This window comes from Euphorbia lathyris, chromosome 5 (assembly GCF_963576675.1).
Source record: "Euphorbia lathyris chromosome 5, ddEupLath1.1, whole genome shotgun sequence".
Taxonomy (NCBI): domain Eukaryota; kingdom Viridiplantae; phylum Streptophyta; class Magnoliopsida; order Malpighiales; family Euphorbiaceae; genus Euphorbia; species Euphorbia lathyris.
In genome coordinates this window covers 71093958-71166046 of record NC_088914.1, presented here as the reverse complement: position 1 = coordinate 71166046, position 72089 = coordinate 71093958, and the positions used below count along the sequence as shown (strand labels likewise).

Genomic DNA, 72089 nt, shown 5'->3' with positions numbered 1-72089 from the left:
CAAAAGCTCTAGATCCCACCAAGCGATAAGTTCCTAAAGGTATCACCTCCAATTTTGGAAAGATGACTGCTCAAGTCGATATGTTTCAAAAGGCGATCTTTACCCTTTAATTCTTGTCAATTAGTGAGATATCTCTATGAATTTCAAATTAGTTGTAAGATTATGACATTTTCTATCATCTTTAGTATAAGTTTCAATTCGGTTTCATTTCTCTATTTATGATTTTTTAATTATTGTGTTTGCGTATTTTGATTAAATGATTCATAAGTCCGAATATAGTCTGCCGGTTCATATTGTGAGTCTAATCTGGTCATCTATACCAAAGATTGTAGGTATTGACAACACCACAGTAATGGACCCAAGTTTCTGAACCCTTAAAGTTAGTTGCGACCTGACCAAATAATCACGTCTAGTCACTATCATAGGATAAGTCAATTCAATCATTTTATGTTTATGCAATATTAATTCGATCCATAATTATACTTGACTATTGTTTGGACACTTATTTTATCATATCATAACTATTTCATTCTTATGAATTTATAAGTGCTCTAGATCAAATTAAGAGTAGATTAGTATAAACACAACTCAAATCAACTTATCACCGTTTAAATAACGATCGAGAATTGAGTAGTCTTGTACTTGCGATATAAATCCTGTGGATTCCATACATGGACTTCTATAGATTTATTACTTGATAATGGCAGGGTATAATGGGGAAAAGCCCGAGCTAGCGGTCTTTCTCTCACAACTAAGGGATAAGTGTACCCCGTCGTATCAAGTAATAAATCTGGTTAAGTCCAGGTATCGAATCCACATGATTTATACCTACAAGTATTAAACTACTCGATTCTATTCGTTACCTAAGCGGTGAATGCTTTAGGCTTGAGTTTGGGTGACAACTATAACTACTCCTAAACTATGAGTGAAATAGATTTGTATAGTTCAAACTCTAATGAAGTGATGTGGGTAATGATAAGTCACAATACACGATAAACAATATTTCAGAATATATACTAGTAACAATTTACTCTTGCAAAGATGATTATATATAAACCGAACAACTCCGTGAGGTTCTTAGATCGTGATTCCCTCTTAAGACGACTCTAATTCTTAGGTTCAGAAAATAGGGCCCATAAGTTCCATGGCTTATCAATTCCTACAGTTTTCGGATTGTCAACTCCGATAAGGCAACACCTATGTGAATCCTAATGGATTTCGGAGTTCGTAAGCGACCTACATAATAATCAATTATAAGTATCAAAGCAAGTAATAAATATCAACACGTATAATGAAACTAAAATTGTAAATCATTATAACTGAGGAACACATAAATACGGAATACAACCAAGCCTAATACATAGGAAGAGTGCAAACTAATTAATAAGTAGGAAGGGAAGAAGAATCAGCCCTTAGAACTAGCTAACCGGACTCAAAGCCGTCTCTTAGGACTTGGAGGTGGAACTCTTGAGATTGGGGAATGTGGATAGAATGGAACTTCGACGGAGTAACAGGAGGATTATACAAGCTCTCAAGGTGATAGAGTTTTATTACACAAAATCTGGATATCTAAATGAGTGTTAAGCACTCCTATGTATACACAAATCAAGCTCGGGGGCATAATCGTAATTATAAAGATCTTTGGGATGTTCACATTTTCTGTTGATTTTACAGCCACGCTCTGCGTGGGGGTGAGCACTATCCGCGTTAAACATATTTTCTTCATTCGTTGCAGAGTTCATTCACTTGAAGACTGAATCCCCAAACATTGACCCAATCCACGCTCCACGTGGAGCTGGCCAAGCTCCGCGTGGACGAGCTCCTGAAGTTTATCAATAGCTTCTCAATGATCCAAGCTCCGCGTGGTGAATGTTACACTCCGTGTGGACTGAAGTTGACTTGGGGCGAGGATAAGGTTAATTCTCGTAATTCAGTGGGCATCGCGTGAAGACTTGCCAAGCTCCATGTAGTGCATGGCACGCTCCGCGTGGAAGTTAGAATTTCGGCCATTTTTCCATCGTCCTTTGCGTCTCATGTGTTTATCCCGGACCTACAAAGCACAACTACGAACACCGAGATTACTTGATTCTTTATTTCTCTAAAATATTATTATAGGGAATGAAAAATTATCAAAAATTCGTATTTTATTATTGTTTTATTATTTAATCAAAACACACTTATAACTTCCTTTTTGGGAGTGCTGAGAGGTATAAAGTTCCATTCAGGTTTCTCCTTCTACCTATAGTGCTCCCTGTCTTCATTTCATCTCAAGTGTTATTTACAGTTATGCTCAAGGGTTATATGGTCTTCGACACTAGAGCTTTTGAATAGGGGGATTGAGCCTATGACTATCCCACTAAGCGAAGTCTCTAGTTTGTTGCATTAGGTTCATGCATGTTTTGGGATGTCATATGGTCAATTCTTAGGATAAGCCCTCGCTTCGGGAGTTTACTGTCATGGCATATACTGCAGCATCAACACCGAGGTTGCGAATTTGAATGTCCACTTTGTGAAACCTTTCCATGCAATCCTACAGGGATTCTCCCGATTATTGGACTAGATAGTTGAGATCTTTAATTGTTTTGCTTTTAGGAATGAAAGTGATGAAGTGGTGGGCGAATTCATTGGCCATTTGGTTGAAGGATTTAGTGGATATATGGAGCAGATACTCATACCATGACATCATTAATGGCAGTTGTAGTTCCTATCTCTCTTCAGAAGTTCTTAACATGAGTCATGGGGTCATTGAGCTCGTCGTACTTCTCCAAGGAGCGGTACTTTGAGTCAATATCTCATTTTGAAGGCACAAGCAGAGAGGAGAGGTTGTATTTATCACTAATATTAATAATACATTTTTATATGTTTAAAATATCAAATAATAATAACAAGAACAATAGTTTATTTATTTATTTGATAAAAATAAAAATAATTTATTATTCCTTTGCTTTTTACCTATTAGCGAGTATTTATATTAACAAATATTATATTATAAAGTCCTTAAATTGTGTTATTTTGTAATTTTTCCATCCACTTATACTAATTTGCCATTACTTATAAAGAGAAAATTACGTATATAATATATTAATGTTAGTGTGTCTTACATTTTAGTAATGTATATTTGAGTAAATTACTTTCACGATGAATAGAAGTGAATATTTTGGATTCGAAATAAAAAATGAAGTGAAATATTTGGGAAGTCAAGGGAAGTTGAAGAGTTCCATGCATGTGAGATGTTCCACTTTTGTAGGCAAGTTCCCTTATAAATTTAGCTATAAATTCGATACTTAGAGCAAGGCGATAGATGCTCTAAGATGAAGGGTGGAGTTGCTTAAGACCTTAGCCTTGGAGATCGGTATATCCAAACATCTAAAATATGATTACCATGGAGATCTAAAATTTGGAAGCATTTAAGAAAAGTGTTAGGCTAATGGTTATGAGGGAGATTTTTATCTGATGGATTGGTATTTAACGAAGGGGAATCAAATTTGCTTACCGAGTACTAATATCCAGGAGAATGTGATCTAGAATCTGCATATCGGAAGCTTATCTAGACATTTTGGTTGAAATAAGACATTCAAGGCAGTGAGTTAACAATATTTTTGTCCTAGGATGAGGAAATACATATTATAGTTGGTAGAAAGATCTTATATCTGCGAAACTATGAAGAGTCATGCTTAAAACACGATATTACACATACTCTTGCCCATTATAGAATGCATCTGGGAGGACTTTTCCATGGATTTTGTCATGGACCTTCCAAGAACTCAACTAGGAATTGATTCAATCTTTATAGTTGTGGATCGATTTTCGAAGATGGCACATTTTCGTCCTTGTAGGAAACAAATGATTATTCCAGTATTGCCACACTATTATTCTAAGAGATTATGAGACTGCATAGGGTTCCTAAAAGCATTATTTCAGAAAGGGATACCAAGTTCCTTAGTCATTTAGGGAAATACATTCAGGTATTAGACGATCAATTTTTAATATTGTCTACCCTAAGGTGCCGAACTAAACCATAGATCTTGCAAGAACTCCTTTAGGGGTAAAGCCGAATGTCCTAGCTAAAAGGTTGGCTCAGGAGATTTATCAAATGCATGAGGTGGTAGGGGTAAACTGAAAAAAGAATAATTCCAAGGTAATAGAGAAGATTGATAAGCACCGAAGAGATATAAATTTTGAAGTTGGAGATGAAGTGATGTTCTATTTGAGTAAGGAAATATTAGCTAATGTTGAAAGAAGTAAGCTCAAACCTCGAAAGTATAGACCGTGAAATTTTTTAAAGAGGCCAGGAATGAATTCTTATGTTGTGGAACCTTAGGACTAAATTCCTACATTGTGGAACTTCCAAATTGGTATTAAGGAACACGTCACAATCCTTCAATGTGAAAAATCTCAACCCCTACAGAGCCGACGAACCTCTTAACTGCCCACCGAACAATTTGGTGTCCTACTCTTTTCAAGAAGGGGTGAATTCCTGTAATTAATTTCGGTCCAACGAAGGAGAACGGAATGAGAGTTGGATAAGACAAAATTGTATGATCAACCAACAAGGATTGTAGGTTTGATGTGAACCTATAAGGGATGAGGATTTCATTAATCACATAAGAGTTGAATATCTTGTCCAAGGAGAGAAGCTGGAAGCTATTAGGATATTTTGGTTGTTTTACTGTTTAATTCACAATGAAGTCTTCATGTTAAATACTTTTGCTCTTGTTAGGTTCTTTTGGCCCTTTCATATTTTATTGCCTATGATTTTGGACCAACACTATAAGGACATCATTTTATAGTATGTTTAGGACCAACACTATTTTATAGTATGTAAGTTTGAGGCTTGTAAGGACATCATTTAAAGATTCAACATTTGTTTGAAAAATTTCTATTCTTTTGTATCTTTGGGGTTTCCATCGATTTCTTCAAGTTTAACTTGAGATTTTTTGTTTGTTTCAAGTTAAACCTCTCTCTTTAGTGGCGGAGCCGGGAATCTATACCCGTGGGGGCTAATTTTAGCTTTGTCGTTGGGAGTAATTTTTCGAAGTCTAGTCCGTTAGGGCTGGACAAATTTTTTTTAGCCTCCAGCACGCTAAAACTTTGTGGTTTTGATATGTTGGCTAAAAAATTATAACATTTTTACACTTTTTTTTTTATTATTTTTAGCTACAAATTATTTGTAATTTTTACAAAATTTAATTCAGAAATTAAGTTATTTGAGTCTCAAAAGTAATAATTTGATTTTTTTTTATGAAAGAGAGATAATAGTAAAAAAAAAATATAGCCTCGAGCATGCTAAAATTTTCTGATTTTGGTATGTTAGCTAATATTTTTACATTTTTTTAGCTATAAATTATTTATAATTTTTATAAAATTTAATTCAGAAATTAAGTTATTTGAGTATCAAAAGTAAGAATTTGATTTTTTTTTTTATGAAAAAGAGATATAATAAATTCTAAAAAAAAGAGATATAATAAAAATAAGTTTAAAATAATGCTCCTTAACCCACTAAGCTACTTTCAACACTAATGATACTCAAGGACGGAGCCAGTGGCCGCCCTCCCCCCCAACCCCGGGCTGGCTCCGCCCCTGTCTCTTTTTGTTAGGGTTTGATTAAAACCTCCAAATCTCTTTCTCTTGACTCCTCTCAATCCTTATCAATGTTGGGATTTTAACAATATCTTTAAGGATTATATAAAACCAAATACAAGTTATTGTTCCAATAATGGAACAAAAACTTCTCAAATAGAGAGTGAAAGATAGTAAGAAAAAGACTAAGAGCATTAGGTCATTTTGAATGGTTGCATTTTAAAGCAAAATGACATGTTATATTTAAAAATCATGTTTCAATTGACCCAACACCGACCCTAATTTTTTATAGCACAAAATTCATTTTATATTCACACCTTTTATTATCACACTCAGGCTCTGCACCTTTTTTTTTTACTGAAATTTAGTAAATTAAACTGAACTAAATGCTATTGAAGTGAAGTGAACCAAAATAATAATATAATCCTTTAAAAATATCAATAATTAATAGTGAATCCATATTAAAGGATTATATTATTATTTTTAAAGTATTAAATTCGGTTTTAGTAATTTTTTAGTAATTATTGATATCAAAAATTCGTGTTAAATTTTGTGTCCCTAAAAGGTGTTAAAGTAATTTTTTGAATTTGAACTCACTTTTTAGTTTTATCCCTATATTAAAAATTCAATTACGTTTATTCTAATTGTGTCGTGTTTTATAATCACCTGATAACACTTTGAAAACATTTAAATTTTTTACTTCAGATTAAAAAAAAAAAAAGCATGGGCAATTTTTTAAAGATAAACTAGATTTTACATCGATAAAAAGTGTTATAATATTTTAGAAGTTGAAGATACTTTTTTTCCTATAATTAAAAATTAGGAAAAGTACAAAAATAAACTTTGTGGTTTACGTCATTTTCAAACATAGACTATGTGGTTTAAAAATTTACAAATTAGTATCTTGAGGTTCAAACCGTTAGCAAACATGGACAAAAATACTAACACCATTAGAAAAGTGATGATTAATCAATTTTGATCAAAATGTCAAAAGGTAATTTTATCTTTTCATTTCTAATTTCATTTCTTTCTCTTCTGCCCCCATTCTCCAAACCCCGATTGCAAATATAATAAGATATATGATTATCTAAAATTCTCAATTTTCATAAAAAAGGACCATCGCCATCTTCAAATCATCAAAAGCCTTTTGTTTTGACAAGCTTCAGACTAGTTTTAACCCATCTCTCCTTTTGGGTTTTGGTATGAGCATAATTTGAAGAACCGAGTTCTGCTATTTCCAATCATTTAATCCCGATTCATACCTAAATATTCTTCATCTGCAATTTTAGATCGTTTAATCCCAATTCTTTCCTCCCCCGCTGAAAACAACATTGTTTTTTTTTTATTTTCAGGATATTCTTCAACATCTGATCTGGAAAAAAGAAAAACTATCTGTTATGAATCGTTATCCAACCCAGGAAAAAATGAAGTAGGAATCAGGCAACTGTAGACATGGAGCTTTTGTTCAGACATGGAGTTTTTTTATTATTCCGGCAACAGAAACTATAGCAGTAGACACGTTAGCATGCGTAGGCGGTTTCGTTCCGGTAAAAGTAGTAATTATCTATTCCTCCACAATTTCCTACTTAAGATTCAGATGCCTATTTTGCTGCTGATGAACGAATATATAAAACATAGAGAAACGTAGAGAGATGGAGTAAAAGGTGAAGTGTAAGAGTGAGTTTGGATAAAAAAAATCTTAAAAAAAAATAAATAAAATGACAAAAAAGCGTCTCCTGACCATTTGACTAAAACTTGCCATGTCACCATTTTCTAACGGTGTTAGTATTTTTGTCCATGTTTGCTAACGGTTTGAATCTCAAGATACTAATTTGTAAATTTTTAAACCACATAATCTATGTTTGAAAATGACGTAAACCACAAGGTTTATACTTTCCTTTAAAAACTATAGCAGAAGCTTTTCATTTATTTATGTGGTTTTCTTTTGGGTGTTGTTAAACCTAGCCCCAATTTCCCACCCCTAGCCCCATGAAAGGACGAAATTACCCTTTCATGGGTTTTGGGGTGGAAAAAGCTAATTTTTTTTGCTCTCTCGATACACGGGCGTATGGACATCACGCCTCACCTCATGGTAGGGCGTGTGAACATCACGCCTAACCGTGTGGTCGGGCGTGATAGCCCCACGCCACACCGTGTGGTCGGACGTGGGACTATCACGTCCGACCACATGGTGAGGCGTGGGGCTATCACGCCCGACCACACGGTTAGGCGTGATGTTCACACGCCCGTGTATCGAGATAGCAAAAAAAAAAATAGCTTATGAATCCCGTAAATAGGCCGTTAAGCCCGTAAATAGTCCGTTAAGTCCGTAAATACATAAATGTACTTAACAAAAAAAATTTAAAAACATAAAAATTAAAATAAACATTAATAAACATAAACATAAACATTTATAAACGTAATAGAGTAAATTTAATATCTACAACAAAAAGTGTTTAAATGTATGAATGTCTACAACAAAAAAATCAGCTCGCTCGACGCCACGCATCCATAAACTCATCCATCTCCCTCTTAATGCGTGGAACATCCTCGTCAGATCGGTGGGTAGCCGATAGTTGGGTGACACGCCACAACCAGCTAACCCACTGCAAAAAAAAAAAGTAATAAATAAATATTAAAAATTAAACACATATAAACTAATACTAAACAATAATATTAAATAATAATAAACTTACAAATTCGCTGTTGGCGCGAGCATGCTGTACCGGTCCAGCCTGTGGTGCATGAAGGAGATGGGGATGTGAATATCGCCTATACCAATCCATATAAGCAGGATCACAGGCAGTGGGATCGTATCCAACTGGTCGACATCTCCTCCGATCAATGCCCCGAGCCGATGGAAATCTCCGCCAGGTGTCCTCAACTGTGAGTAAGGAATGCGTGAGCCTGTACGATAACGACTTCCATGGTCGCACTGCTTAATCAGGTCTAATACGCTCAGCTGGGATAGGCTGAGTATATCCGACCTGTCGCAGCGCTCGATCGGGCATATACGGCTCGACGATGTCTCTACACCGTATCCAACCGGCGTAGGACACTCGAAGCCGATCATCATCGGCGACAGGACCATAAGGCAACCACGTCACCTGGAAAAAAGTAATTCTCAATAAAAAAATAATAATATACTATAAATAATAATTAAATAAATTCTAAAATTTTATAAAATACCTCTGCCGCCGTCATACGATCCAGCTGCCCGCGAAAGGTATCTAGTCGGACGGTCGTCTTGCCTGGTACCCCGACCTCCCATCTAAGTGCACGGACATGGTCAACTGGGATCAAGTGAGCTCCTCTATGCGGCCGGAAAATAGGAAAATACTCATATATCCATGCCTGCAGTAGGGTCAAACATCCGCATATACCTGAACAGTCTCCTCTGCTCGCTATCCCCAGCTGCCGGTACAACATGGCTAGTGTGGCAGACCCCCATGATAGTCCAGCTGCCCCGCTGACACCGCTGTAAACCTCATGAAGATGGGCCGGCCTAATCCTATCTCCACTATTGTCAACAAACAGAGTGGATCCAAGCATAAGCCACATCCACGCTGTGGCCCGAGTAGCGTCATCCCTACCCTCAGCAAGAAGCCCCTGTACAGCCCAACAAATACACCTCCACCTGCCCATAAATGACTAGTTGGCAACAGAAGCTCAGCCTGACTCACCCCAAACATCATCATGCACTTGGCATGAAGCGAGTCAGTAGGGGGGACTCGGACACCATCGGACCGTCGATCGGGATCCGAAGAATCTGCCACACATCATGCAGCTGGATAGTCATCTCCCCGAACGGCATGTGGAAGGAGTTCGTATCAGGCTGCCACCGCTCCACGAACGCAGTCAACAGCGGAGTGTCGAGGTTCCTGAACATGGCATGTGGAAGGTGAGACAAACCAGTCCTCTCGATCATCTCCCTCAGTTGTAAAATGACACATATACAATTTATACAATTACTGAATGTTTTTTATGTTTATAGTTAAAAATACAATTTACAATAAATGTTGACACACTATATTATTCTTACCTCGGCTGACGCACCAGAAAACCACTGACACAAATCTCGACATGTTGTCGATCTGTTGTAGCATGTCAAAAACGACCGAATCTCTCCTCCCAACATCCGTGAGGCAACATGTCCTAGAAAACTAGGAATCACGGAACCATCAACGGGACCACCATCAACCGGTGCAGTAACTACCCAGCTCTCGTCCTCACTACCTTTGGGACGTTTGCTTGTTCCTGATAATTATAAAATTATACTAAATAATACTAAAAAATACTAAAAAATTATACTAAATTATACTAAAATTATACTAAAAAATAATAAATTATACTACATTATACTAAAATTATACTAAATTATACTAAAAAATACTAAATTATACTAAAATTATACTAGATTATACTAAATTATACTAAAGTATACTAAAAAATACTAAAAAACTATACTAAAAAAATACTAAATTATACTAAAAGTATACTAAAAAATACTAAATTATACTAAATTATACTAAAAGTATACTAAAAAATACTAAAATTATACTAAAATAATAATATTAAAAAATACTAAAATACCTGTACTCGCAAAACGACCTCCTACGCGCTGGGTCGGCTGCTCATCGCTCTCCTCAACCTCGCGATCATGTGCAACAGCGGACTGTCGCACTGCCCGGGCTGCCACATCCAGGTAGTCCTCAAAAGAATCGATATCGGGCTCTCTGTCATCAATATCGGGCTGCTGCACAATGGATCCCCTCCTCAACTGGTCAGTCGCAACCGCTCTCAGCCTACGACTAGATACATCTACACCACACAATCTCGTTTGGCGTGGTGTATCATCCTCGTCGTCCATATCTAGACGACGAGCAGATGACGGGATGGATTTTTCACCCCTAGTAGGCCGCTCCGTCTACATAAAAAAATTACACTAAATTAAGAAAATTTTGCTAAAATACTACTAAATTAATAAAATTGTAAATATACTATAATTATAAAATTATAATAAATTATACTAAAGTTTTAATCAATTTATACTAAATTTATAAAATTACCCTAAATTAATAAAATTGTAAAAATCATGCTAATACTATACTAAAATTAAACTAAAATTACTAAAATTTTAAATAATATAAATTTTTATTAAAAATCCACGTGGGCGTAAGGGAATCACGCCCTAATCACTGGTAGGGCGTATGAGTATCACGCCCTACCAATGGTTCGGGCGTGATAGCACCACGCCCTCCCAGCGGTTCGGGCGTATGAGTATCACGCCCTACCGTTGGTGAGGGCATATGGCTATCACGCCCTCACCATTGTGAGGGCGTGATGCTCCTACGCCCGAACCGTAGGTTGGGCGTGATACTCATACGCCCGACCTGCGATTCCGGCGAATTTGACGAAACACCCACAGATTCATTACGAGCTCAAAATCAACGAAATAAAGCGGTGAATCTTACCACTTTATCTTTTCCTTTACGTCTTCTGTCGCCATCCATGATTCGGCTCAATGTGTTGTCCGGATTTGAGCAAAAAACGTTTAGGGTTCTTGAGAGGTTTTGGATTTTTTGAAATTTAGTGCAAAGGGTAGTTCGGTCAATTCTAGGGGCTAGAGGTGGGAATTAGTGGCTAGGTTTAGTAACCCACTTTTTTTTTTTTTATCATTGATGTTTTTAATTTATTGTGGCATTTCTAAAAATTTAATTACATATTTAAAAGATACCAATTTTTTTTGTTAATGTTAAAAAATGTTTAAATATTGCATTGTTAAAAAAATATCCTAGTATTTTTTTAATTTAATAACACTTTTTTATTTTGTCTCATCTTAAAATTCAACATCATTTTACTTATTTATATTTATATGTCTTTTATAACCTAGTAATAAATAAGTTGTATTTTTTTACTATTCACTCAAAATTATTTTTTAAAATTATTTAATAATGTTGGCTTAATTAAATAACAAGCAAAAAGAAGAAACTAATATAAAATTTGAATTAAAAAAACATAAAATTGGAAACTTTATTGTAAAATTAGTCTTCCTGATCTTTTAAGGATCAACATAAAATAACTTAATACATCATTTGGCCCTGAACTTGTATAAAAAGTTTGATTAGCTCTCTGAACTTTTAAAGTGTCCAGATAATCTCTTAATTTGTATAAAATGTTCAGTTAGCTCTATGAACTTGCGTAAAATGGAATCAATTAACCAATCGGTTGAAAAAAAAATAAGTTAAATGCGGAAAATGTATTGCACGCGTCTTAAATGTTATTACACAATACATAATATATCAAAAAAGAAATTCTTACTTATTTAACTATAAAATTTATCTTCTTTAATACGCGTGCAATACATGTTTCACATTTTAATTTGGTTGTTTTACTTTTTTTAAGCCGTGTGCAATACATTTTTCGTATTTTTTTTTGCAATCGAGTTATTAATTGATTCTATTTTACGTAAGTTTAGGAGGTTAATTGAAATTTTTTATGCAAATTGAAAGAGCTATCAGGACATTTTAAAAGTTACGAAGACCAATTAAACTTTCTACTAGACAAGTTCAGCAATATAGCCTAGAATTTAGGATCAACATATATAACTACAAAATAGCAAGCATTAATAGAATTTTTTTAGAAAACGTTAGATAATTTTAATAAAGATAATTAAATACCATTCTCCTTATTATTAATTGGAAATAAAATCCTACCAAAAAAAAAAATTGGAAACAAAAAAACAAAAATACATCTCCCTAGATAATTTCATTTTAGAGCTCTAATTTGTTGTTTTGGCTCTCCTTTGTACCCACTTTCACCTCTAACTTTCCATCTCTACGTACGATAACGATCCATCCAAATGTTCCAAACTAATGTGAAAAGGTGGAGCTACTCGGATTGGGAAGAGGGGTGAAATGTAATCTAAGGAAAAGAATGAGCATTCATACCCCTATGTGTTTGGATATGTTTAGGAAATGGAATGCAATTCCACCCTATTCCCTTTGTGGATGTTTGGTTCAAATAGTGAATCAAAACTATCTTTTTTTAATTTCATATATAATAAAAAAAAATTCAACTCTTTTACTATAGTTTCCATAAAACGTGAAATAACTTCATATATAATCCCAAACAATCCAAAACGTCACTCACTTGCTACCCTTATTGATAATAATATAAAGTTCATAAAAGTTAAAATTAATCAAAGAAAATGCATAAATATTATATTTAAAAAGAAAATAATTATTTTAAAATAATTAAAAATAAATATTAAAACTGAATAATATGATAAAAGAAAAAAATTTGGTCAAAATTATTTTTCAGGGTAAAAAGATAAAAATAAATAATTATAAGGATCAAAAGTGAAATTAATCTAGTGATAAAAAATATAAATAAAAAAATATAAGGATTAAACAAAAATAAAAAAGTAAAATTTAGTCAAAAAATATTTTTTGAGTAAAAAAATTAAAAATATATAACAAAAATAAATTAATCCAAAGATAAAGAAATGTAAAAATAAAAAAATATAGAGACCAAAATAAAAATAAAAAATAAAATAGGGAGTAAAGTAGAATTTTATAAGAAGTGTAGGTTAGAAAAAGAGGGGAAAGGGAATAAAAAACCTTAGGGGAAAGTGGGGAATGGGTTAGAGGAGTTAGGGGTAAACCCAAAACTAAAAAAGGGCAAAGGGAATCATTTAATTAGCAAAACAAACACCAACAATCCAATTTCCCTTACCCTTTCCTGAAACCCCCAAACCAAACGCCCCCTAATGGAGAACGCATTTTGAAGAAATTGAAGAGCAGAAGCGAATCGTCTCCATTTTGAAGGTATTTTATTTACAATCATCTTTCAATTGTATTGTTGAAGCTATTTGAACTATGGCTCTTAATCTTACATCTCAATTTTCTGATATTAGTTTATGGATTAATTTGGCTTTGGGTCGGCTGCTGATATGGGTGGTGCCATAGTCTTTGCCACGAATTCGTGTGTTGCCCCAATGTTGTGTTTGCTGATTTACATAACTATATGGTTGGGTTCGATGATCCTAAAGTCGTTCAGAAGGAAGATATTGAACATATTGCCTAAAGGTTTGTGGTCTAATCCTTGTGCAATTTAATTCATGTAAATAGGATGTAACTGTATATTTCAGTTTCTAAGTTGTTCAATCTGATGTGCTTGTTTTTATGTTTATGTTCTCAACTTATCTATAGCACTGTCACTTATAATAGGAATTCCATTCTTATTAATGGCCAAAGAAGAATCATTTTCTCTAGTTCCATTCATTATCCTAGAAGCGCTCTTGATGTGAGCTGAGCTATACTTCCCCTTACACAATTTTTTTTTTATTGTTTAGGGGTTTGTTCAGAATATGGTAGTAGATAGGCAGAGTGGATGGAGAGAATCTGTGTAGCTGACACGACTTGATTGCACGGTTTCATATGATGGTTCATGTTAGCCGATCCTGAATCATTTCGGAACTAAGGCTTTGTTGTTGTTGTTTAGGGGTTTGTTTCTAATTTTTCTTGAATAAAATGTCCAATATTTGTAGACGTGGGAAAGATCATAAGGCCAAAAATGAGAGAATAGATGTGATTGAGACCTATATACTCTGGCATATACATGAGCCTTCTCATGAGAATGTAATTCCATTTCTCATTACATGTTTTTCATCTTTTTACACTTGCATCTGAATTTTTCTTATAAAAAATTATACTGTATAGCATGTTGCTTTATGGGTAAAAATACAATTTTAAAGGGAGATATGATTTGGTGAGATTACTAAAGTTATAAAGTTAGAACAGAAAGCAGGCATTTATGATCATATTCGAATCAGACCTTGTGTTTGTGCAGAATAGAATTTTGGGTACTAACAATTTCCTCTTTCTCTAGATGTAAAATAGGTCAGTTTTCCCTCTTTGAAATTTGGTTAATCTTATGGATGCTAAATTTATTCTTATTTGCAGAGGATTTCCAGTTTGGTTAAAATATGTCACATGCATCAGCTTTAGAACACACAAGGAGCCTTTTCAAGGTTTTGTTTTTCATACCCAAATCTTCTTCATCTGCAATTTTCGATTGTTTAATCCCAATTCTTTCCTCCCCCGTTGAAAACGGCATTGTTTTTTATTTTCAGGATATTCTTCAACATCTGATCTGGAAAAAAGAAAAACTATCTGTTATGAATCGTTATCCAACCCAGAATCAGGCAACTGTGGACATGGAGTTTTTGCTAACGGTTTGAACCTTAATGTACTAATTTATAAATTTTTAAACCACAGACCTCGATGAGAGTTTACGGTGGAATTTACAGATCACCTACCAATGAGGGCTAAATTTTGACGGAGTAGGGAATCGAACCTCAAACCTGTGAAGCAGAGATTCAGCACCTTACCACTCAGACCAACTCTCATTGGCTGTTGGCTTAATTAAATAACAAGCAAAAAGAAGAAACTAATATAAAATTTGAATTAAAAAAACATAAAATTGGAAAATTTATTGTGAAATTAGTCCTCCTAATTTTTTAAGGATCAACATAAACTAACTTAATATGTCATTTGGTTCTGAACTTGTACAAAAAGTTTAATTAGCCGTCTAAACTTTTAAAGTGTCTAGATAATCTCTCAATTTGCATAAAATATTCAGTTAGCCCCATGGACTTGAGTAAAATTGAATCAGTTAACCACTCAGTTGAAAAAAAGTAAGGCTCTGTTCTTTATCGCTGAAAAAAACTGAACTGAATTGAATTGAACTGGACTGAATTGAATTGAACTGAACTGAACTGAATTGAATTGAATTGAACTGAACTGAACTGAACTGAATACTGCTGAATACTGAACTGAATTTAACTGAATACTACTGAATACTGAACTTAACTGAATGCTACTGAACTTAACTGAATGCTACCGAACTTAACTGAATGCTACCGAACTTAACCGAACTTAACAATAATGATGATATTAGACTTTAAAATAATTTTCATGATAATATTGGACAAATGAACTTATAATAATAATAATGGTTCTAATAAATTTAATAATATCAATAATAAATAAATATATTATTAAAGATAAAACTAAATTGAATATCAAATAAAAGCCCGGGATGATAAAATCTTGGCTCGATAAGCGCCTATGAAATTAAATAAAAATAAGTCTAATTTAAATTAAAAAATACAAATTACATACAAACACAAATTTATATATAATTTAAAGCCTATGAAATTAAATACAAATCTTCATATGAATACAAACTCTTAACTTCTTATTTTAATTAAGGGTTAAAGTGCAAAAATAACGTTTTGGGTCAGAAGTAATTTTACCTCTAATGTCTAAAATGGTGGAATTTTATCCCTAACATTGATAAATTGGATAAATTTGAGAAATAATTCATAATATGGATGCAATTCCTAATTTTTAAATATGGATGCATACTTTAGTTTTATTTTTTTTTTATTAAACCATATATACTTTAATAAACTATCATTTCTTGACTTTTATCTAATTTATAAATAATGATAAACTATAAATAATAATAATAATAAATAATGATAAATTATAGATAAATAATAATAATAATAATAATAATAATAATAATAATAAATTATATATAAATAATTATAATATAATAAATAATGATAAATTACTGAATACTGAAACTGAATGCTGAAACTTGATGCTGAAACTGAATGCTGAACTGAACTGAACTGAATTGAACTGAACTGAACTGAACTGATTGTTACTGAAATTAAGTGATAAAGAACATGGCCTAAGTTAAATCCGGAAAATGTATTGCACGCGCCTTAAATGTTATTACATAATTCACATAATATATTAAAAAAGAAATTCTTACTTGCTCAACTATAAAACTTATCTTCTTTAATATGCGTGCAATACATGTTCCGTATTTTAATTTGACCGTTTTACTTTTTTTTAAGACGTGTGCAATACATTTTTCGCATTTAACTTTTTTTTTTTTTTGCAATCGAGTTATTAATTGATTCTATTTTACGCAAGTTTAGGAGGTTAATTGAACATTTTATGCAAATTGAGGAGGCTATCAGGACACTTTAAAAATTCAAAAGACCAATCAAACTTTTTGGACGAGTTCAGTAATGTAGCCTAAAATTTAGGATCAACATATATAACTACGAAATAACAAGCATTAATAGAATTTTTATAGAAAATTTTAATAAAGATAATTAAATACCATTCTCCTTATTATTAAGGGTAAATTAAAAAAACACTCATGTGGTTTCACTTTTTTATAGAAAAAGGACTGTAGTTTTTTTCTTTTCAAATACAGGGATGTGGTTTATTCCGTTACACTATTTATGGATTTGGTGAAGATGTCGTTTATTTGATGACGTGGCTGAAGGGTAAATATGGGTTTTTAAAAAATTGGGGTAAATAAAAAAAAAAAAAACTCTGTGGTTTCACTTTTTTTTTTTTTTTACAGAAAAGGATTGTGGTTTTTTTTCTTTTCAAATACAGGACTGTAGTTGTCCCTGCTTCTTTTCACACATGCGATTCGTTTCCCCGCTTGCCTATGATGCGGCAATAGTTGTCCACCCCTATCACAGGTGTGACTGTTCATACTATCAATTCTTCGTAGCATGAACATATCCGAACCTAGTATGACTCCACCTCTAGCCCACCACTTGCATGTGTCAAAATGTTTGCATCGAACCTCAAACAAAGACTTAGTTGATCTGTGCACCTTCCATTCGAACATATTATCAATTGCATATCTCCCAAGTACATCTTGCAGTTCTCGTTTGCTTTTGAACATATCGTGCGCCTTCAAACCACCATCCCTGAAGATTCTGTAATTTTCATCGGAATGGCAGGTTCCTCTGGTACCCGTGGAACATACCGAAATGGATCCGTTCTCCTTCTTATTCTGTCTTCATCATCAATCTCATTCAAACTTGGTTGAACATTATCAATCGATGGTTCTGAAACAGATCTTTGGCGATCATCGTTATCATATACGTGATCATCATTGTCATATCCATTGTAATCGTTATCATATCCATGATCATCGTTATCACAGCCATTATCATATCCTTGATCATCCCCGTTCACTACATTCTCATACCCAAACATTTGATCCAATGTAATATCATCTAGCCCAAGAGGAGATTGGGTATATGGATTCATGACATGTTTTGTCGGAGCACGAGTCTCAATTGCTATGTTGGGAACACAAGAACTTATTCTGGTTGTCGGCACTTCAGCAACAATTGATCGCCGTACTTCAGCAACATTTTGTGGTCGTACTTCAGCAACACTTGGTCGCCGTACGTCCGCAACAATTGGTCGCCTTACTTCCGCAATATTTGGTCGTCGTACTTCCGCAACACTTGTTCGCGGTGTCATAGAAACATATAATGGCATCACATCGGGTTTATTCCATCGACGAAACTCAACGAATCCAGCAATATCACTGTCCTCCACTATGTCTGCTAATCTTTCAAAAAGTTTATTTGGACCATATGTTGTGTGCATTGCCATTTGTATGTCAAAACAGGTTGCATCAACATTCAACGAAGCGTGAATTCTATCTCTCAAAGTTTGATAATCAGTTGGCGTTGAAAAATGGAGCACCTTCGATTGACCACCAACGTATATCATTGTGTCCATGAGCCCCTCTTTTTTCCATTCTCCATCCCACGAAAGCATACACAGATAAGTATTCGGGGGTGGACATATTTATGCATTATCATAAAAAAAAGAAGTAATTATATATTATTTGTAAATTAAAGAAGAAAGCTATCGAAACATATCATGATATACACATTTGAAACTATAAGATCCGTCGATATTTATCGATATAACATAGATATCGACACCTATCAGCACATATCGAACATAAGACTAAATCCTCTCTCGATACTATATAGATATCGACAACGATGGTCATATATCGACCAATATCTCTACGATGCACTCTCGTGATATCTGTCGATATTGATCATATATCGACAGATATCGACGGAAGATCAAGAGACGTTTTTCTCGAATGATCTGTTAATGAGCATTAAATGCAGTTAATGATCACTTTGACTGACACTCTTTTTCGAATATCACTCTATCAATTAAAGATGAGTCTTGTCTGTTGAGATTCCACATGAACATTACGGTGCTTTCTCCTATAAATATACGATTTGTCTGTTCATAGTTATTCATTTTAGTAAACTTAAACACTCTAGAGCCAAAAATGGAAGCGCTACCTCCACCACCTCCTCTGCCTGAATTCGAAGCACTTATATCTTCATTCAACAGTTCGTTCCGTGATGAGGACATAGACGAAATAATCCGCTTTATGAGGGGCATGGCGAACACCATGTCTTTTGCTGCAGAAGCCTTGACTGGCCATCTGGAGTCAGTTGAGGAAGAAAGCAAGAGGCTGAAGATGATGATTAGGCGCCTCAAAAGGCAATTGGAGAAGTCCAAGAGGGACTACGCTGATGCCCTTTTGGGTCCTGAGTATCTCAATGTTTAGTTTATGTATTTTTTGTTTTTAATGTTTATGTACTTTTGTTCGTATGTGTTTTGTGTTTGTGTCTCTTATATTGATGTGTTTTGTGTTTGTGTCTCTTATGTTTTATGCACTTTTTTTATTGTGTTTTTGTTCGTTTTTTTAATGTTTTATGTACTTTTCTTTATTATAATATAAAAAATATTGTTCTTATCTATGTTTTATGTGTTTTGTGTTTGAATCTTATGATTTAGAATAGAAAATAACATTTAACTGAGGTCGATATATGTCGATATCAAATTCAATTTCGACAAATATCGACGCAGATATGTCTGTCGATATTCATACGATATCGATAGATATCGACACTGTCGGGAAAAAATCGCAGAGTGATGTCCCAAACCAAAATGCATCTTCCTACAACAATGTCACTGTTTTTAGGGATTCGCACGACCATGAATAACATGAAAAAGCAACAGAAACAATATACATTGGGTTTTAGAGAAACAAAAATGCTACATCTTATCCATGAATGGACGAAGCTTTAAATATTTTAAATGGAACTAAAAACAAATGAAAAACTTACATGATTGTATAAAATCTTGAAGCACAAACTGTGGGTTGGATTGATTGTTGTTCGTAGTCGTTCTGTAAATTGATTTGTTCTTTAGAGAGAGAGAGAGAAAGAGAAAGAAGGGGGGAAAGACAACGTTATAATAAGGTTAGTGACAAGGGCAAGGTTGGAATTTAGTTAATGAAATGTGTTAGTTTTGGTGAGTTTTTTAAAAGGAGTTAGAAAAGAAAAGGGAAAAGTATAAATAAAATGTCTGTGGTTTGCACAATTTGTAAATAAAGGCATGTGGTTTAAAAGTTTGCAAATAGAGGTATGTTGTATGTTTTATTTACAAAATAAAATATTACAATTTCACAATTAAGTTCTAATTACAACTGAAGATATTTTTATCTTAAAAAAAATCATTCTTACATATCAACAAAATATAACTCCCCAACAAATAACTCTCTAAATCAAAACAATAAATCATATGGTAGACATTTTACGTTTTTTACTAATTTGATAGTTTATGAAGTAAATTGATATTTAAGTTAATTTTAAACAGTTGCAATTTGATTTTCGGATCTGTATTTTGTTAATATATAAATGTAATTTATTTATTTTTTTAAATACTCTCAGAACTTAAGAATGTAATTTCAAATACTTTGTTTTGTAAAAAAAAAGCATATTACGTATCTTTATTTGTGAACTTTTAAACCACATGCCTCTATTTACAAATAGGGCAAACCACAAGCATTTTATTTGTACTTTGCCCAAAAGAAAACTAACACCTTTTAGTGCTAGTTTTGTAATTGTCCCATTTTTAATTTGCAATTTTTTCTACATGCATTTTAATCTAAATGTTAAATTAAATGATAATTTATGATAAAATACCGCACATCGCGGGTCTGCATCTAGTGATTGTCAATACTTTGTATTATTAATATTAGCTATTGTTTCTTAAATGTTTTTAGTATTTACTTATTTTTTTTAATATAAACGGTGATTTCCCACAACGAGAATACGGATAAGATTTTTGAAACATTTGTAAACGAAGAATAAAGATTCCTATTGAGTTGAGAATTCTCTGTGGAACGAGAATGACGATAAATTTGTCCTCGTTTAATTCGTGGGATGAGGACAGAGAACTAGGATGTTTCCCGCCTCCACTTACATCCGTAAAAGCAAATGAATTGACAATATTATATTTTATTTTAATTATATCATAGGTCAACATTACTTTATCTTATGTCATAAATAAAATTGGAAGTTAACTTTAATTAATTAAAGATCCAAATTGAACTTTCATGTTCCCATTACATAATCTTCTTACTCAAACAGTAGAAAAGACCAACACATGCATTGTGACATTATAATTTATATAATTCATACTTAACAATCTAATCAACCACTTCCCCTTTACGGAATTAATAACCCAATATACACAAAAATAAAACCACACACATTCACTGCATAGAATTCTATTAGAAGTATCGAGAGCGATCTTATGAAGATCAGGGATGCTTGCAATAATTTCTTGTATGATTAAACAACAATATCATGACGAATGTGTCTAAGAAGAACCGGAATCCAAATATCGGGATGAGTCAATTGAGGCAAGTGGCCATCTGTTGACACGACTTCCACAATAGACTTGCAAGTAAGGTGGTTGTGCAAATATTCAGACACGACCACTGGTACTGCGAAATCCTTACTGCTCTGCAAAATGTGACAAGGCACTGTAACCGAATGCAAAATAGGTCTCATGTCACTTTGAAATATGGTTCGTGCGACATAAAGAGCTATGTCTGGTCTCATATTGAAGAGCGTGCGACTGAATTCTTGAACTGTGACGGGATCCATGTCTCCTCCGATGGCTAGAGGCGCAAACCCTGAACACCATGCCTTATAATTCGATTGCATTGCTTCGAATATTTGGTTTAAATCTTCTCTCTCAAATCCTCCGTAGTAATCCACATCATTCAAGTATCTTGCAACACATAAAATCATTAACCATTATAAATGCTAGCAAAATTTAGTTCAATTTTTTAATTGAATAAAGACTTAATACATTATGTTGGTCTCCTAAACTTATAAAATATCTCGATAGCTTTTTAAAATGATCTATTTACCATTTAAATTTGTTTAAAATAAAAATATTGGGTCTATAAACTTATTTATAGTGATATATTGATTCTTAGAATATACATTTCAATTTCAATTTGATTTGATGTTCTTTATTTGTGGGTTAATCACACTTTAAACAAATTTTAGATAAAACAAAAAAGACCTTTTCTTCTCTCAAAGCCAATAATGGTATTACTATTGAGTGAAAGATGCCTTTAATGGCTCAACTGCCTATTAAATGACCCACTAGTTACAAACATCCAAATCTATTTATTATTATATATTTATTTTATCATATAATTAGAAATAAATTGAAATATTGTAATTAAAAAATCAAAATAAAGAAAGCTCCTACAATGACAGGATTTATAACTCATTAAAACACAAAAGGTTCCACATTATATCAAATTAAATAAGTTGGCAAGTTAGGTAGGTCCATTAATTTAAATGTGATGACATTGACATCTATCTTAGCAAATCTGAAACCAAGAAATTTTATTTTGGCTTAATACATTATTTGCCCTCAACTTGTTCAAAAAGATTGATTGTCCTCTGAACTTTCAAAGTATTCCGATAATCCTCTGAACTTGCATAAAATATTCAGTTAACCCCCTGAACTTGCATAAAATGTAATCAATTGATCACTCGGTCGTAAAAAAGTAAATTAAATGCGGAAGATGTATTCCACGCATCTTAGAATGTTATTACATAATTAAAAAATAGATTAAAAAAGAAGTTATTGCTTGCTGAATTATACAATTTGTCTTCTCTAATATTAGAACCGTATACTCCGATTTTGGTCATTTTACTTTTTTTTAAGACTCTAGGAATACATCTTCCGCATTTAACTTACTTTTTTTTCCGACCGAGTGATCAATTGATTACATTTTACACAAGTTCAATGGGTTAACTGAACATTTTATGCAAGTTCAGAGGAATATCGGAACACTTTGAAAGTTCAAAGACCAATCAACCTTTTTGGACAAGTCGAGGAACAAATGATGCAATAAGCTTTTTATTTTTCATACCATGGCTAGAACTTTGCAGAACTGACACGTTAGTATTTAACGAATCTCGAACGAAGTAATTAAATAAACTACACTAAGAAGAAGATTATACCTTGGAGAAGCAGCGAGCAAGATGATTTTCGAGAAAAGATCCGGGCGAGAAATAGAAGCAATAGCAGCAACCATGCCGGAAAGAGAATGACCAACCAAAACACAAGATTGAACTTGTAGTTCCTCTAAAATAGCAAGTAAATCAAAAGCAAAACCTTCGAGAGTTGAGTATCTATGGAAGTCGAAGTGATCCGGATTAGTTGTACCAGCACCCATATTATCATACAAAATGACCTTAAAATCATCGAGAAGATGAGGAACAAGGTGTTTCCAAACAGATTGGTCTGTCCCAAATCCATGAGCCAACACTAAAACTTGTGTTCCTGTTCCTACAACCTTAATGTTATGAGCTTCTTCCAGTACACCCATTGAATTGAATTGTGGAGCTAGCTAGAGATTGAAAGAGGAGAAAGAAAGGGTCAAATGGTTTTTCTATATTGGCTGCTAATGTTGTTGTGAAATAATGATATAAAGGGTGCTGAAGAAACATAATATAGACCACATGTTGTTGATTTTTTTTTTTTTTTTTGTGATAAAATTATGGGTAAATTACATAAACTGCCATATACTTTACTCTTATTAATATTAGGAAAAATTAGAATTTTTTTTTATGATATGAATCTTTTGAATCCGGTACCAACGGGTATCATACCGCCTAGAACAACGTTTTCTTTTAGGCCTTTCAACCAATCGATACGATCGCAGAGAGCAGCTTTTGCTAAAACGCGAGCAGTTTCTTGAAAACTGGCCTCAGATATGAATTTAACCAATTTACAAAAGGGGTTTAAAAGTTTACAAGTAAAAAATACGTGCTTTTACAAACTCATTCATTCTATAAAAAATATTATCGTCACTATTTACTTTAAAAAGCAGCGATTTGGAGTAATTAAAAAGACAGACTTTGTAAATAAATCAAATATAAGGTCTGACTTTGCAAATTGACTCACATATTTTTTCAACTATAAATTTTACAAATACTGTTTTTGCAAATTGGTCAAATCACAAAGTTTATTTTTATAAATTTTTTCTAAAACAAAAAGTGTTAATATAAAGCTCACGCAGTTTTATATTTACTAATATTATAATATCTTATAAAAGTAAACAACTTTAAAATGAATGTTATCGACTTAAAAGTATAAAATTCTAAATATTCGTTTATAACTACATTTACCATCGAGGACAGATTCAGATGGAGATAAAGGGGTTTGAGCACCCACTAGTCGTCGAAAAACGCTGAAATTTTTATGAAAACTATGTACAAGTTTTTAATATTTTTATATAAAGACACCTAAAAAATATCAATTTAGCATCCATAAATCACGAGAGACCACCACAAGCACTCCTATCAAAGAATCCTGGTTGGAATCACAATTTTCAGAGATTTGTCTCACTAAACATTTACTTTCTCGCCCCTAACTAAACAACACATAAATAATTTCAAAACCAAAAAATTGAGGAATTCAAATTCCTTAGAATATTATTTCCATTAACTTTACAATAGAGAGTTGCTTGTTAATAGAGTGGCCAAATTAAATGATTTTTATATTAAAACGTGTAAAATTGAATAATTTTATATTACGTTTTAAAGTTTAGTAAACTGTTTTATACCCTTATACATAGGTGTATGAATTAGGTCGCTTGTTTATCAATTAATTTATTTCGGCTATCGTCACACCTCTTAAAAGTAAAATATTTGCTTAGAATATTATTTCCATTAACTTTACAATAGAGAGTTGCCTATTAATAGAGTAGCCAAATTAAATGATTTTTATATTAAAACATGTAAAATTGAATAATTTTATATTACGTTTTAAAGTTTAGTAAACCGTTTTATACCCCTATAATATAGGTGTATGAATTAGGTCGCTTGTTTATCAACTGATATTATGTTGTATAAATGAACAAAGAGCAGGATGAGTAAAAAGCCTTAATGCTCAAATAATAGGAAAATTACACAGAAATTCATTATGTATTTGACCCCAAATAATATTACATTTTCATTATGTCTCCAAAATCATTATCTAGAAACACCTAGTATTCCACCTAACACAAACCCTTAAATCACATTAATGCAATCTGTGGATTCTTAAAAAAATTATAACTCAAATAAATTGATGGATAAAAGGTAAAAATACATGTAACATTTAAAATGGTAAAATTTTACTTTTAAGATCTAAAATAATGCAATTTTATTTGTATCAACTATTTTAATTAGAGTTATATTCTCATTTTCAGAATTTGATCCCTGATTGTTTTTGAAATAATGCGAGAATTAACAAATAAAATGATAATGTCAGTTTGAGCTTAAGAAAATAATAAAAGAAAAATGGAAATAGTAGGAGAATCTCACAATATCATGATTTTACAGTAGAAAACAAGTGATAGTACTATCACATGGCTTTGGTACCAATCAATCTATATAGAAATCCGTGTTCCATATTTATTTGAAAATTACAGAGTTGTTTTGTATAATAATATGGACACTGGTACTACTAATTTAGAATATTATGATTTTGAAAGATATTCAAGTATGGAAGGTTTTGTTTATGATTTCCTTGGTATCTTAGAAGTATTAAAAATGAAGTCTTATATTTTTGTTGGTCACTCAATCAAAAGCATGGTTGGTGTTCTTGCTTCTATTTATCTCGATCTTATTTCTAAACTAGTCACTCATTGTGCTACCCTAGGTAGGTAAGATTTATCTAAACTTTTAGTTCTTTTATATTTATGTTTGTATTTATCTATCCTATGAACAAGTATAAATTGTTGGGCATATGGATCGTCTTGGAAAGAATCTAGAGTTTGCATTAGGCTATGAGATAGTTTGCATATGGGCGTATGACTCATACTACATATATGAGCGCACGTGGGAGCATAAGTTCAGTGTTCGCTGCTTTGTGTTACGAGTGCACGTGAGAGCATAAGTCCAATGTTCGTTGCTTTGTGTTACGAGTGCACGTCAGAGCATAAGTCCATCTCCAATCATAGCAAGCAACATTGAGATACCTAATAAATCAAAACATTAATGTAAAAATATAGGATGGCTTGTGTAGGAGTTGTAATGAAGCGTATATCAAAGTCTAAATGGTTTTCAAAATGAAACTAATCCATTATCTATGTGACTAAAGGTTTGACAAGGTTCATTAAAGGGAGAGGAATGAAAGGGAAGGGAGGGGAGGGGAGGGGAGATTATTTATAGAACCTCCGGATCCCACTAATTTGATGGGACTAAAATTGAGGTTATTTTAAGGTTTTTGAACCTCCATTTAACCCACATTTAACCTTCATTTAAATTTAAACTCCTAGCCAAGCAAGGTTAGAAAAATAACCTCCATTTAAACTCATTCCCAAGCAAGGTTAGGAAAATAACATCCCTTTAATGAACCTACTCTAACCCCCATCCAAGCAGACCCTAATAGGAGTTTGCCAAAGTCTAAATGGGTTTTAGAGAATTATGAAAAACAATTATCAAAGTTAAGTATTATATATCAGTGTACATGTGTATTAGTGGTGTCTGTACTTAAGATGTCAAATACATAAATAAGATGAATCATTTCAGTCAAACTAGATGACAAACAACATACTATCATTCAAAAAAGCAATAGACTGCCATTCAATTTCAATATTTATGAAACTCCCTGTTCCTAAAACATTAACAGAAACGGAAATTTTATTGTTACTATGAACTTAGATTTTCTTTTATCAAATACATTTTTCTCCTCTATTATTATTTTATCTACCAATGCAACTACTTATTGCTTCATCTTTATCCATGCATCTCATAGCCATAAAAGAAAAATGGGAATAGTAGGAGAAGCTCACGGTGTTAGGATTTTATGATCAAAAGAACAAGTGATAGTACTATCTCATGACTTTGGTACCGATCAATATATATGAAAATATGTTGCATAATATGAGTGCTAGTTCAACTAATCTAGAATATTATGATTTTGCACAATACACCAATATGGAAGGTTTTATGTATGATTAGCTTGCTATCTTAGAAGAATTAGAAGTGAAGTTTTGTATTTTTAGTGGTCACTCTATCAAAAGCACGGTTTACGCTCTTGCTTCTATTTTCTCGTCTGGATCTCATCGCTAAACTTGTCGCTCTTTGTTTAATAAGAAAAATCTCAACACAATTATAAAGAGTAGAGTTTTTGCATTAGTCACTTTGCAATAAATTAATAAGAGAACTGAGAGAGATTAAAGATCTGCACTTTCTGGTCTTACACTTTTTGTATTAATAAAAGGCGGCCTGGTACACTACGCGTCCCCGCTAAGCGAGGGTCCGGGGAGGGTCCCACCACAAAGGTGTACTGGGGACATTGTTTGACTGTTGGTTCTTTGTTGCAACTTGAAACATCTCTTCTTGGAAGCTAACGTTGCAATACCTCATGTCTTTGGGTCTTTGCCAGCAACTTATATCATTTTTCTCCCCTTCTGTCCCATTACCAGGACTTCCAACCTTCAAATTCAGACACAGAATGAATGAGGTTTAATATATAATTGCACAGATAAACTTGTCGTGTTTTGTCGTTTGGCATCCTCAACTTATAGTTGGACCCATCAGACACTTAAAATTGTCAAATTTGAACTTCGACACCCTTACAATTATGTATTAAACCAAATGAATGAAATATGCATTGATTAAGGATAAAGATGTCCATTTGGTCCTTCAATTCGGCTTGCATGATCAATTTATTCCACAATTTGGCATTTGATTCAAATAGTTTATAAGTGAAACTGTCAATAGGGACATGTTATTTTGAACTAATTCAACGGAAAATGTACCAAGTTTGAGGACTAAACTGAAAGCTGGAGTCATGGTTCCATTCATATCTAAAAGTTGTCATGCATCACTAAACAACAATAGGCAAAAATATGCAGCAAAAACTGTTGTATGATCCATAATAGCAAAAGAATTTGGTGATTAATTTATGTTACAAAACAATGGTATAATGTATCATATGCCCTTATTGTTTCGTAAGTGATTGTGCTCGTCGACATTTATACCTATGAATGAGTAATTTTGTACCTGCATCATTCCAGCGTTACAAAATTGTGTTAGACTTCATTTTATTCCGTTGACCTCTTACTCATGGTTTTTCTCTTACTTTTTTTTAACTCAATAGCCTTGGGAGTCACCTGAGTACAGGGCCGATCCTGAGATTATAGAGGCCTATGAACGAACTATCAAATGATGACCCTAATAAATAAGTACAAATAAAAAATAATAAAATTCGGATTGGAGGATTTGCTTAGTCTAGAGATGATGGGTACACTTTCCTCCAGTCGTGCACCCAACTTTTAGTCATAAAAAAGAATAAGAAAATCAATTATGAAAAAAAAATACTTTAAAATGACACATTTTTATTACACTTACGAAGATATATAATATAATGAAAACATCAAATTTCAAATAACAAAATATTTTTATTTCGCATGAAATACCTAGTTGCTTATACAAAATTATCTCACCAAAAATTGTATCTACATCAATATTCTCTAATATATTTATCTCATTACATAAAATTGCTAAAAATTAATCTTTCTTGAGACGTTGATGATCTCAAATGGTTTTTCAATAATTTTAACATTAAGACAATTCTTTCAGCAGATACAGACATAGTTAAAAGGATTCGAAAAGCAATTGAAATATTTGAATAGAAATCTGCTGCTTTGACAAACTCAAGAATTTCAAATGTCAAAATCAGTCATTTTCGCCAAAGCATTTGCAACACTTTCATTTTTGAAAAAACATCATCTTCATCAAGATACGAAAACTTATTATAAGAAAATGTAGTCATATGTTTGTGTATTGTGATTGTTTAAGCTTATGAATTATATTTATTGTCTTTGCATCTTTTGAGATTCTAATTTTTATATTTTAAAAAAATATATATTATTTTTGGGCCCCTCCCTCATGCCTAAATGTGTGTTTCGAATTGTTTAGGTCTAAAATATTTAAATTTTTATTATTTTTCAAAAAAATATTATTTATGGGCCCCTCCATCCTTTGGGCCCTGGGCAAATGCCCCTCTTGCCCGTGCCTAGGGACGGGCCTGCCTGAGCAGGTAAAACACAATATCAGGCATGCTGGAATGGAATGCATTGTATTTTTGGTTTATAGGAGAGGCCGGCGATAGAATGTGATAAAGGGCAGCCCGGTGCATTACGCGTCCCCGCTTAAGCGAGGGTCCGGGGAGGAGTCCCACCACAAGGATGTACTGGGGGCAGCCTTCCCTTACCAGTTTTTTGGCAAGAGGCCGCTCCTAAGACTCGAACTCGTGACCTCTCAGTCACACGACAACAACGTTTACCGTTGCGCCAAGGCTCGCCCTCTTTACGAGTCCCCGCTAAGCGAGGGTCCAGGGAGGGGTCCCACCACAAGGATGTACTGGGGCAAGCCTTCCACTGTCAATATTTTAGCAAGAGACCGCTTCTAAAACTCGAACCCGTGACCTCTCGGTCACACGACAACAACGTTTACCAAGAATTAAGATCTATGCGAAAATGAAAGGTTCCGTACAAAGACTGGAAGATAAGTATCAGGGAAATGTTCCATAATTCAGACCCAGGCCTACCCAACAATGGAACCTGTGACTGACTAATTGGAAGGGGTTCTCCATTTGCAACACGGGTTTTTCATTCTACAAGATCTTGACTAACAATCATCTATGTCACATGAAGCTCAACGGGAAAAAAAAAATTACTCCCCATTAGGATATTGTTAAAATTTCAGATTACAGAACAAGAGCATAGACAGCACATGGAGGCGTGTATTCATCTCCATAGAATAAAATTGGCCTCAGACTGTCAAATGCTTAAATTATCAAATGGAGTAGAATATGGTAAACACTGTTCTAATGGATAAGGTATATTCAGTAGAAAATGTTCCCCATTTCTTGGGCACCTTGCAGAAACATGAATATAGTACAATTGGAATATCAATAAATCATTGGCACCAAACAATCAGAAATCATCGCTATTGTGATCAATTTATAATTTCAGACTAACCCCTAGATGAACAGTTGGCTCTATGCGTCCTCCCTAAGCGAGGGTCCGGGGAGGGATCCCACCACAAAGGTTATTCGCTCCTAAGACTCGAACTCGTGACCTCTTGGTCACACGACAACAACGTTTACCTTTGCACCAAGGCTTGCTCTCAACAGTTGGCTCTTAATCATTGTAAAATGCACAACCTTGAGTCTATTTGGTATACTTCAACTTCCATACTTACTGGCATGTTGACATTCAGTTAATTATAAAAATATCAGCTGATCTATTCCCTTTATACCTTCTATTCCCTTTATACCTAATCTCTCACAGATGCTTAATCTTGTCTTGCCAGAGGGAAGTATAACAACAGATTCTGTAGCTCTATGCAAAAGTAGCCCCAAATGTGAATAGTAGAAGATGACAGTACCATTTTTTAGATAAAATTCTAACCGATTTGTTAAATTTTTTGCCAATAATTTTTTTTTCTATATAGACGGATAAATAAACACGTGCAAATACCATTATTGTTTTGTTGCTACTACAAAACATCCATCAAGCCTTATATTACCATGGTACAATCTGAAAGAATCCAGTGAAAAATAGATTAAATTTTCATCACTTGCACATCTAAGTTTGGATGGTCCTATATCAAGACTCAAGACAAATAGATACTGTAGGAAGATATGTACATTATCATTCTTTATCTACCAAGGTTCCACACTACGCCCTTCCTCCTCGTTAATACCAGCAAAGGAAGCATCTGCAGTCCAAAATTCTGCTAAAGCCCGGGGAACTGCTTCCTCATTGCTCGCATTTAAATCATAATCACAACCCAAATCTTCAAACTCAAACAGATTCTCAAAACCATCATCATAATCATCATCATCATTATCATCATCATCATCATTATCATCATCATCATCACTTCCTGCATCACAATCTCTCACATTTCCGTCAATTGATGCTTCACGACTTCTTCTCTCTTTTCTGATTCTCTTCGACTCCCAAACCAGCTCTATCAACTGATCCTTTATGACTGAAGTTTCATCTTTCTGCAAAAGCTTACCCGTGTCATCAAAGCATTCAGTCAAGAAGATAGAATCTCTGAGTCCCTTTACGCTAAGGTAGAATAACTCAGGGTGTCTTATTATCATTCCCCTCAACTGGTTGGAAAATCCAAAGTCTTTCCTGAAATGTGTCAAATGGTCTAACAAAGTTCTCTTTTCAACTGTCATTCCCAACACCTCTCTTACAACACCGCATGCTCTCTTCTCTGCCTCAATGGAATTTTTTACAAAATTTTCAGAACAAGTGTTATATGGACACACATCTGGCAATTCTGCAAACTTGATCAGAAAATCCTGGTGAGGTCTCTTCAAATTAAGCCCCCTTCGGAGTCTCAAATGCTTAAATTTCAAAGGTCTATCTACAATCAAATTATGCGAAACATCAGGAGGAGGAGGTAAGGGAATAGCAAGTTCTTTATTCCATGACACTAGCTCAAGAGCACGCCCATAGGAGGTATCAACAGTCTTAAATCTTTCAGGATGGTCATTGCAGAGGCGAGAGCGGAAGTTAGGGGGCAGACCAAGATCTGGAGCAAGGTGAACGAGCTTTGATAAGAGAATTCGGTGATGGGAAGACATCATGAGAAGTTTCTCAAGTTTGGTAGCCAAATTGTTGGAAATGGCTGTTTGAATTTGAAGCTCTTGGGCAGCAAGTTTTGCTGCAGTTGGCGTTAGACGAACACAGAGCTGAGAGTATGGCTTTGTGGCATTCATAGGTAAGTGTGGTGTTGGGATTGAGAAGAGTTGAAAGATGGAAGGGTATCGATGGATCATAGAAGTGATAGAACGACGATCGGGAAGGGCAAGGTAGGATCGACATTTAGAAAGGATATGCAGTGGAATGTAGTGTTTGGGCTTGGAAAGGAGTAAAGTTTTGAGCTTTTGTACAAAGCGAATCCTGTTATTCCTCTTAACATGTCTATCAAGGAAAGAATCAGGAACAATTTTAGGGGACGAACAAGAGATAGAAAAAGGAGACATCTTTATTGGGGGTTTCTTACTCGTTTCAAAACGAATGCTGTGTCCCCAAATAGAACTAGTACAAGGGAGAAAGCTAGAGTCATTGAGGAGGTAACAACAATGGTTTTGTGAGAGCATTATTTCTCTGTAATTTGAGTGTGTGCTTCAATCAGACTTTAAAACAAACACTTGGCGAGCATGCTAGAAAGGGCGAATTTTTAACAATATATACTCAATCAACTGAAATTTGGTTGTGAAAGAGCACCTGAATCTCCATCTGATAGATGAACATGAATTGCACCTGGAATTATTCCTCTCCGCCTCCGGATAACAATTTCTGACGATGGATTCAAGAACTAGTCGTCTTTTGAGAAAGAGCGATAGGTAATTAATCAAATGTTGCGGCAGAATGGTTTGATGCATTATAATTTATAGAAGGGTAAATTACACCCATGGCCACTGAACTTTGCTCTTTTTAAAATTATGGCTACTGAATTCAACACCAGTTGTCACTCAACGCCTTAAAACCACTGTTGACGGTCTTAAAATAAAAAATTAGATGAGTTAATGATATTTTAAAGAATTTTAATTTTTGAAAATTTTTATTTTGAGGTTCTTTAGGTGTTGTTTGATTAGGAGAGTTGGAGAGAGAAATCTCCAAAACACGTCATTTTGAAAAATAAAAAATATGGTTTTATGATAAATGTCGTTCTGAATAAGTTCAATTCTGAAATATTTTCATTTTGAGATCATTAACGATTATTTGAGAAGTAATTTAAAATTGAGTCACAATGTATATTTTTCTCATCTATTATTCTTTTATCAAGAAATGCATTTACTTATTACTTCATCTTTTTTCACGAGCATTTCATATTCAGATTGATAGTGTCATTTTTTAGAGTATAATAATAATAATAAAATAAGAATAGTATGACAATGTTAGAATTTTAAGATGACTAGAACAAGTGAGCAAGGGCGCAAATTGGGGTTCTGGCCTCTCCGCCCGTCGGAACTACCATGACTACGAGTAGTTTCGACCTTATGTCCCTATAAAATTTGAGGCTGTAGTGGTTCCAGCTCCCTGTTTTCAAGAAGTAATGATCGCGTGCTAAATTAGTACTCCAAAATTGGTCCAGGTTCTATTAGGCCCTCTCTAAATCTAAAATTCTAATTTTTTTGGCCTGTTAGGTCCTCTCTAAATCCAAAATTTTAATTTTTTTTTACTTGTTAGGGCCTCCTTGAATCCAAATTTCTATTTTTTTGGCATGTTAGCCATTCTTAAATCCAAATTTCTAATTTTTTTTTGCCTATTAGGCCGTTCCTAAATCCGATTTTTTCTATAGACAATTTTTTTCACATGTTAAGAATCTTAAACACAATGTAGCTTAATTTTGAAAAGTTTTAAATTGGTACTTAAAAATTAGTTCTTGATCACTTCGATTATAATACATATATATGCTAAAAAATTTGAACAAGCTCAATTTAGCAAAAAAAAAAAAAATTATACACCACGTGTAAAATCGCCCCCCTCCCCCCAAACCGAACAATCATGTATTCACCACTGCAAGTGAGAGTACTATCTCATGGCTTTAGTACTGATCAATCTATATGAAAATATGTAGTTTTATATTTTTTTGAAAATTACTGAGTTGTTTGTATGATAATATGGATGTTGGTTTCACTAATCCAGAATATTATGATTTTGAAAGATACATTACTATAAAAAAAAAGTTTGTTTATGATTTGCTTGCTCTCTTAGAAGAACTAGAGATGAATTTAATTTAATTTTTAATTCATAGGGTTCTGTTTCTGTCTAATTTAATTTTTTTAAAGAAAGCAAATGATAATTTCAGTGAAATTTTTATTGTTTTTAGTTCAAACCGAGTTGATCCCGGTTCGTCAGTTTCACCTGGTTCATATAGAGTCATCCTAACCGGACTGAAAGTCTGGCTTCCGGTTGAATCAGTCCGACTGATCAGTTGGTTCGGTTTCCAAAACCATGTTAGAAATTCAAGAAGTCAAACCCTCTAAGTTGTTATTCAGGTAAAGCAAAATACAAATATATGATAACCAATGTTTCTAAAATTAAACTGGACCAGTCGGTTCAACCTATTCAACCGTGAATCGATTATGTACCCGGTCTAGTTTAATTTATTTTGGGTCAATACTATCAGCCCAATGAAAACCGAAAAGAACCAGCAAACCAGAATAAAATCAGTATACCGGGATAACTTCGGTTGTAAGACAAGCACACTGCTCACTGCTAGTTGGACAAGCACCCACCCTTTTATACAGAATTCTCTTATGGCTTTGCGATATATGGGAATGTGAAGCTAAGAGCATCTCCAATAGTTATACTACACAACCACTCAATGGACATACCACATCAGCAACACATCACCAATTTAATAAACTCTATTTCATTATACTATCATTCTCCAATGGTTATAATCTACAACCACTCAATCAAAACTTTTTACTAATTTTGTAATAAGGTAAATAATTTATTAGTCTCTGCATTTTATCTAACTTACTGTTTAATCCACATATTTTAATAATACACTATACCATTAATTTAACTATACAATTAATTTTCTAACAAAATAATATATATTTTCTATAAAACAATTAAGTTATATAATTAACAAAAAAAAATTATATAGTTAACAGTTAATAATAAAATGGGTTTGAAAAAAAATGAATGTAATCTACCATGATAGAGGAAAATATAATCTAACATATACTAGTAATTCTGTAACTATTATTTATTGTCATTGCAAGAATACATCTAAAGATATTTTCTTTAAAATATATAAAGTGAGTTCAAACAACCCAAGGAATGTAAACTTTCTATATAATGTTACAATCCATACTTTTCTCTTCTTCAATCACATGTTCTCCTATTCAGTATCCATACATATTCTAGAATTTGATCTCTATTACGAACTAAGATATGTATTCCATTCTTTAATATCAATTTGTGAAATAAAAACTTTATAATTTAAAATATATAATTAATCCTACACATGTCTATTATTTATTATTATTTTAATTATTATCTCGTACTATTATTTTCATTTGCACGTAATTTATAAACAAAAAGTTATACACTTTAAATTCGCTTTATATCTTATCTCACAACAACATGATTGGTTCTTTGGTTTTCAAAATTTCATATGATTTAAGCTTGTTGGCTATAATCTTTGTTTTTAATCTTAAAAGACATGATATACTAAACTAGGTTAAAGGATTGTGAATGGTTAAGAGAAAAAAGCAGTAAGATCAAAAGGCTGCATAATGAAATTTCCATTAAGATAGGTAGTGAGGGAGAGACTTTAAATTGAAAAATGATGTAATTCCAAAACCTAGAGAATTGCTCACAACAAAGGATGAAAGAATTATACAAAGGGAAAAACAATTTTTAATAAATTTTCCAATATACATTATAACCTCAATATTGGAAAGAATCCCAACCCTATCCTGAAAGTGTCGGAGATCAGTGGAGAGAAAAGAATGATGTAAACTGATGCAGCAGTGTAGATTTTCCCATGGTAACGAAAGAGACTCATTCAAAAGTGCTGGAATTGATAATGATATAGAGAATTTTTCTAGAAAATTTGAAGAAAACGAAGATAAATTTTGAATTATCAAGGTTATGCTCATTTTTTTGAATGAAAGCAGGGACAATGCCTTTAACCGAGAGCGGGCATCCCAACTAGGTTGGCACCCCGACCCTAGAAGAAAAAAAACCCGAATATATTAAAAAAGAGAAAATTACAATCTAAAGGGAGAGTTAGCTGATACGAGAATGTGCTAAATTACAAATATCGTCGGAAATAAATGAAGAGAAAAAACTGGGAGCCGAACTCCGCCACATGACCGCACTACAACTAGTACCAAAACCAGCTAAAGCGTCGATAGCACAGTTTCCTTCGCGATAAATGTCGGTCGTAACAACTTCCATCGAAGCACACTGAGTTAGACACTGAAGCCAATCATATCTGACTATCAAGGAACCTCATAGGAACAGTGTGTCATCAAATTAACAACATAGGTAGAGTCAGCCTCAATCTAAAACTTCGTCTAGTTACGCTCCCAGGCAACATCAACCGCGAACATAGCTGCCTTTAACTTTGTAATATGCGTATAGGTTTATGCAATCGGGAAAGCAAAGCTGCCTTTCACGAAACCCCCAAGAATTCTAGAATATTCCACCCGCACCTGCTGCGTCAGGCGCCCCGAGGATGGATCCGTTAGTATCTACCTTAGTCCAATTAGTAGACCGTGGAACCATCATACCAGGATAATTTTTGGCATATGAGGAGGCCGAGACAGGATGGGCAAGAACCCTAGTATCCACCTGTCATAATTGTTGTTGCCACATGGACCCGGGATCTTGAAACTCAATTCCTTAATACAAGAATGGAGCTTCAGCAAGGCAAATTGGATTGAAGGGGGATCATCATTGAAAATAGCAGCATTCCGGGATGTTCAGATCAACCATAGGCCTGAACTAACAGCCAATTTCCATAAACCAGAGATAAATATGTCAAAACAGTAGTGCAATAAACGCAAGTAAAATTGATGAAATGTACCTGACATATGTTGATTGTGATGCCAAAGAGGAGCCCCACTTCACCCCATAGCGCAGTAACAAAAAGACAGCTAATGAAAAGATGACACCACGATTCCGAATAATATGATATTTTAAGTTTAAAATAGGTTCAAAATTCTATTTTAAACTTTTAAATATATTATTTTAATTAAATATTTTTTATTTCTTATTTCATCTAGGACTCATAAAATTTAAGGACTCATTCTACTTATCCCTGTTTATATTTTAAAATTTTAAAATTGTTCAAGTAATATAATTATTAGGAAGTTGATAAGGTTGCTAATGATTTCATATAAAAGGTGAAATGTGAAGTTTATATAGAAGTACAAAGTACACGCAACTAATATCAGAAAGAGTAGTACAATCTATCATACAAGAACAAAGATTCATAGCTAATAATAGCCCTTTAGGTTCTTATGTAGTTTATATTTGGATTAAATCATCTATCTAAAATTTTATCATTTGTCCCATCTAATATACGTTTGGTAATATTTTCTTCTTAACCTATTTTTATAGTTGACATTTAATCTATTTTGAATAAAAAAAACTAATCGATTTGTTTTTGTTTTTTTTTTTTTTGCCACATTTTACAATTTTAGACACCTAACATATACACGTGACAATTGATTTAAATTTTTTCATACAGATTAAATATATGGGTAAATAAAGAATTTTTTTATTATTGTCTATCCACATATTAAGTTTATATATATATATATATATAATTTTGTTACTTCTCTCTCTCTCAAATTTGTTTTCTTTCTTTCAGATCTATTCAGATCTATCTTCTCTCTTTTTCTCTCTCAGATCTGTCTGTCTTCTCTTTTTCAGATCTATCTTCTCACAAATCACCAAGTACCACCGCAAGATCAGGTTTGTTGATCATCAAGTCGTCGGATATGCAATTTCATATTCCATGAAGAAATACAATTTGACATTTGCAACTGTTAAGGAAAATTAGAAGAAAAACTAAAACCTTCCTAAAAACTCCAAAACCTTCCTTTCTAAATTATAAATCATTTATAGCAAGAAAATGAAGTATCCTATAAAATTATGGAGATTCAAATCTGCCTAAAAAGACTCCAAAACCTTCCTTACTAAATTCCAAATCATTTAGGAATCACTCTTTATCCACCATGGATTATCTAGATAACTACCTCGGTATAGAGGTTCTTTTTAATCCAAAGGCCCATTTTCATAATTCGCAATCGCGTATCCTGCAACCACATATTGCTTCGATTTCACAAGATCCTTTGAGAAAGCCTAATTTGGAGGTGCAAGGCATATCATTTATAAAGGTCCTTGCTGGGAATCTGGATCCGACTCCTTGCTCGTCTGCTGTGATTTCTGATATTGGCGGTCTTCGGTCGGTTAGAATTTCTCAATCTGCCTATGATAGGCGTGCGACCCTTTGCTCCTCATCTCTAATTGGCAGGTTAATCTTAAACAAAGGAGATGCCCCATGGAAGGTTCTTTCTCTTAAAGAAACTTTAACAAAGGTTTGGGGTTTAAAGGATTCTTGGCGACTGATATCTATCGGGAGAGGCTTTTTTCATGCGGTTTTGGGATCCCAGGAGATCAAGAATCAGTTGCTAGCGCGGGGCATTATCAATACTAAGCCAGGTACTTTCCGTTTGCAACCATAGGTTCCGGACTTTGACCCCTATGCTGAGAAGTCTACAAATGCTCAGGTTTGGGTTAGATTATATTCTCTTCCGTGGGAGTATTGGGATCCTCAAATTCTTTCGGATATTTCAAAAGGTATTGGAGGGATTATACGATTTGATAATACCACTCTTGAAGGTGAGTTTGGTCATTATGCTAGAATGTTAATTGATGTGGATTTGATGAATGAGCTTCCTGTTAAAATGGGTATTGAGAGAGAAGGAAAACAAATTTGGATAGATGTGGTGTATGAGAGATTACCAAGCTTCTGTAAAGTTTGTTCAAACATTGGCCATATGGCTTATGACTGCAGGAAAAATAAAAAACCATTGGAAAAGGTTCTAGAGGCTCCGACTATTGAAAGAAAACGTACAATGGTTTCATAGGAGAGGAAGTTTGTGAAAAAGCCTAATGCAATTCAGACTGAGGTGTCTGTTCAACATGCCACTTCACGGATTGTTTCTGAGCTTAGGCCTTCTACTGATACTGGTTGTGTGGTGGAGGTTGTTCTACCTGGCAGCCCGCAACTTAGGAAGGAGGATGAATACAGTTGTGATAAATCTGATAGGCCGGATTCACCTGGAATGGACAATATTCTCACTAGATATGAGGGAGATGATTCAGCATCTGAATCATCATCCCGTACTAAATCCTGGGCTGATATGGCAGAGGAGGATGACAATAGCTGGAACACAGTTAGCACTAAGAAAGTAAGGCGGAGGGAAAAAATTATGACAACAACGGAGAATTTGCCAGCTCGAAACAAACGAGCCAGTAAACCTCCGGTCCGTATTAAATGATCTTTCTTTACTGGAATTGTAGGGGTATTCTTAATAGGGATACCCAGGGTTACTTGCATCGTTTGTGTTCTCTTCATAACCCGGATTTTCTTTGTTTAGCTGAGCCTATGGTGGAGTTCAGTTCTGTTAATGAGGCCTTCTGGAGAAGGCTTGGTTTGTCTTTAATTGCTATGAACAATAAGGAGCTTCCAACTCTATGGGTTTTCGCAAAGATTAATTCTTCCATGGTTACCAATATTTGTTTCAGACATGAACAGTTTGTTGTTCTGAGTTTGTCTAATTTAAATACTTTTGTCTGCTTTGTTTACGGGAGCGTTTGGGCAAATAGACGTGTCACTATGTTTGATGATATTTTGGCTCATCAAAATAGGTTGAATGGGCATTGGGTGCTTCTTGGAGATTTTAATTCTGTCCTTGGATCTCATGAGAAATCGGGACGGGCTGTTGCTTTGCGTCCTTGTAGGGAATTTTGTGATTTTATTGATTCTGGTTCTTTTGTTGATGGTCCTACTCATGGGGCCTTCTTTACTTGGTCTAATGGCAGGTATGGCTCTGTGCGGGTTGAATGTCGGTTGGATAGAGTTTTATTATCTGCTTTATTCTCGGACTTCTGGGAATCGATTTGCAATTTGGCTTTGCCGCGGCATCACTCTAACCATTGCCCTTTGATGTTTAGCTGCTCCAAGGGGAATCGCCCTATCTCTAGATTCAGATTTCAGTCTATGTGGATTCTGCATCCGGGGATTAGGGAGGTGATTGCTGATTTTTGGAATGGAATGCATCCTAGCTTACCGGGTAAATTACACCGTTGGTACCTCAAATATACTCCAATTCACACTTTGATACCTAAATTACATTTCGTCCCAAATATATACCTCAAATATAGATGACTGGACATTTAAATATCAGTAACCTGAAATCACCAGTCAACAATTATTTAACTAATATAACACTTAAAAATTGGGACTCATTTCTATCTCCTTTGAGACTATATCTTTCTATCTCTCTTTTTTTGTTTCTCTCTCTTCTCTCTCTTCTCTCCTCAAATCTCTTTCTGCTTACATTCACCATCTTTTCAAGTTTGATTAAAAGAAACACATCCATGGATAAAACATTCTCGACGACTTCCAAATATAGGATCTTAGACACATTAATATTCAGACGAATTTCACTCTTTGATTCGATCTCTTTTTACCAAAGAAACATATGCATGGATCCTATATGTTTTTCACTCTTTCGATATCTTTTCACCAAAAATTCTCTGAATTTCACTCGAGGTCGTGAGACGGAGCGAGTTCGTCGGTGGTCTGTAAATAATTTTTTTGAGAAAAATTAAAGGAAGAAGCTCAATGAGAGACTATTGAAATTAGTAAATCAAATTTATGATAATTAATGGTGGAAGTATTTAATTGAATAGATGGACAAGGCATCAATAATCAAAGATGCAATCAGTTACATACAATCAGCAAGAAAGAAAATCCAAGGAGAGATAGATGAGCTTGAATCAGGAAAATTGAAGGAAAGCTACTGCTATGGGAGTTTGTTTTTCTCTCTTCCAATCTCTCTCCTTCTCTCTCTCTTCCAGGATCAATAGGAGTTATGTCCTCAGATTTCTCCAAGCCCAAATTTCACACAACCTGTTTTACAAGAGATTATTGAACCAATTCCTAGCATAATACCTTTTACCTTCATTATTTTTGTCAAACTGATTATGAACCAGCAAAAAGACAGAGAAGCAATGAGAGACGAGGTAAGGAGAGAGAAATACGCAATGGGAGAGGGCATCAAGGAGGAAGAAGGTAATATTGTGTATTTAATTGAAGGGTATTATTGTAATTATATATTAGCTGGGTGTATTATGGGTCCCAATTTTTAATAAAAATGGTCAACTCTTGCATTGACTGGTCAGTAACCAGTAAAATAGAATTAATTGCCCGGTCGTCGTTAGTTCAGGTATATTTTTGTAACAAAGTGTAATTTAGGTACCAAAATGTGAATTAGAGTATAATCTAGGTACCATTAATGTAATTTACTCCTAGCTTACCTCCTATGCAAGCTTTATGCGATAAACTCAGGCGACTTCGGCCGGTGCTCCGTCACTGGAATAAAGTGGTTTTTGGTAACATTTATATGTGTCTCACTGATGCTGAAACAGATTTGGCCCGTTTGCAGGCAGAAATCTCTGAGAATGGGTTTACTCCTGAACTACATCATGAGGAGATGAATGCTCATGCACACTTGGATAATATTTTGCATATAAATGAGGTTTTTTTGCATGACAAGAGCATAGTTAGATGGCTTAAAGAGGGAGATCAAAATACCAGCTTCTTCTATCGTATGGCATCTATTCGAGCTGCTGACTCTGGGATTTCAGTGCTTCAAATTGAGGATGAGCTAGTCTTTAATCCGAATCAAATTGGGACACATATTGCTGAATTTTTTTCAAGTCTTTTTAAAAATGATGAGGTCTTGCCACAGAATTATGTTCTAGTTTATGAGGTTGTTCCATATCTTGTCTCTGACTTGGATAATGATTTGCTTACTCGTTGCCCGGATATGAATGAAGTTCGTATGGCAGTCTTTGCAATGGATAGCAGTAGTTCTCCTGGGCCTGATGGGTTTTCTAGGGTCTTTTTTTCAGTCTTTCTGGGATATTGTTGGTGCTGATGTGTTTGCTGTTGTCAAAAGCTTCTTTATGAGTGGCATGATACATCCTGGCATGTGCTCCAGTATTATGGTCCTTATCCCAAAAGTGGAGGGTGCGATATCTCTTGATCAGTATATGCCTATTGTAATGAGCAACTTTAGTTATAAAATAATTGCAAAAATTTTGGCTGATAGACTCGCTTCTATTGCATCTCGAATTGTTTCTCAGAATCAATTTGGATTTATTCCTAGACGAAGTATTCACCAATGCATTTCGCTTGCTTCTGAAGGCACTAATATGCTTCGTAAAAAGTGTTTTGGAGGGAACTTAGTCTTGAAGGTTGACATCAGGAAAGCTTTTGACACTTTAAATTGGAATTTTTTACTTGCCGTGATGGATGCTTTTGGTTTCTCTATTCAATTCAGAGACTGGATTCTGAATGTTTTATCTGCATCTCGGATTTCAATTTTGAACAATGGAGCCATTAGTGGATATTTCAGATGTTCAAGAGGGGTTCGACAAGGCAATCCACTGTCTCCTATATTGTTTGGTATTGCCGAGGACTTTCTTAGCCGTTGGTTGCTTCACCTCGTGGATACTGGGCGACTTGCTCCAATGCAATATACTTCTGCAAAGGTGTTTCCGACTCATTTATTTTATGCTGATGACATTCTTCTCTTCTGCAGGGCCTCTTCGAGTAATTTAGCTGTTATTAAGGGTGTATTTGAGTTGTATGGATCTATCTCGGGTCAGTGTGTTAGTTGGAACAAATCTGAATTATTTCTAGGCTCCTTTGTTTCTTCTGGACGTGGCAATCGTCTTGCTGATATTATTGGTATTCGTCAAGGGTCTGTTCCATTTCGCTATCTTGGAGTCCCTTTGTTTTTTGGTTTACCAAAGACACGACATCTGACTAGTTTGATGGATAGGGTGCTTGCTCACTTTGCTAAATGGAAAGGGCATTGTTTGTCTATGGTTGGGAGAGTGGCTCTGGTAAATTCTGTAATTACTGGTAGCTTCATTCACTCTTTTATCATTTATAAGTGGCCTTCTGCGCTGCTTACACGTATGACTAGGCATATGAGGAATTTTATTTGGTCTGGGTCCATTAATTGCAAGAAGCTTGTCACTGTCCCTTGGAAAATTTGTTGTCAAAACTTCAAGGATGGAGGTCTTGGAATCAAGAATCTGTCTATTCTAAACAAGGCATTGAATGGAAAGATGGCTTGGGGTCTTCTTCAAGAAAAGTCTCTCTGCTTTAACTTACTTAGAACTCGTTTTCTCAATAAAGAGGGACAGTCACGGCATTATATCGTGAATTCTTCTATTTGGGGCTTGATAAAATCCATTTATTCTGAAGTTGAGCATCACTGTTTTTGGTGGATTGGTCAGCACTCTGAACTTAATTTTTGGAATGGGGTCTGGATGTGTCCTTCACTGGCTGCACAGGTTAGCCTATCTGCAAGTCAACAACGTCGTTGTTTTGATTTGGTGGAGGATTATTTGGATGGTAATAGTTGGCATAATCTTCATGTGTTACCTGCGGATGTGGAGAATAGATTGCGGAATATTAGGCGGGGTAGGGACGATGTTGATATTTGTGTTTGGAAGCCTGCTACGAGTGGGGTTTTAACTGTTAAGCTCCTATATGCTTGGCTTAGATCTCCTCCTACTTAACAGCCTTGGAGTCATTTTTTAAGGTGTTAGAGTGTTCCTCCTACACACTCGCTTATTGGATGGAGGGCTTATCTTGGGTATTTGCCAACACATGATCAACTTCAGTTGCACGGCTGTCAAGTTGTTTCTCGTTGCAGTTTATGCTGGTTAGATTCTGAAACGTTGGACCACCTTTTTGTCTCCTGTCGGTTTTCCAAATTTATTTGGCATGGTGTTAGCTCATTGTTAGGAAGACGAATTAACACAGACTCGACTCTTAAGAATCTGGTTGATCATGCTGTTATTCAACGTTTCAGTACCCAAATCGCTGATTTGTGGGCGGCAGCAATTGTTAATACAATTTGGGCTCTATGGCTTGCTCGTAATAGGTCCATTTTTGAGGATGAGAGGGTTGATACTTCCGTCACGCTGAGACAGATTTGGGGAGCTGTTCGTGAATCTGCTCATACTGGACGGGCCTCCGTTTGGAATTTGCTAGTTGAACTTCAAATCTTAGGTGAGCTCGGGATTGAAAAGCATCTTGCTAAGGCTCCACGCATTACTCTGATTTTTTGGCAGCCACCTCCGAGGGATTGGATTAAGATCAATACTGATGCGTCTGTCACGGGTGCTCCTGGTCCTGCGGGTTGCGGAGGTATTTATTGCTCGCATACTGGCATGTGCCTTGGTGCGTTTGCCTTTCCGATTGTAAGTTCCTTTGCTTATCTTGCTGAACTATCTGCTGCTATTTACGCCATTGACATGGCTATCAGCAAAGGTTGGCGGAAAATTTGGCTGGAAAGCGACTCAATGTATGTTGTGCAGATGTTCAAATCTAAATCTTATTCGGTTCCTTGGTTGCTTAGAAAAAAATGGTTAAATTGTTTAAATCAAATCGATTTTGTGGCTTTTGTGGTGTCTCATATTTTTCGTGAAGGAAATCATATTGCGGATTCGCTTGCAAATTATGGACGGACGGCAACAACTTCGACATGGTGGGATGTTGTCCCGGATTTTTGTGGATCGGTCTTTTTTCATGATCGTGTAGGACGTTGCATTTATCGTTTTTCCTAATTCTTTGGCTTCATTTTATTCCTTATTTTTTTTGTTTTATGACATTTTTTTTACTCGTTTAATAAATTTGGTTCGGGGCTTTTTTGGGTCTGTGGTGGGGGTGCCAGCATAGCTGGGATGTCCGCCGCTTACCCTTCATCGCTAACCAATCTTTAATAAAAAAAATATATTATTTTGTTATATTTACATGTTATATGTCAAAAATTGTATTACATGGAAAAAACATTTAACAAATTGGTTAATTTTCCATTCAAAATAGGTTTAATGTCACCTATGAAAATACTTTATGATGCAAATGTTAAAAAAAAATACCACATAGGATAAATGATTTGAATAGCAAGTAAAATAGGGTTTAATCCTATGTATATTTTCTTTTTGAATTAGTAACTACAATTACAAGACATTTTGAAAAGAATGCAAACTTATCAATCACACTCTTCTTTAGCCGAGGAGTAGATGAGGGTGTGAAAGGAGCCCCTCCGCGGATTTCAAAATTATAAGGTCTCCAAAATTTTGATATGTTAAGTTAAATATAAATATTAACTAAAATTGAAAAAAAAATTAATATAATATAATAAGATCCATTTCCACCTATTTACTACATTGATTGTATATGTGATTTAGATATTCAGTCATTCAAAATTCCAAACCTTACCATTCATTAATTTCTCTTTATATTTTATTAATATAAAATTCTATTAAATATTAAGGGTTTCATAAAAATTTAGCATGGTAGGTTGATTTTTTTTAACATGGTATCAAAATCTCTTAGATTAAGTGGTCAAGAGTTCAAATCGTGACAAACCTCATTTATTAATTGACTGAATAAAATACAAATTTAGTTGTATGGTTATTGAGAGTAGATTTAGCCTATGACGTTTATTAGATGGTGCAATTCCAAATCTTATTAACGAAAAATGAGTTTTTTTTGTTCAATTTTATATTCTGATCACTCGTCGACCTCCAGTGTTCTGGCCACAATAAAACGTGAAAATTCACTCATCTATTAATTGAAAAAGAACTCATTTTTCATTAATAGGGTTTGAAAATAATTGCACCAACATGTAAATATTAGATTTAAAATTGCATTATTTTATATATAGATACTAAATTTATATTGAGCTAAATTTATAATTTATCCTTAATGAAATTTCAACTAACAAGATCGCTATGTGATGTACACAAAACAAGATTAACCTTTGCTAAATTTGCTTTTCCCAAATAACCATATATAGTTTGTAATTTATCACATAGAGGATTCTGTTAAAGATAATAATAAATGTAACTTTCCACCCTTTTATACTTATCAACTTAAACATTTAGATCAAATGGTTTCTTAACAATACTTTATACAAAATAATATCGATTTCTTGTAGAGATGACAAGAAATTGTGATAATGTACAAAATAAAAAAGTAGTGCAATATAAACCTAATGTCGAAAAATAATTTTTTAATGTGTATTTTGACCATGCTCCAACCTCCAACATTCTAACCACTCAATAAAACTTATAAATACACCAATTTAACCTGGTATCAATTAATGTATTAATGTAATATTTGCCCAATAAAAACTTATAAATACACTAATTGATGAATGTTGAAACCTGTATCAATTGATGTATTAATATAATATATATAGATTCTAAAAAAATGATAAAATAAAATAGGGATTTTTTATGCTTTTATCAAGAACAACCTCAATCAAGATTAAATTTACATCTTCACTTTCCCCTTTAACAACCTCAATCAAGATTAACAATTCAATTTGAATATCCGAGTCCTCAATCAAGATTGTGAGTCTTGAAAAGCCATATTAATACAATTCTAATACAAGTACACAAAACTAACATCAAAAGAATAGTACAATTTATAAGGAACAAAGAATAGTACAATACAATCTACAGGAACGAAAAAATCATATTAGAGTGTTTCTTTGTAGTTTTATGGGATAAGAGTGAACAAATATGAGTCTACCATTTTTTTATGAAATACATATTTGTCTTACATATAAAATGATTCAAATTTAACTCTAACGTTTTCAAATAAGATCAATTTTACTATATGTTACCGAAAATTTGAAAAAGTTGGTTTGACTATTATTTAACTGTTACATTGGACCTTCCAAATTTTGATTATGTCTAAAATATTTAAGGTGTTACTAACATATTTACAAAAATACCTATTAAAATACTAACAACTAAGTTTATTGCATGTAACCTTTCCAAACAATATCAATTTTGGCCCATTACAAAAAATTTGAAAATAATAGATTAACTATTATTTATCGTGATACAGGACATTCAAAACAAGTTTGTCAATAAACTGAAACAGTTTTGTATATATTTTTGTTGTTTATTTGTAACCATATTAGTAATACAATAAATATTTCAGATCTTTTGACAACAAATATTATGATTAACTTATATATGACAGATTTATTTATTAGCATTTTTCCAATTTTATTTTTTTGTAATTGTGTAACACACTAAATATCTTAAATATAATTGATATTTATAAGATATGAAGTAATTCAAATCAGAATTTTTAAATTTTCGATAATGTAGGGCTAAAATTGATCTTGCTTGCAAACATTAGGGTTAAATTTACACCATTTTATAGGCTAAATTTAAACTTTATCCCTTTAATCATTAACCAATTAATCTATTATTTTAAAGATTTATATCTGGTCTTGTCAAAGTCTACAGACAAAAATAATTTTTCTTTGCTATATTAAGGCACTACTAACATAAATAAATGAATGCCAAGCAGAAAAAACAAAAGAAAAAGACATTCAACTCTTTTGACTGAATGACTCTTGAGAGAGCTTGAGGGATAAGGAATTACCATTTCTATGAAGAAATGTTAAAATTAAATAAAATCAAATTACCAAACAAAATGGGAATAATTTCACATGATTCCTGATGCTTAGTGCCACACTAAACTATTAATTTTTAATATTTTCTATTTTCGTTTATGGACTTCTAGATATTTGTTTGTGGCAGGGACACTAGTTCTTGGACTTAGCAGAGAATCAAACAACATTGTATTGAACTCTTTCAGTCATGTTTGATATGAATGTTTATCCATGCATGTGAATTAAGTGGTGACAAACTCTCTCACTCAGAGTAGGTGACAAGCAACACTAGTACTGTTTAGTTTCAATCCTATTTCCAAGACATTAATTGGAAATGTAGATTTTGTTTTTAATTTTTAATATTTTCGTCCATAGATATCTGAATATTTGTTTGTGGCTGGGACATAGTTCTTGGATATAGCATAGAATCAAACAATATTGTATTGAACTCTTCCAGTCATGTTTGATATAAATGGTTATCCATGCATGTGAATTAAGCGGTGTCGAAACTCTTCCACTCAAAGTAGATGACAAGCACCAACACTGCTATTATTCAGTTTCAGCAACATTGCTAGTGGCGGATCCAGGATTTGAGAGAGAGGGGGCAAAACTCTATGTAAAAAAATTTTAGACAAAATAACATTAATTGAAAAAAATATACTTTAGTACATAATTGCTATTCGATACAAAATGTCTTAAAATAAAAAAAACTTCTAATGCTAAGTAGATCAACGATTACGAGATGACAATTGACATCTACGATCTGTCATAGCTTGAAAACGATCCAAAATATCTTCATTATCAATGTTGATGAAGATATCCTTCGAGCTAAATACTACCAAACAGTCATTCAGCCAATCATCTGACATTTGATTTCTCAAATCGATATTTACAATATTCATTGCTAAAAATACTATTTCAACAGAAGTTGTTGCAACTGGTAAAAGTAATGCCAATTCAATTAGGCAATACACCAATGGAAAAGTTTGAGCTTTTCCAGTTGAAATCATCTTCTTTGAAAGACATCCTAAATCTTCAATAGCAGCAAAGTTTATATCTCTTTTAACATCATAAATATACATTTCAAGCTGATTCTTAATCATCAGAACCTCGGTCCATGAGAAATCTTCTGAATATATTTCAGCTAGATGAACTAACTTATCACCATTAAAGTTGGAAAAAGAATCTCTAGGATCAAGACATGTCACAGAAAGAAGCAAGTCTGTTGTTAATTCTGGGAAACGATCATGCATCTTAAGTCCGATCTTATCAAGTACCTAGTATTTCAAAAGATAAAGCATTAAAATCGACAAAAAATGAAAATGTAAACAAAGTTATTTAAAATGAAAAGAAACACTTAATTAATTACCTCATGATAAACTTCATACCGATAATGTTGAAAGTAAGTAACAACATTTCCATCCCTCTTCATTCGAGTACGTGCTGGAACTATATCATTCATATTAACAACATTCATAGAATGAGTCTCACAAAAAGACCCGACTTCTAACAAAAATGTCTCCCATCTTCTATCCTGCAAGTCTAGCAATTGAGTCTTCACATTCTTAATCAAATGCATGGCTTGAACAATATTTTGATCTCTTTTTTGCAACAAATTAGACAAATCATTTGTGTATGCCAATATTTGTTTCATCAAATGCAAAATAAATACAAAGTCATAGCTCTCCATCCTTGTCGTCAATTTCCTAGCAAAGCCACTATCCTCGACATCCTCATAGACATTAAAAAGCACGTCTTTTACTAAGGGCCACATTGAATGTAAGCATAGTAATGTTGTGTAATGTAATCCCCATCTAGTGTCACCTGGCCTAGCTAATCCAGTTTCTTGATTTTTTCCCCTACCACTAGTAATTTCTCCACTCTCAAGGCGTTCAACTATCGATCATGTTGAAGTTGTCTAAGATTGTCGGCTCGTTTTTAAGATGCTCCACTCGTGTTCACAATCATAGTAACTAGAGTAAAGAAATCACCAACAATTTTGTTTGATCCTTTGGCGACTATAATAATCACCAATTGAAGCTGATGAGCAAAACAATGAACATAGAATGCATGAGGATTTTCTCTTAAAATCAAGGTCTTTAACCCTTTAAACTTTCCTCTCATATTTGAAGCGCCATCATATCATTGACCTCTCAATCTAGACAGAGATAATCCATGCTTGGCAAATAATGCATCAATGGAATCTTTTAAACATTGTGATGAAGTCTCTTTGACATGAACCACCCCTAACAATCGTTCAATAACTTCTCCACATTTGTAGACATATCTAAGGACTACTGCCATTTGTTCTCTCACAGAGCTATCACGAGATTCATCAACCAAAATAGTGAAACACTTATCACCAATATCATTTAATACAAGAAGTGTAGTCTCCACGACACATGCATTAGTCATTTCCTTTTGAATAGAGGGACTAGTCATAAGATTATTTTACGGAGCATTAGTTCCAATAATCTTTCCAACACATTTGTTTTTTGAGGTGTACCATTCAAGCAACTCAAGAAAGTTTCCTTTATTAAAAGAAGTTGAAGACTCATCGTGTCCACGAAAAGACAAGCCTTGCCGCAGTAAAAATCTAATCACATCTAAAGTAGCAGTCAAACGCACGTGATAATCAAATTTAACCTCTTGACTTTGCTTTGACAATGAATGAGATACACTTTGTCTTTGATTTCTAAATGCTTCAAGATTCCTAATAGCACTATGATGCACACCCGTAACTCCACCAACATGTTTATTAAATTTTTTAATTGGTTTTTTCCAATTGTAAAATCCTTTGGCATTAAATACTTCATCTCTATAGCGACTGACATTAAGTGGCTTGAATAGAAAACAACAAAAACAATAAGCGGCATCATTCGATATGCTATATTCTAACCAATCATACTTGTCAAACCATTCAACTCTAAAACCCCTTTTAGATGTACCAAATTGACGTTGAGGAAATGTATGCCCAAATGGTTGACAATGACCTCTAGATATGTACTCTCTTCGAACACGATCCCTAAGGTTAACATCAAATTCTTCAATATGTTTTCTTAGTCTAGGATCACTAACTATATCATTTGGGTTAAACTTAGCACTAGGATTTGAATTGAGAGGTATTTGTGCATTAGAACTACTACTGCTAGATAATTCATCAACCGAACATCGTGCTCTTTTAAACACAAATTTGTCCATTAACCTACATAAAAGAATAATGTCAAATTAATTCAATCAATGATGCCAAATGATCAACTCAACCAATTTGTCTATTAACCTAAAATTAAGAATAAACTATCAATCAATTCAATCAAAATTAAGAATAAACTATCAATCAATTTATCCATTAACCTAAAGTTAAAATTAAAGGGCAAAAGTTAACTAACCTGAAATTGATGAGGTGTTGTCAGGGGCGGATTTAGGAGCGGGGCAAATGGGGCATTTGCCCCCCTTCATACGGGAATTTTTTTTCAAAACAAAGTTGTTTTGGTCCCCCCCCCCAAATGACGTCGTTTTGTTTTGTGTTTTTTAATTTACAATAAAAGCGGCAGTAACCAGCGCAGGGACCTAGACTCGATCGATTTCAATTCAATCGATATTGATCGACGACAGACGAAGAAGCAAGCGCTCCCTCCTCACCTCCTCCAAGTCGGCCGTCTTCCTTCTCCGTCCGGTTGTCTTCTTTCACTGGCCGGCCAGCCACCATCTCCAATCCAACAACACCTCATCAATTTCAGGTTAGTTAACTTTTGCCCTTTAATTTTAAATTTAGGTTAATGGATTAATTGATTGAATTGATTGATAGTTTATTCTTAATTTTAGGTTAATGGACAAATTGATTGAATTGATTGATAGTTTATTCTTAATTTTAGGTTAATGGACAAATTGATTGAATTGGTCATTTGGCATCATTGATTGAATTGATTTGGCATTATTCATTTATGTAGGTTAATGGACAATTTGTGTTTAAAAGAGCACGATGTTCGGTTGATGAAAGTAGTAGTCCTAATGCCCAAATACTTCTCAATTCAAATCCTAATGCTGGGTTTAACCCAATATAGTTAGTGATCCTGGACTCAGAAAATAGATTGAAGAATTTGAGGTTAACCTTAGGGATCGTGTTCAAAGAGAGTACATATCTAGAGGTCCTTGTCGACCATTTGGGCATACATTTCCTCAATGTCAATTTGGTCCATCTAAAAGGGATTTTAGAGTTTAATGGTTTGACAAGTATGATTGGTTAGAATATAGCATATTGAATGATGTCGCTTATTGTTTTTGTTGTTTTCTATTGAAGCCACCTGATGTCAGTCGCTATAGAGATGAAGTATTTTATGCCAAAGGATTTTACAATTGGAAAAAAGCCATTAAAAAATTTAATAAACATGTTGGTGGAGTTACAGGTGTGCATCATAGTGCTATTAGGAATGAAGCATTTAGAAATCAAAGACAAAGTCTAAAAGGTTGAATTTGATTATCATGTGCGTTTGACTGCTACTTTAGATGTGATTAGATTTTTATTACAGCAAGGCTTGTCTTTTCATGGACACGAGGAGTCTTCAACTTCTTTTAATAAAGGAAACTTGCTTGAGTTGCTTGAATGGTACACCTCAAAAAACAAATGTGTTGGAAAGGTTGTTGGAACTAATGCTCCACAAAATAATCTTATGACTAGTCCCTCTATTCAAAAGGAAATGACTAATGCATGTGCTGTGGAGACTATACTTCTTGTATTAAATGATATTGGTGATAAGTGTTTCACTATTTTGGTTGATGAATCTCGTGATAGCTCTATGAAAGAAAAAATGGCAGTAGTCCTAGATATGTCAACAAATGTGGAGAAGTTATTGAACGATTGTTAGGGGTGGTTCATGTCAAAGAGACTTCATCACAATGTTTAAAAGATTCCATTTATGCATTATTTGCCAAGCATGGATTATCTCTGTCTAGATTGAGAGGTCAAGGATATGATGGCGCTTCAAATATGCGAGGAAAGTTTAAAAGGTTAAAGACCTTGATTTTAAGAGAAAATCGTCATGCATTCTATGTTCATTATTTTGCTCATCAGCTTCAATTGGTGATTATTGCAGTCGCCAAATGATGAAACAAAATTGTTGGTGATTTCTTTACTCTAGTTACTATGATTGTGAACACGAGTGGAGCATCTTGTAAACGAGCCAACAATCTTAGACAACTTCAACATGATCGAATAGTTGAACGCCTTGAGAGTGGAGAAATTACTAGTGGTAGAGGAAAAAATTAAGAAACTGGATTAGCTAGGCCAGGTGACACTAGATGGGGATCATATTACAGAACATTACTATGCTTACATTCAATGTGGCCCTCAGTAAAAGACGTGCTTTTTAATGTCTATGAGGATGTCGATGATAGTGGCTTTGCAAGGAAATTGACGACGAGGATGGAGAGCTATGCCTTTTATTTATTTTGCATTTGATGAAACAAATATTGGCATACACAAATGATTTGTCTAATTTGTTGCAAAAAAGAGATCAAAATATTGTTCAAGCCATGCATTTGATTAAGAATGTGAAGACTCAATTGTTAGACTTGCGGGATAGAAGATGGGAGACATTTTTGTTAGAAGTCGAGTCTTTTTGTGTGACTCATTCTATCAATGTTGTTAATATGAATGATATAGTTCCAGAACGTATTCGAATGAAGATGGATGGAAATGTTTTTATGTACTTTCAACATTATCAGTATGAAGTTTATCATGAGGTAATTAATTAAGTGTTTCTTTTCATTTTAAATAACTTTGTTTACATTTTCATTTTTTATCGATTTTAATGCTTTATCTTTTGAAATACTAGGTACTTGATAAGATCGGACTTAAGATGCATGATCGTTTCCCAGAATTAACAACAGACTTGCTTCTTTATGTGGCATGTCTTGATCCTAGTTTGTCACATATAACAAACGTAACATAAAAGAATATGTAGCTCTATAATTAATAAACATATAAAAAGATCATACTCGTATTGATTTCAACCGATGCTACCACTTCACTTGGACTCTTAATCTTTTGTATGGTATTACCTACTCCCTATCCTACATTGGTATCTCTATCACTGTTTTAGCTATAGTTTGTGGTTTCTTACCCTTTTAACTATTGATTAAGTTAATTCACATGTATATGCCTTTTTTTAGAGAATATGTATATGCCCTTTCGCATCACATTTATCACATATAATTTTCCTTCTAGGTTCGATTACTTTTCCCAAAGGACATTCTTTCTTAGAAAATTAATATTTCTAAATTCATAACATACGGTACGTTTCTTCCTACATACACTCGAATAAGATTTCCCACACTATATAAACTTCCTAACACTATTGTATAAAGACCTGATTAGTAATATTAAAATATTTATTTTGTTTATAACATCCTTGAAATTGTGGTGGTCCCCAACTAACAATGTGAATCCTCCAAACATCTCTACCCAAATTATCTTTAAACCTCTTATTTGATTTTTCTCAATTCTACCTTCACTTCTTTGTAAAAGTAGTAGACCACCTAGTAGTCCCGAGTTCATCTATATAATAAACACATTAATCATATAAAACAAACTATGTACATGTTATATACAAATGTGTTGTATGTAACCAACATCACCAATTTATCTAGTTTCATAACCTTTGTATTAGTAAGGGGTAAATTTCATCAATGGTGTACAACATTTGCCCTATTTCATGCTTTGGTGTACATCCTTCAATTTGTCTCACTAAAATATGACCTTATAGGTGACCTCCCACTTTGGTGTATAGCAGTTAAAAATGTCCGTCAACGCGCCATATCAACAGTTTGACCGGTCAAAAAGTCAAAATTTGACCACGTAACATAAAATTACTTTTATACCCTCTTCTTTCTCCTTCCCCTTTTTCCTTTCTCTTTCTCTCTCTAACTCTGCTCTCTACTTTATTTCTCTCTCTAATTAATTATTTTTTATGGTTTTTATAAAAAATTATTACTCATGTTGCTCAGAATTTTCAAAACTCAATAATAAGAAAACATTTTGAAGCAAATGCATTTATCAAATGATAAAGAAAAACTGATGAACTGCCAAAGTTGTTATAGCTACACCTTCATCCTTCTGCATAAACTTACTGACATTTTCCATTGACAACGAACCCTACCCATTCGACGTGTCATAAACCTTGTGCATCAATGAAGTAATAGGTTAATCACATACAATATAATACTGAGTTAAAATATCCCAATTTCTCGAAATCATATGAATTCAACCCCGATCATCGCTAACAACAATATACTTACTAAGACCTTCATAATCTCGAAAGGGTAAAACATTGATACAAGTTGCATCAGAATCTAATTTCACAGTAGATCAAATTGAAACCTCTCTAACCAAAATGGACTATATTTCGTAATAGAAACAGTTCTTCCTCTATCCCCATCTTCATTTTCACTTTCAATTCTCTTTTCTTTTGGACTTTAACGACCGATCTTTTACTCTCAAATTTCATCTGATTAACCCTATCTTCTTCTTGAGTTTCTAGAGGTTTCACTAGAGTCGCTGAATCAGTCAATTTTGATTCTGATTTTGCAACTACATCACTTAAGTTTTTGCACTAATTCTTCAAGTTTATGTAACAAAACTTCTTGAGATTTAATTTCAATCTCTGTTCCATAACCGAGGATGAACTAGAGTAGTTTACAGAGATTGAAGATAAAATGAAAAAGGAATAGAGAAAAGAGATCAAGGACTTGCCTTTGGTGGAATTCGCCATTGCAGAAGCTTGAGCTAGTGCGTTAGTTTTAATTCCATATACAATTTGTAGTGGGAATCATGAAATTACATTACGAATTTGGAAGTTCATCCTAAAAAAGAAATTAGTTTTTCTTTATGATTTGATGAATGCATTTGCTTTAAGATGTTTTCCTATTATTGAGTTCTGAAAATTCTGAGCAACATGAGTAATAATTCTTTATAAAAACCATGAAAGAATAATTATTGAGAGAAATAAGGTTGGAAGAGAAGTTAGAGAGAGAAAGAGAAAGGGAAAGGGGAATGAGGAAGAAGAGGGTATAGAAGTAATTTTATATTAGATGGTCAAAATTTGACTTTCTGACCGGTCAAACTGCTAACATGATGCGTTGACTTCACGTTGACAGGTCATTTTTACCTGTTGTATACCAAAGTGGGAGGTCACCTATAAGTTCGTACATATTAGTGAGACAAATTCAAGGTTGTACACCAAAGTGTGAAATGGAACACAGGTTGTACACCATTGATGAAAGTTACCCTATTACTAAGCATTGAATCTTCTTTTCACAACTCACTAGCTAAGTACCATAAACCTAGAAATTTCCAAATTATTTCTTATTCACACTCCTCTATCATTTTGCATCTTAGGTCCGAAGAAAATAAATTAGGCCCTGATACCAATAATGTAACACCTGATTCTTAATAGCATTTATTACCCATAAAACAACATGCAAGTGTCCACTAATATAACATATGATTCTCAATAACATTTATTATTGGGAAAGTATAAAAATAAACCATGTGGTTTGACTGATTTTCAAATATAAACTATATGGTTCAAAAGTTGACAAACAAGGCCTTGAGGTTCATTCCATTAGCAAAGACAGTCCAAACTGACTAATGGTGTTAAAACCCAAACTTGGCAATTTTTGATCAAATAGTCAAATGGGATTTTTGTCATTTATCTTTTCTCTCTCTATCTTTCATTATGATATAGATTAGGCATACAAATCTACAGTGATTGGTAAACTCGAACTTGTTTTTATCATTGTTTTAAAGCTTAGGGTTTTGGAGCAACTGGTTTAGAGAATTTTGTTCTTTATTGAATTAGGGTTTCGAGAAATCTATTGTCTGGAGTCTGGTGAATCTTCTATTTGTTTTTTCAAATATTAGTTGGTTACATTAAAGTTTGGTTGGTCTTAATGTGAGTGAAGTTATTGATGGGAGTAAGGTTATGGTTTCTCAATAGGGAGCACTTGTGAGCGTGACAGTAAGCATTGTCACTTCAACTCCATATCACATATGACTGCGATGGCCAAGAAGAAGCTATTCTCGCACCCCTTTAAGGATAAAAATGTATTTGCTTTGTGCTTTTTCTGCGTTTCTAGTTTCTCCAAAACTTACATGCTTATTTTGTGGTGAATGAATTAGTATGAAGGTATGACGATGATTGGATCTTTGTGAATTTTTCAGTTTTTGAAATTTTGTGTTGTATGTTCTATTTTTCAATTCTTTTTGAGTTGGGTAAGTGGAAGAGGAAGAGAGTGTAATTGTTCTTATGGATAAGAGAGATGATGTTGCTATTATTTCTATGTACATGAAGCAAGCACAAGAAAGATGACCAAGTCCATAATGCCATAAAGTAATAGAACTAACAACATTCTGAATGGAAATTGGGCCCTGCATTGTATTATTAACAACAAATTGATACAGTTCATGGAGCAATTTCGCAGAACCAGTCATCTAGTTTGTCAAACTTTCCTGAAAAGTGCAAATAGAACCTTTAAACAACATAAAACATGTGATATCAAGAAATAACTTGCTAATAAAAACCAAGTTCAATATGAAGGATAAAATACACAATACATCCTTAAGGGCCAATTTTCCATTCAATTGAACTACTATTTTTTTATTAAGAATTATTGTAGCATCTTAGGCAAATGTACAATAATATTAGGAGTAGTTTCAAAAGACACAAAGTAATCTTTTGGATAAATTAGGAGGGCTCGAGGATAAGAGATTACAGTATCTATGAAGAGATGATAAAATCAAATAAAATTACCAAACAAAATGTATTGAGTTCCATAAGAAACTACTATTTTTAGTATTATTAAGAATTTAACGTAGGAGAAAGAAAAGATGTCACCATTACCTACGCATTCCTGTTTGGATAAGGGATAATGGATCTTTAAACAAATAATTTTCATGGTCCGTGATGCTTAGTTCCACAACAAACTATTATTTTTTAATATTTTCTATTGTCATCCATGGACATCCGAGGATTTGTTTCTGGCTGGGATCGAATTCATCTATATAATAAACATGTTGATCATATAAAACAAACTATGCACATGTTTTATATTAATGTGTTGTATATAACCAACACCACCAATTTATCTAGTTTCATAGACCTAGTTATTACTAAGCATTAAATCTTCTTTTCACAACTCACTAGCTAAGTACCATAAACCTAGAAATTTCCAAATTATTTCTTATTCATACTCCTCTATCATTATGCATCTTAGGTCCGAAGAAAATAAACTAAGCTCTGATACCAATAATGCAACACCTGATTCTTAATAGCATTTATTACCCATAAAACAACATTCAAGTGTCCATTAATGTAACATATGATTCTCAATAGCATTTATTATTTGGAAAAGTACAAAAATAAACCATGTGGTTTGACTTATTTTCAAACATAAACTATGTGGTTCAAAAGTTGGGGCTTTGAGGTTTATTCCATTAGCAAAGACTGACCAAACTGACTAATGGTGTTAAAAAAAACCATATGACAATTTTTGGTCAAATGGTATTTTTGTCATTTCTCATTTCTCTCTCCCTCCTCAATCTCCCATTTTTCTATCTCAATCTCTCATTATGATATACAAATCCTCTATTTTACGAGATAGAAAAGAGCTCGTTGAGCTAGAGATATATGCATACGAATCTGCATTGATTGGTAAACTCGGACTTGTTTTTCTATCTCTATCTCTCATTATGATATACAAATCCTCAATATTAGACCATTTATCGTTTGAATCACCCATATTTTTCCAGTTTTGCAAACTTCAAATTCTAATATCAATACCTAAGTGTGAGGGGTTGCATTAAGTATCATACATTGGCTTGTGATAAATTTTGTAGGTTTCGTTGGCTAGACTTCTAGGTATACACCGAATGTCCTTTGATTTCAATGACTTGATTTCGAGTAAGAGCTGAAAGTTCAAAGTCAAGAAATTTACCTTTTGGTGCTTTTATCACGAGCGAGCAAAAAAAGCCAAGAAAGTTGTTTCATATACAATTGGCCTCTGACGACCTCACTCAATCAAGATTAACAATTTAATGAACAAAAAAAAACAATTCAATGAACCAACTTGGATGAATATCGAGTCCTGAAAAGCTACATTAATCGTGTAATTCTAGTACTAAGTACACAAAACTAATACCAAAAGATAATAGTACAATCTATAAGAACAAAAAATCTTATGCTATAACATGAATTCATACCTCATAATATTAATTAGAGTGCTTCTCTATTATGTAATTTTATATTTTATCTTATTTTTTTTTGAATCAATATTTTATCTTAATTTTCTACATCTAATTTCACATATGAAGTAGTATTATAATGATTAAAACATTAAATCTTTTATTTTATTGCATAACAGTTTACTAGCTTATAATTATTTACTTGTGTGAATTTTTTTTATTTTTTAATATTGCATCCCATTTTCACACATCATCTAATTGTAATAAATAATAATAATAATAATTTTTTTTAATCTTATCAATCAATAAGTTTTTTGTTTGAATGGTCCAGCTTGATTTCAATGCTTTATCTTTTGAAATACTAGGTACTTGATAAGATCAGACTTGAGATGCATGATCGTTTTCCAAAATTAACAACAGACTTGCTTCTTTCTGTGGCATGTCTTGATGCTAGAGATTCTTTTTCTAACTTTAATGGTGATAAGTTAGTTCATCTAGCTGAAATATATTCAGAAGATTTCTCATGGACCGAGGTTCTGATTATTAAGAATCAGCTTGAAATGTATATTTATGATGTTAAAAGAGATATAAACTTTGCTGCTATTGAAGATTTAGGATGTCTTTCAAAGAAGATGATTTCAATTGGAAAAGCTCAAACTTTTCCATTGGTGTATCGCCTAATTGAATTGGCATTGCTTTTACTAGTTGCAACCGCTTCTGTTGAAGGAGTATTTTCAGCAATGAATATTGTAAAGAGCGATTTGAGAAATCGAATGTCAGATGATTGGCTGAATGACTGTTTGGTAGTATTTAGCTCGAAGGATATATTACAGCTGAAAACTGAAAATAGTTTAAAAAAAGAAAATGATTTTGTAAATTATTTTAACTACCATAAACTAATCATTAACTTTATCAACGTTTGGGTTAAAGCATAATATCAAATTTTTGTTTAAAAGATATGATTTTATAATTTAACTCAAAATTTAAATTTCATAGACAAGGTTCTAAGAATATTACACCTAACAATTTATAAGCGAAAATTATTTTTGATGTGCATACATTTTGATGCTAGCGTCAAATCTCCTTAGTGGGTTAGAGATGCTCTTAGAGATGATAAATACTATTAATTAATGGTTAAAGATACTCCTAACACATTTGGGCAGGTTCAATTATAGGGTTAATAAGCAATGGTATAATTTTATGCACCTGTTTCTAATCTAACCAAATTTTACCATTTTTGAAGTGAATATACACCCACAAATTGAAATTCATTAGTAATTTTTTACATTTTTAGATTGATTTATTTTTAAAAGGGTAAAAATGATAAGGTTAAAATTGTATCTTAATTAAAAAATATAAAGGGAATTCTTGTAACAGGAACCACTAACTAGTTAGAATGTGTATTTTAATGGAATTAAGCAGGGTAAAAATGACAAGGTTAAAATTGCAGCTTAGTTAGAAAATGTAAAGAATATTCTTGTAACAGTAACCACTAACCAGTTAGAATGTGTATTTTGATGGAACTAAGCAGGGTAATAAATGATAAGGTTAAAATTGCATCTTAATTTGAAAAATCTATAATTGCATCTGAATTTGAAAAATCTATAACAGTAACCAGTAACCACTAACCAATTACAATGTGTATTTTGACGGAATTAAACAGGGTATTGAATGACAAAGATTACAAAGGAGGATTCGAGAAAGAAGAACTAGAAGAAATGTTTGAAGGAATGCGTTCCAACTATAGAGCATGGTGCTCTGGGTATGCTCCATTGGTAGTAGGTGGAGACATGGAATCAGAGGCAGTTCAAGAATTCTCACGGACCCTATTCAATATGAGAACTGACATAGCCTTGAGTTATGCCCAAGTTGTGTTCTCAAGCGGCATGAGACATATTCTACCTATGGTTAAAGTCCCTTGGCATATTTTGCAAAGCTCAAACGACCGAAATGTTCCTCCTATGGTTTGTGAATATCTGAATCAAAATGTTGGCGGACCATCAGTTATTGAACTCATGCCTACAAGTGGTCAGTTGTCTCAACTATCTTCTCCTGGTATTGTTGTCCTTCTCATTCTCCGGCATATAACACTTGATATCACTCAACCTAAAGGATGCATTCCTACTTTTCTCTACTCAAGTTGTTTTCTCTACGTGTATGGTTATACTTGATGTATTTCTTTGTTTCTTTGTTTTCCAGTAAATATTGTTGAGGTATCAGATATGTAACAAATCCTTTTATGTTGAAGTATCTTTATATATGTACTATTTGGTGATTTGTATATTATATTGATTTAGCATCATACTTCCGAAGTAATACATTATGCATATTATTGTTGTAGCTGTGAATTTTCCGGATCTTAAAAATATTGGAGGACTCGGTGATAAGAGATTACCATATCTATGAAGAAATGCTAAAAAAACAAATCAAATTACCAAATAAAAAGTATTGAGCTCCACAAGAAACTACTATTTTTAATATTATTAAGAATTTAACGTGAGAGAAAGAAATGATGTCACCATTACATACGTGTTTCCGTTTGGATAAGAGATAATGGGTCTTTAAACGAATAATTTTCATCGTCCCTGATGCTTGGTTCCACAACAAACTATTATTTTTTAATATTTTCTATTGTCATCCATGGACATCCGAGGATTTGTTTATGGCTGGGATGCCAGTTATTTGATATCTTAGAGAATCAAACAACATTGTATTGAGCTTTTTCACTCATGTTTTATCCAAATGTTTATCAATGTTTGTGCATTAAGGATGTATATACATGAAGTTATCAAACATGTAAGACTCGTAATTTTACTCTGCAACTCTTCCAAATGGAAAAATGTCTACTCACTCAAAGTAGATGACAAGCAACATACTACCATTTATGAAACTCTCTTTTCCTAAGAAATTAATGGGAGATGTAAATTTTGTTTTTACTATGAACTTGTATCTTTATCAAATACATTTTTATTTTACCAATGCATCTACTTATTGCTTCATCTATGTCCATACATTATTCATAAAACAATATAAATGTATACATGTTTCCATACATATATTTATAGATCATCGTAAAAAAGAGAGTAAAAGATGAGAGTACTAATAGTGTCATTTTGAGCATAAGATAATAAAAAATGGGAATAGTAGGAGAAGCTCGCAATGTTAGGCTTTTAGGGTCAGGAGAACAAGTGATAGTGCTATCTCATGGCATTAGTATTGATTAATCTATATGGAAATATGTGGTTTCAAGTCACGTGAAATTTTACAATATGCATACCTTAATAGTAACATTTAAAAATATAGAAACATATAGTAGTATTTCTAAATATTTTATGTCGTTTACCTATCTAAAAGTCTGATAATATATTATGTTTAGTTTGTGCAAAATATGATAATGATTTTTGAGGTAGCGGATTAACCCTAATTCAACAAAAAAAATTGAGTATTTTTTCTTTGTCAACTAAAAAATGACACATTACCTATTAAAGTAAACTCAAATTACATATTGATTTCATGTCATGTGTAATTTTGTCATCCTTAGACTGCTGCCATTAGAATGTGAATGATAGAGTTTGAAAAAAAAAACATTAAATGAATCCTTGAAGGATGCAGAAGGAATTTTCTATAAATAGATGGTAAAAATTGTTTAGAGCTAGATGACAAAAGTAAAGAAAAATGGGAATAGTGGGAGAACACAATGTTAGGATTTTGTGGTCATGAGAACAAGTGATAGTTATATCTCATTGCTTTGGTATTGATCAATCTATATGGAAATATGTGGTTCCATATTTGTTTGAAAATTACAGAGTTATTTTGTATGATAATATAAGTGCTAATTCTATTAATCCAGAATATTATGATTTTGAAAGATATTCCAATATGGAAGGTTTTGTTTATGGTTTGCTTGTTAGTATCTTAGAAGAATTAAAAGTGAAGTCTTGTATTTTTGTTGGCCACTTTATAAAAAATAGGGGTAAGGTACCAAAATAGGTCTAAGGTTTTTTGGGAAGTACCAATTTAGGCTCAATGTTCAAAATAGCACCAATATAGGCTTAACGTTTACAACATAATACCAATTTAGGCTTAACGTTTACAATATAACATCGATTTAGGCCTCACGTACAAAATAGCACCAATATAGGCTTAACGTTTATGAAATAATACGAATTTAAGCTTAACGTTTTACAAAATATATACATTTAAGCTAAACCTCATAATTAAATTAATCATATTATATACAATAAGAAAATAGAACTAAATAAAAAGATAACATATAAAGTTAATAGGAAAAAAATATAATATGGTTAATTAATTGTGACGTTTAGCTTAAATTGAATATATATTTTGTAAATGTTAAGATTAAATTCGTATTATTTTGAAAACGTTAAACCTATATTGGTACTATTTTGTACGTGAGGCCTAAATTGATGCTATATTGTGAACGTTGAGTCTAAATTGATATTATGTTGTAAATATTAAGTCTATATTGGTGCTATTTTGAACGTTGAGCCTAAATTGATACTTTCCGAAAAACCTTTGGCCTATTTTGGTACCTTATCCCTAAAAAATATGATTGATGTTATTGATTCTATTTCCCTTCCGGATCTTATCTCTAAACTTGTCACTTTCTGTTCTACAACTAGGTATCATTTATCTAAACTTTTTACTTTCTTTTTTTTTTATGTTTGTTTAATAAAATTCAAATATTTATGTCCTAAAACAACAAAAATCCCAAAAAAGTAAGTTTTAGCTATAAATTGTTGGGTATATGGATAGTTGTGAAGAGTCTAGAGTTTCAATTAGACACTTTGCAAGAACTTATCCAAATATGGAGATATATCAAATGCATTTGTAATAAAAGGTTCGCACTAATTTTCCTTATATTTTCTTACATGTATTTAGGTTGATTAAGGATTAGTTTATGGTAGTTGTTTAAACAATTTACAAAATTATGATCTTTTGTAAACTATTTTTAATTTGTGAGTAATCAATTCCTCATCCCAAGAGTTTGACTCCCGGACAACTTCAAAATTGCAGAAAGCCTAAAAAATTTAAATAAAACTATTTCGGTCCGAAACTATAAATTTGGGACAAATATCTTTCTTTATGTAATACATGATATTTCATCTTAATAATTATGTGTCAGTTTGATAATCAAGACACCAACCTAGATAAATATATGATTTCTTTATTTATTAGATTTTTTAAACTATAATGTTATATATATCAGAAAAGTATATGGAAAATTTGTTCCCACCTCCGTAACTTACACTCGATATCTATTCTTCTTTTAAATGAAAATATATTAATTACGGGCTCACATGTGTTTATTAACAATATCTTTTTCTTTTTATTTTTATTCTTCAAAAAAGAAAAATAATCATGTTAACATGTTTATATTTTTTATTTAGAGAAGTCTTGATTTTAATATTTGTCCACAATTATAAGTTCTAAAAAAATTTTGTAGCCTTTTTATAAATTCAGGTTGTCCGAGTTTATAAAATCTGAACTGTCATTCCAAAAGTTGAACTCATGAACTGGTGGATTCACTATACTAAAATTAAAAATAGTTTAAAAAAAATCACGATTTTGTAAATTGTTTTAACAACTACCATAAACTATAATACTTAACCTGATCAAGCAGGGGAAGAACAATACCCCCTTTAGGTTCTGTTGATGGCGGCGTTAGATGTGTTTGTAAAAATGGAATGAGGAAGAAGATGTAAGGTGCCGTTTCGTTAGCGGAATAGAATGGAATGAAATAGAATAACTATTCCAATGGAATAGAATAGCAAAGAATGGAATAGAAATTCTTAGGAATAATTATTCCTATGTTTGCTTGGAGGAATAAAATAGAATGGAATAGATAGTTTTTTTATGGGTTAGTTACATGTTAGTCAGATTTGGTTAACTATTTACAACAAACCACTAGTATAAAAAGAATTTCTTTAAATGTCAGGTTTTTTAAAAGAAATGGTTATATTATTAAACATTGTAACTGCTGAGTTTTTTTTAATTGGAAATAATTTAAAAATAACTGAAATGTGATAAAAACAGAAATAAAAAATGACAGAATAATAAAAATCTAAGAAAAAACAGAAAATGATAAAAATAAAAAAAGGAGTTATCAAACTGTAAAATAATTTTCACAAGTGTTTTAATATGTAATTTCCTCTTTTTTTATTCAAAAGATAACATTACCCTCAAATGTAATGTCTTATTTCTTTTAAAATTTTAATTATTACTATAAATTGTTCAAATATTTAATATATATTATTTTAAAAAATATATAAAAAAACAGAAAAGACGGAAACATGAAAGACGAGAAAAAACACGAAAATTTTTTAAAACGAAAAAACAATAAAAACATAATTATAGAGACGTGGAAAGCTATGAAAACGCAAAAATAGGAAAAACATGTAGAAAAACTCATGAAAACAAGAAAATGTAAAAAAAACACAAAAAAAACCATAAAAAGATGTGGAAAACCATAATTTTAATATGTATTTTCTGCATTTTGTTACTTTTTCGTGTTATTCACGCTTTTTCATGTTTTTCGTATTTTTTCACATTTTTGTGTTTTGTTTGCGTTTTTTTTGCATTTTCATGTTTTAACATTTTTTACGTTTTCGTGTTTTTCGTATTTTTTTACGTTTTCGTGTTTTTCATATTTTTTCATGTTTCATGTTTTTCATATTTTTTCATGTTTTTCGTATTTTTCATGTTTTTAGTATATTTCGTGTTTTGTCACTTTTTCGCGTTATTCATGTGTTTGCTTTTTTTTGCGTCTTCTTGTTTTTTTCGTTTTCATGTTTTTCGCGTTTTTTTTCATATTCTCGTGTTTGTAACTTTTTTTACATTATTCACGTTTTTGTGTTTCGTATTTTTAATCGTTTTTCTCATTTTTCACGTTTTTTTATGATATAAATTATGGATTCGTCAAAATATATAGGATTTGAGTAAGGGGCTAGAGAGAAGATTGATGATTTAATGGAAGGTAATTTTGTAAATTACAAAAATACAAAATTAGGAATAGGCTATTCCTTTGATAAATTAAAGAATAGCTATTCCATGAAAACAAGGAGTAGGGATTTCATGGAATAGCTATTCCATAAAAAAAAAATATTGAATCAAAGGTGGGAATAATTATTTTTTGGAAATGTCTATTCTATTTCCTCTCTATTCCGCAAACCAAACGAGCGTTAAAGGTTTAAATATATCAAAATAAATTGTCCTTCTATATAAAGAAGATCTATTATTAATTTTTAAAAGACATCAATAAAGTGAAACGCACAGTTTCATTAATAAAGAGAAAAGTGCAACCCATTTTAATATTTTTGTCATTTATCAAGATTGTAGTGAAGTTTCCAATGCAATGCAATATCAATATAAACCCAACAAAGTTAATGTTAAAGTAAGATTTTTCTTTTTATAAATGTTAAAGTAATAATTTTATATATGAAGAAAGTCAATAATTGTCTCATCAACTTAATTTAATTTATATTGTTCAAAAAAACTTAATTTAATTTATAAGTTTTTAGTCCTATTTAACAAATAGAATTTAGTTATTAGTTTATTACATTAGTTATTAGTTATTAACTGATTACCTAATATTTTTATATTCTTTTTAAAGTATCCAATAAAATTAATTAGCTTAATGTTAATTTTAATCAATATCATTTTGAAGCTCTTTCTAACATTTTTTTCACCAAACACAATTACGAGAGTTTTGACTAGTCAAAATCTTTAAATGTAGTCTAAACCTCTAATTTTACCTCAAATCTCTCTTTGCTAAACAAAGTCTTTAAATAAATTAATTCAATATGCTAATAGATTATTGTAAGTTTGATATTTTTACTACTATCCTAATACTGCCGATGCTGAAACATTGTAAAAGTATGCATAATCGCATGATTCAGTTGTCGCTCATTATTTATTCAAGCAATGCAAGTACACGGGTCAACATGTATACTTTTGGATATAATTATATTTTGTATTGACGTTATAATTTTTTTATTCTGAAATATTTGAGCCCCGGCTTATCTGGAATTCTGGTTCCGTCACTACGATCAAGGTTTGAATTAAATCATAATATCAGATATTGGTTTAAAACATATGATTTTATGATTTAACTCAAAACTTAAATTTCATAGAAAAAGTTCTAAGAATATTGTAACCAATAATTTATAAATGAAGAATTTATTTTTAATGAAAAGACTCATATACACTATTACCACTACAAAAAAAAAAGATACCAAAACTTTTTTAGCAGTACTTTTATAAAGTGTTCAATGGATTTAAAAAGCCCAAACAATAAAGAAGGGTACCCCTGACGTTTTGAGTCAGGAGCAATTTTACTCCTAACGTCTAAAATTGTGCAATTTTACCCCTAATGTTGGAAGCCAAGAGCAATTTTACCCCTAACGTTGATAAATTGGATCAATTTGAGAAATAATCATCAAACTGTCTTCTCGGTCATGAATCTTGTCATCTACACTTCACACATACGTTATTTTATCAGTAACAAATCACAAACATATATTGGAATGTGAAAAAAATATTAAAAATATACTGTTTTTTGTACGAATTAGACAAAAAAATTCAAAAAATTCACCGAATTTATAAATATTAATCTCCAATTTTATTATTAAATTACAAAAAACATTATATCTTTTTTGTTAGAACAAATTGATATGCAATTGGTGCAAAATAAAGAAAAAAATGACTATATTTTATAATAGTGTCTGAAATTGATGCAATTTATCAACGTTAGAGGTAAAATTGCTCTTGGCTACAAATATTAAAGGTAAAATTGCACAATTTTAGACGTTAGAGGTAAAATTACTTTTGACCCAAAACGTTAGAAAGGTATTTTTGCACCTTAACCCAATAAAGAAACATTAATAGCCCCCCACCCCCAAAAAAAAAAACAAATACAGAAATCAGATGCATTATTACGAGCCTCGCTTCTTCAGATTAAACACCCAAATGGAGTTATTTATAGAAATAATTCTTAATCCAGGAATAGTTAAAAATTATTTCCTTATAAGGAGCTATTTTTTAACCCTAAGTTAAAAATAGTTTTATTACAGTGCTTCAGCCACCGGAAAGGACCTCATTACCGCGCATCCAGCCCCGTAATGAGGCCAAGCTTATTGACAGGAATCCTGAAAAGGATTCCTGCAACGATGGGTATGGCAGTGGCTTCAAGCCACTGCCAACTATCCTATTTTATTATATGTAAAAAAATTTATATCAAAATTTAATATATTAATTTAATTAAAATGGTGAAATTTTATTTGAGTTTATTTTAATTAGGGATAATATATAAAAATACATTTAACGTTTCTAATCAAAAACAATTTTATCCATAATATTTAAAATGGTGTAATTTTATCTCTAATATTGACAGTCAAGAGCAATTCCACCAAATTGGAAGGTTTAAAATTTGATGAAATTTTTTAAAAAAAACCCCTCCAATCCCTTACCCTTCTAATTTTTTTTGTGTAGAAACCATTACTAATTCTATCAAACCATTCCCTTACTAACCTCTCTAAACCCTCCATCCAATCAATCCTTATGGGATTAACCCTGCTTCTCCTTTCTTTCCCCCTTCCCCGGTTTTATCGTCCACAACAGGTCAGCCGTATGGAGTATAGCGATTCCACTTTGAAGTGACCTGTGCATTTGATCAGAGCTGGAGGGACCGCATCCATTGGAGACATAGTGTGGAGGTAATCGCTCAATTTCATCTATCTGCTATGATGAGTGGATTCAATAACCTAATTTTCTTTGTCTGAAATTAATCGACTTATCGACTTGCTCAAACTGTGGTGTAGATCCAAGCAAGCGGAGACCGCTCTCTCCAATCTTCTCAGTGTTCTCCCTCACCACCTCCATCTCCTCCCACAAGTTGGACCAGCCACTCCAGGTATTTTGGTTTCGACATTTAGGTCTGGATCCTGCCATGAATGAACTAAGCTATATCCTAGACAATTTGATATGGCTACATCTTAACAGTACTGATTTTATTTGTTTATAATTGAACCATAATAACATGAATGGAAGCAAATGAAATTCTTCTTCTTGTTTTAGAAGCAAATGAAATTCTTCTTGTTTTACTTGTCATATTGCCTTGAAAAATTATTATACAGATGCCTCTATCTTCTTATGCTTATATAATTCTTTCTGCAGTGCCATTCATAGTCTAGAGTTATTGATTGGTAGTTTCTGATTGAAGATGTTTCAAAAACCTCAGTGTGTAATAATTGTAAATATGAAGACAGCAGAGGAGAAGAGTTTCAATGTTTACTGTGAAGTCTGTTCAGAGATTTGAAAGAATTGCACATGTATCAATTTATGTGAGGTAATAAAAAATAACCATGAGAATGGGGGCTTAGGCAGGTAGTTTAATGATACTTCCGTTAGCTTTGCCATTTTCATGATTTTCCTGCTTAATTTTGTGTAGGCACATTTGCTTGAAGTTTGGGCTGGTGCTAGTGTTGATTCTGCTAGACAAAATTAGGCTGCTACATTTGTCAATGCATTTGTAAATGTTGGATTTGGTCAGGTAAAATATTATCAAAGTTATATGAATGTGACATTACTTGATAGAACACTCTAGTATGATCTTCTAGCATGCATTTCACATTATATATATCACCTACTCCTTTTTATTTCCTCCTTTGTTTAATTATTTATTCATGATTTTTGGAGGTTGAAATGCATTGTGTGTTTATGGACATTATTTGGAGGTTTAATAGTTTGCTTTGAATAACAAAACCTTGAATATCTTGCTTTCCTATTTTCTGTTTAAATGGTTTTTGTATTCAGCTCATGGATGATATTCTTTGCCTCTGCTCATTTTTTTCTTGCACAACTCCCTAATTTCAACTCCGTTTCTAGTGTTTCTTTGGCTGCAGCTGTCATGTCTCTCAAGTATGTATCTATAGGTGGTCAATTTGGAACTTATCAGCATTTTCTTTCACACAGTAAGCCTAACTGGCTAATTATCTTGGCTAACGCCTTTGTTGTTTAGTCGTTGAACTTTTTTAGGAAAATTAAGAAAAACTTAAGTTAATACGTGGATATATACAACTGCAGTCACATTAAGAAGGCTTGACCCTGCTGAGCCAAAGTTTGCTCCTCTAAAGCTAGAGTCCTCCTGTCCTGATGAGTTTTGTATTATTTGCTAGAATGTAGAATGACATATGACTTCTCTTGAATCCAAGTTGCTTAGCTGATCACAAAAATTGCTATTATTAACTTAATTGCATTTTCCAGGTAAATCAATGCCATAAGGAGGAAAATCAGCCACATCTTTGCTTCCAGGTAAGGGATTTCTGCAGTCTGAGGTGAATTTCTGCAATCTTGTTTATATAGTAAATTGATGTACTTCTTTAGGTTGTGGGAGCTCCACATACTGTCAAAAATTAAGTCATTTTTTGGTAATAGCGTTAGCATCAAGGAGAGTTAATGTCCCGTAGATGTGGAACACGACTAACACTTATTTGTTGGCTACACTTATGCGCAAGAATGTTGGGATCTATTTATACACGATCATTTTTGTGATTATTTTTTTTTTTTGCAGATTTTTGCTAATTCTTCCATGGAGGTTGCTAGAATTGTGGCCGTGACAGCTTGGTCTATATGGAGCGAATGAAATCGCCTTGTTTGTGGACAACAAGTTGATGCTGCCGGTCCATGCCATTCAGTCGGCTCGTCGGTTTCTGTCCGACTGGGCTGACAATCAATTGACACAGCAGCAGCAGGTCATTCGTCGTTCGGAGGAGTCATACTGCTGGTCTAAACCGTCGCCTGGCACAATGAAGTGCAATTCCGACAAGCCAATGCTAGCAGGACGGGGGCAATTCTGAGAAGTTCGGATGGCACATTCATGGGATGTCAGAGTGTGCTGTTCCATTTCATAGTCGAACCACAAGTGGCGGAAGCTTTAACTCTTAGGGAGGTGCTATTCTGGGCTATCCCTTTGAATGTGATGCTTTGGCAATAGTTAACAAGGTTCACTCTCCTGCAGATGACGAATCAGACTTAGGAAATATTATCCAGGATTGTAAACATGTTCTTATATCTAGCGAATGGGACGGCTCATGCCATGGCACGACAGACCCTGTCCAATGCTAGCTCTTTTTCCTTGTTTACTGTTTGAAATTGGTTACTGGAACCCTTTGTAAAGACTATTCATTCAATTAATTGATTATTTTTTTATTAAAAAAAACAGAATTGGTTGAATAGTTATGTTTTGGATAAAAAAATTAGTTGATTTGATTCATTAGAGATACTTTGTAATTATATATTTATTATAAGAAGTATTGAAATATTTATATAAAATACAAATAATTAAAAAAAAAATAGTCTAGAGGAAGTTTTAAAAGTCTAGACGCAAAACCGTCAGTAAAACGTTTCAAAACCCATGAATTCCAAACCGTCCAAAACCGCCACAACCTAACCGTTTCACAGAAACTTACCCGGCGCCTCACAAACACCGTCGCTATAGTAGCAACTCCAGTTGTAGTAGCGGTTCTGGGACGGTTTTGGAAACCGTCGCTAAAGGTTATAGCGACAGCAATAACCGTCGCTACAGAACATAAATTCCGTCAGTAAAGACTGTTTTTTTGTAGTGCCATTAAGCTAGAAGCAGTGGCAAATACAGATTGATCGGTTAGGGGGTTGATTTTACATGTGTGTGCGTACAAAAAATTGCTAAATCGAATTTGTTCAAATTTTTTTCGTGTAATATATGTATATATTATAATCTGAGTAGTCAAAAACTAGTTTTTAAGCATCAATATAAAAGTTCTCAAAATTAAGCTAGATTGTATCTTAGAGATTCTTAACATGTAAAAAAGCCGTGTTCAATAACCAGGTCAAATGTCTAATTTATCAAATATCTAAACAAAATTTAATCAAATCGTCAATTTTTAGTACATACTCCTTAAATTTGATAGAGACATGAAAGTCAAAACATGGTTCTGACGATCAGAAGACCCGGATCCTTTATGCGCCTATGGCTATAAGAATAAATAATCTCAACCGATGTAATAATAATAATAATACTTCAAAAAAAATAAAAAATAAAATGTTATAATGTATTGTTATGTCGTATTCACAATTATGAATGGAATAATTGTCCATGATGGAGATAAGAGATTTTAACGTAGAAGAAGGTCCGAAGAGTCATTGGCATATGATTTCCAATTTGGATAACAATTTAATGATGGATCCAAAAGTACGGATGTGAAAACTTATAGCTCGGTTCGTGTGTAAAAACATTTCATAACACTATATGATTAAGTAGAAAGAGATTTTAGGTTGGATTCTGATAACTTGCTGGATCCGATTAGATGATCTCCACCGTAGTTACCTGCAAAACAGAACCGGAGACAGGATCTCCGGAAAAACTCTCCGACGATCAAGTCAGTTTTTGTAGGAGGGTTGGTAAATTGATAATAGTATTGCCGGAAAAATATGAACGTACCTCCCCCTCTGGCCTTATGGCTTTTTATAAGTGTTCTGAAGTAACCGCCGAGGGCGGTTACTCCTTCTAGGCCACGTCCCTTACGTGGCAACAAACGTGTTTGAGTGAGAGTTTTAATGCTCCGTTTAGGATGTCGGGGTGGTTATTCGCT

At 33.1% G+C, this 72089-nt stretch overlaps 2 protein-coding genes, 1 long non-coding RNA gene and 1 pseudogene across 5 annotated transcripts; 2 read left to right on the top strand and 2 right to left on the bottom strand.

Moving 5' to 3' along the window:
* Positions 1–20956: 20956 nt before the first annotated feature.
* LOC136229247 (probable esterase KAI2) lies at positions 20957–23325 on the bottom strand. Its single transcript, XM_066017902.1, has 2 exons — positions 22862–23325; positions 20957–21605 (listed from the first exon to the last, which is right to left on the bottom strand). Exons 1-2 carry the CDS (start codon positions 23227–23229, stop codon positions 21161–21163), a joined length of 813 nt encoding a protein of 270 aa, XP_065873974.1. The 5' UTR covers positions 23230–23325; the 3' UTR covers positions 20957–21160.
* A 1861-nt stretch (positions 23326–25186) lies between these two features.
* LOC136229866 (probable esterase KAI2) lies at positions 25187–60611 on the top strand (annotated as a pseudogene).
* LOC136229246 (protein WHAT'S THIS FACTOR 1 homolog, chloroplastic) lies at positions 30411–32296 on the bottom strand. The gene has a single exon (XM_066017901.1). It carries the CDS (start codon positions 32025–32027, stop codon positions 30567–30569), a length of 1461 nt encoding a protein of 486 aa, XP_065873973.1. The 5' UTR covers positions 32028–32296; the 3' UTR covers positions 30411–30566.
* Positions 60612–68005: 7394 nt separating the features above from the next.
* LOC136228662 (uncharacterized) lies at positions 68006–70667 on the top strand. 3 transcript variants are annotated; one of them, XR_010688802.1, is made up of 7 exons: positions 68006–68174; positions 68280–68371; positions 68635–68806; positions 68909–69010; positions 69346–69431; positions 69544–69771; positions 70031–70666. It is a non-coding gene; the product is annotated as an uncharacterized lncRNA (long non-coding RNA). The 3 variants fall into 3 exon arrangements; XR_010688801.1 differs by having other exon boundaries at positions 69346–69771; positions 70031–70667; XR_010688800.1 differs by lacking the exon at positions 69346–69431 and having other exon boundaries at positions 69724–69771; positions 70031–70664.
* The last annotated feature ends 1422 nt before the right edge of the window (positions 70668–72089 follow it).

Excerpts from the sequence above, each read along its gene's own strand:
- LOC136229247 (XM_066017902.1), bottom strand. The coding sequence starts at position 23,229 with ATGGGTGTACTGGAAGAAGCTCATAACATTAAGGTTGTAGGAACAGGA. Across the intron at positions 21,606-22,861 it reads TTGCTCGCTGCTTCTCCAAG|ATACTTGAATGATGTGGATT; the intron begins GTATAATCTTCT and ends ATGTGTTGCAAG.
- LOC136229246 (XM_066017901.1), bottom strand. The coding sequence starts at position 32,027 with ATGCTCTCACAAAACCATTGTTGTTACCTCCTCAATGACTCTAGCTTT.